The sequence below is a fragment of the Mesoplodon bidens genome, assembly GCF_964165515.1.
Source record: "Mesoplodon bidens genome assembly, chromosome: 4".
In the NCBI taxonomy this organism is placed as follows: Eukaryota; Metazoa; Chordata; class Mammalia; order Artiodactyla; family Ziphiidae; genus Mesoplodon; species Mesoplodon bidens.
In genome coordinates this window covers 143719354-143791442 of record NC_138160.1, presented here as the reverse complement: position 1 = coordinate 143791442, position 72089 = coordinate 143719354, and the positions used below count along the sequence as shown (strand labels likewise).

The following is a 72089-nucleotide window of genomic DNA, read 5'->3' as shown; positions in this document are numbered from 1 at the left end:
CTTAGGACAGTCTCAGAGACCTCTGGGACAACACTAAATGCACCAACATTCGAATTATAGGGGTCACAGAAGAAGAAGAGAAAAAGAACGGGACTGAGAAAATATTTGAAGAGATTATAGTTGAAAACTTCCCTAATATGGGCAAGGAAATAGTTAATCAAGTGCAGGAAGCACAGAGAGTCTCATACAGTATAAATCCAAGGAGAAACCCGCCAAGACACATATTAATGAAACTAACAAAAATTAAATACAAACAAGAAATATTAAAAGCAGCAAGGTAAAAATAAGACACAAGGGAATCCCCATAAGGTTAACAGGTGATCTTTCAGCAAAAACTCTGCAAGTCAGAAGAAAGTTTCAGGACATATTTAAAGTGATGAAGGAGAAAAAACCTACAATCAAGATTACTATAACCGGGCTTCCCTGGTGGCGCAGTGGTTGAGAGTCCGCCTGCCGATGCAGGGGACACGGGTTCGTTCCCCGGTCCGGGAGGATCCCACATGCTGTGGAGCGGCTGGGCCCGTGAGCCATGGCCGCTGAGCCTGTGCATCTGGAGCCTGTGCTCTGCAGCGGGAGAGGCCACAGCAGTGAGAGGCCCATGTACCACAAAAAAAAAAAAAAAAAAAAGATTACTATAACCAGCAAGGATCTCATTCAGATTTAATGGGGAAATTAAAAAATTCACAGACAAGCAAAAGCTAAGAGAATTCAGCACCACCAAACCAGCTTTACAACAAATGCTAAAGGAATTTCTCTAGGCACGAAAGACAAGAGAAGGAAAAGACCTACAATAACAAACCCAAAATAATTAAGAAAATGGGAATAGAAACATACATGTTGATAATTACCTTAAATATAAATGGATTAAATGCTCCAACCAAAAGACATAGACTGGCTGAATGGATACAAAAACAAAACCCATATATATGCTGTCTACAGGAGACCCACTTCAGACCTAGGGACACATACAGACTGAAAGTGAGGGGATGGAAAAAGATATTCCATGCAAGTGGAAATCAAAAGAAAGCTGGAGTAGCCGTTCTCATATCAGACAAAATAGACTTGAAAATAATGACTATTGCAAGAGACAAAGAAGGACACTACATAATGATCAAGGGATCGATCCAAGAAGAAGATATAACAATTGTAAATATTTATGCACCCAACATAGGAGCACCTCAATACATAAGGCAAATAGTAACAGCCATAAAAGGGGAAATCAACAGTCAGACAATCATAGAAGGGGACTTTAACACCCCACTTTCACCAATGGACAGATCATCCAAACTGAAAATGAATAAGGAAACACAAGCTTTAAATGATACATTAAACAAGATGGACTTAATTGATATTTATAGGACATTCCATCCAAGAACAACAGAATACACATTCTTCTCAAGTGCTCATGGAACATTCTCCAGGATAGATCATGTCTTGGGTCACATATCAAGCCTTGGTAAATTTAAGAAAATGGAAATCCTATCAAGTATCTTTTCCGACCACAGTGCTATGAGACTAGATATCAATTACAGGCAAAACTCTGTAAAAAATACAAACACACGGAGGCTAAACAATACACTACATAATAATCAAGAGATCACTGAAGAAATCAAAGAGGAAATCAAAAAATACCTAGAAACAAATCACAATGAAAACACGACGACCCAAAACCTATGGGATGCAGCAAAAGCAGTTCTAAGAGGGAAGTTTATAGCAATACAATCCTACCTTAAGAAACAAGAAACATCTGAAATAAACAAACTAACCATGCAGGTAAAGCAATTAGAGAAAGAAGAACAAAAAACCCCCCCAAAGTTAGCAGAAGGAAAGAAATCATAAAGATCAGATCAGAAATAAATGAAAAAGAAAGGAAGGAAACGATAGCAAAGATCAATAAAACCAAAGGCTGGTTCTATGAGAAAGTAAACAAAACTGTGATAAACCATTAGCCAGACTCATCAAGAAAAAAAGGGAGAAGACTCAAATCAATAGAATTAGAAATGAAAAAGGAGAAGTAACAACTGACACTGCAGAAATACAAAAGGTCATGAGAGATTACTAAAACAACTCTATGCCAATAAAATGGACAACCTGGAAGAAATGGACAAATTCTTAGAAATGCACAACCTGCCAAGACTGAACCAGAAAGAAATAGAAAATATGAACAGACCGATCACAAGCACTGAAATTGAAACTGTGATTAAAAATCTTCCAACAAACAAAAGCCCAGGACCAGATGGCTTCACAGGCGAATTCTATGAAACATTTACAGAAGAGCTAACACCTATCCTTCTCAAACTCTTCCAAAATACAGCAGAGGGAGGAACACTCCCAAACTCATTCTACGAGGCCACGACCACCTTGATACCAAAACCAGGCAAGGATGTCACAAAGAAAGAAAACTATAGGCCAATGTCACTGATGAACATAGACGCAAAAATCCTCAAGAAAATACTAGCAAACAGAATCCAACAGCACATTAAAAGGATCATACACCATGATCAAGTGGGGTTTATTCCAGGAATGCAAGGATTCTTCAATATATGCAAATAAATCAATGTGATACACCATATTAACCAACAGAAGGAGAAAAACCATATGATCATCTCCATCAATGCAGAAAATGCCTCTACAAAATTCAACACCCATTTATGATAAGATCTCTCCAGAACCCAGGCGTGGAGGGAACTAACCTCAATCCAATAAAGGCAATACATGACAAACCCACAGCCAACATCGTTCTCAGAGGTGAAAAACTGAATCCATTTCCTCTAAGATCAGGAACAAGACAAGGCTGTCCACTCTCACCACTATTATTCAACATAAATTTGGAAATTTTAGCCATGGCAATCAGAGAAGAAAAAGAAATAGAAGGAATCCAAATCAGAAAAGAAGTAAAACTGTCCCTGCTTGCAAATGACATGATACTATACATAGACAATCCTAAAGAGGCTACCAAAAAACTACTAGAGCTAATCTGTGAATTTGGTAAAGTACCAGGATGTGAAATTAATACACAGTAATCTCTGGCATTCCTTTACACTAAACGACGAAAAATGTGAAAGAGAAATTAAGGAAACACTCCCATTTACCACTGCAACAAAAAGAATAAAATACCTAGGAATCAACCTACCTAAGGAGACAAAAGGCCTGTATTCAGAAAACTATAAGACACTTATTAAATAAATGAAGGATGATACAAACAGATGGAGAGATATATACCATGTTCTTGGATTTGAAGAATCAACATTGTGAAAATGACTCTACTACCGAAAGAAACCTACAGATTCATTGTAATCCCTATCAAACTACCATTGGCATTTTTCACAGAACTAGAACAAAAAATTTTACAATTAGTATGGAAACACAAAAGACCCCAAAGAGTCAAAGCAACCTTGAGAAAGAAAAACAGAGTGGGAGGAATCAGGCTCCCTGACTTCAGACTATACTACAAAGCTACGGTAATCAAGACAATATGGTACTGGCAAAAAATATAGATCAATGGAACAGGATAGAAAACCCAGAGATAAACCCACACACCTCTGGTCCCCTTATCTTTGATAAAGCAAGAATATACAACGGAGGAGAGACAGCCCTCTTCAAAAAGTGGAGCTAGGAAAACTGGACAGGTACATGTAAAAGTATGAAATTAGAACAGTCACTAACACCATACACAAAAATAAACTCAAAATGGATTAAAGACCTAAATGTAAGGCCAAACACTATCAAACTCTTGGAGGAAAACATAGGCAGAACACTCTATGACATAAATCACAGCAATATCCTTTTTGACCCACCTCCTAGAGAAATGGAAATAAAAACAAAAATAAACAAACGGGACCTAATGAAACTTAAAAGCCTTTGCACAGCAAAGGAAACCATAAACAAGAGCAAAAGACAAACACTGAGAATGGGAGAAAATATTTGCAAACAAAGCAACGGACAAAGGATTTATCTCCAAAATATACAAGCAGCTCATGCAGGTCAATATCAAAATAACAAACAATGCAATCCAAAAATGGGAAGAAGACCTAAATAGACATTTCTCCAAAGAAGATATACAGATTGGCAACAAACACATGAAAGGATGCTCAACATCGCTAATCATTAGAGAAATGCAAATCAAAACTACAGTGAGGTATCACCTCACACCATTCTGAACAGCCATCATCAAAAAATCTGGAAACAGTAAATGCTGGAAAGGGTGTGGAGAAAAGTGAACCCTCTTGCACTGTTGCTGGGAATGTAAATTGATACCGCCACTATGGGGAACAGTAGGGAAGATCCTTAAAAAACTAAAAATAGAGCTACCATATGACACACCAATCCCACTACTGGGCATATACCCTGAGAAAACATAATTCAAAAGGAGTCATGTACCAAAATGTTTTCTTCTGCACTATTTACAAAAGCCAGGATATGGAAGCAACCTAAGTGTCACTGATAGATAAATAGAAAAAGAAGATGTGGCACATATATACAATGGAATATTACTCAGCCATAAAAAGAAATGAAATTGAGTTATTTGTCATGAGGTGGATGGACCTAGAATTTGTCATACAGAGTGAAGTAAGTCAGAAACAGAAAAACACATACCGTATGCTAACACACATGTATGGAATCTAAAAATAAAAAAGGTTCTCATGAACCTAGGGGCAGGACAGGAATAAAAGAGCAGACGTAGAGAATGGACTTGAGGACACGGGGAGCGGTCACAGTAAGCTGTGATGAAGTGAGAGAGTGGCATGGACATATATACTCTACCAAATGTAAAACAGAAAGCTAGTGGGAAGCAACCACATAGCACAGGGAGATCAACTCCGGGCTTTGTGTCCATCTACAATGGTGGGATAGGGAGGGTGGGAGGGAGATGCAAGAGGGAGTGGATATGGGAATATATGTATACGTATACCTGATTCACTTTGTTATACAGTAGAAACTAACATAACATTGTAAAGCAATTATACTCCAATAAAGATGTTAAAAAATAAAATATAAAATAAACTGAAAAACCTTTAGCTAGACTCACGAAGACAAAAAGGAGAAGATCCAAATAAATAAAATCAGAAATGAGAGATGTTACAATATGTACCTCAGAAATACAAAGGATAAGAAGATACTTCTATGAACAATTATACTCCCCCAAAATTGGACAGCCTAGAAGAAATTCCTAGAAACATACAACCTACCAAGGCTGAATCATGAAGAAATAGAAAATCTGAAAAGGCCAATTACTTGTAAGGTGATTCAATCAGTAATCTAAAACCTCCCATCAAAGAAAAGTCTAGAGCCAGCTGGCTTCACTTGTGAAATTCAAACAAACATTTAGAGAAAAACTATGATCAATCCTTTGCAAATTCTTCCAAAACACAGGACAGAACACTTCCAAACACATTTTACAAGGCCAACGTTCTGCTCATACCAAAGCCAGACAAGGACTCCATGAGAAAATTACAGGTCAGGAAGAACGTAGATATAAAAATCCTGAAGAAACTATTATTATACAAAGTTCAACAACAAATTAAAGGGATCACACACCATGTTCATGTGAGATTTATTCCAGGGATGCAAGGATGGTTCAACAGCTGTGTATCAATCAATGTGATACACCACATTAACAAAATGAAGGATAATAATCACATGGTCATCTCGATAGATGCAGTAAAAGCGTTTGACAAAATCCAACATCTATTTATGACAAAAATTCTCAATAAAGTGGGTATAGAGGGAATGTACCTCAACATAATAAAGACCATATATTACAAGCCCACTGTTAACATCATACTCATCAGTGAAAAGCTGACAGTATTCCCTCTAAGATAAGGAACAAGGCAAGGATGCCCATTCTTACCACTTTTATTTAACATAGTATTGGAAGTCCTAGCCACAGGAATCAGAGAGAGAGAGAGAGAATCCAAATTGGAAAGGAAAAGTAAAATTGTCACTTTTTGCAGATGACATAACACTATACATAGAAAATCCCAGAGACATCACCAAAAAACTACTAGAGCTCATTAATGAATTTGGTACAGTTGCAGGATACAAAATTAATATACAGAAAAGCTGAGAGTTTTTCCTCTAAGATCACGAACAAGAAAAAGATGCCCACTACATAGTATTGGATGATAAGCTACAACAATTAGGCAAGAAAAAGAAACAAAAGGCATCCAAATTGGAAAGAAAGAAGCAAAACTGTCACTATCTGCAGATGACATGACATTCTATATAGAAAGCCCTAAAGACTCCATCATATCTGTTGGAACCAATAAACGAATTCAGTAAAGCTGCAGGATACAATATCAGTATACAAAAATCTATTTCTATGCAATAACAATGAATTAACAAAAAGAGAAATTAAGAAAACAATACTAATTAGGAGTTTGGTATTAACAGATACACACTACTATATAGAAGATAGATAAATAAGGACCTATTATTTAGCACAACGAGCTATATTCAATATCTTGTAATAACCTATGATGGGAAATAATCTGAAAAAGGATTATATATAATTGAGTCACTTTTGCTGTACACCTGAAACACAACATTGTAAATCAAGTATACTTCAATATTTTTTTTTAAAAAGCAAATTAGTAATTAGCAAATCAGATCATATTCTGATTAGATCAAACTCTTGAAAACCAGGAATTTCAGTCTGAGAGAAAAGAGATACACATTTAGTAGAGAGACTAAAATCCTGTAGTCCTGTGGAAACATCAGTATAAACTTAAATTTTATCTTTTGCAAAAAAAAACCCCAAAATTCTCTACTTCACTGACAAAGAAGAGAAAACAATCCTATTTACAACTGCATTAAAAAGAATAGAATACCTGAGAATAAATTTAACCAAGGATGTGAAAGATTTGTATACTGAAATTTATAAAATGTTGATGAAAGAAATTGAAGATACAAATAAATGGAAAGATATTTTGCCCTCATAGAGTGGAAAAATATCCATACTACCCAAAGCAATGAACAATTCAATGCAATCCCTATCAAAATTTCAATGGCACCTTCCATAAAATAGAACAAACAATACTAAAACTTGTATGGAACCACAAAGACCCTGAATAGCCAAAGCAATCTTGGGAAAGAACAAATCTGGTAGCATAATGCTTCCTGATTTAAACTACAGTACAAAGGTAAAGTAATAAAAACAGTACGGTATTGGCATAAAACAGACATATATAGATCAGTGGAACAGAATGAAGAGTCTAAGGAAAAAACCCCATGCTTCAGGGAGATCGGCTCGCTGCTTTGTGACCACCTGGAGGGGTGGGATAGGGAGGGTAGGAGGGAGACGCAAGAGGGAGGGGATATGGGAATATATGTATATGTATAATTGATTCATTTTGTTATAAAGCAGAAACCAACACACCATTGTTAAGCAATTATACTCCAGTAAAAATGTTAAAAAAATAAAAAATAAAAAATAAAAAAAAATAAAAGTGCTCAAAAAAACCCATGCTTATATGGTCAATTAATTTTTGGCAAAGGAACCCAGAATTTACAATGGGGAAAGGACAGTTTCTTCAATAAACGGTGTGTGAAAACTGGACAGCTACATGCAGAAGAATGAAACTGGACCACTATCTTACACCATACACAAAAATCAACTCAAAATGGATTAACTAAATTGGAAGACTGGGATAGACATATACACACTAATATATAGAAAAAATAGAGGACTATCTTGGTGGTGCAGTGGATAAGAATCCACTTGCCAATGCAGGGGACACAGGTTCCATCCCTGGTCCAGGAAGATCCCACATGCCGCGGAGCAGCTAAGCCTGTGCACCACAACTACTGAGCCTGGTCTCTAGAGCGCACAAGCCACAACTACTGAGCCCACGTGCCACACCTACTGAGGCCTGCATGCCTAGATCCCATGCTCTGCAACAGGAGAAGCCACTGCAATGAGAAGCCTGTGCACCACAACGAACAGTAGCCCCCGCTCACTGCAACTAGAGGAAGCTTACATGCAGCAACGAAGACCCAACACAGCCAAAAATAAATAAATAAATTTATTTTTAAAAAACGATAATAAGGACCTACTGTATGGCACAGGCAACTCTACTCAATACTCTGAAATGACCTATATGGAAAAAGAATCTAAAGAAGAGTGGATATGTGTATAATTGATGTACTTTGCTGTACACCTGAAACAAATACAACATTGTAAATCAACTATACTCCAATTAAAAAAATTTTTAATGGCAGACTTGAACATAAGCCTCGATACCATAAGAATCCTAGAAGAAAACACAGGCAGTAACTTCTCTAACATCAGTCTTGGAGATGACTTTTTTGGTTTTGACACCAAAAACAAAGGCAAGAAAAGCAAAAGTGAACAAGTGGGACTACATCAAACTACAAAGCTTCTGCACGGCAGTGGAAACCATCAACGAAATGAAAAGGCAAACTACTGAGTGGGAGAAAATACTTGCAATCATATCTGATAAGGAATTACTATCCAAAATATATAAAGAACTTATACAACTCAACTGCACATAAACAATCTGATTAAGAAAAGTGAACACAGGATCTGAACTGATACTTATCCAAAGACATACAGATGGCCAGTAGGTACACGAAATGTGCTCAACACTACTACCACAATGAGATATCACCTCACACCTGTTAGAATGACTATTATCAAAAAGACAAAAACTAACAAGTGTTGGTGAGGAAGTACAGAGAAGGCAACTCTTGCACATTGTTGGTGAGAATGTAAATTGATGAAGCCACTATGGAAACCAGTGTGGAGGTTCCTCAAAAAATTTAAAAATCCAAACAAACTTTTTGGCCAACCCAATATTTGCACCCCCATGTTCTCTGCAACACTATTTACAATTGCCAAGACATGGAAACAACCTAAGTGCCCAATGATGGATGAATGGATTTTAAAAATGTACACACACACACACACACACACACACACACACACACATAATGGAATATTAGTCATAAAAAAGGAAATCTTGCCATTTGTGACATGGATAGACCTTAGGGGTATTATGCTAAGTGAAATAAGTCAGAGAGAAAAAATACCATATGATCTCACCTATATATGGAATCTGAAACAAAGAAAGAAAACGCTGGGAATTCCCTGGCAGTCCAGTGATTAGGACGCAGTGCTTTCACGGCCATGGGCCTGGGTTCAATCCCTGTTCAGGGAACTAAGATCCTGCAAGCCATGCAGCAAAACAAACAAACCAAAAAACCCAAGTTCACAGAAATGGAGAACAGATTGGTGGTTGCCAGATGTGGGACGTGAAGGTGTGTGTGGGGGGCTGTCAAGGGATGGGTGAAATAGGTGGAGGCAGATCAAAAGTTACAAACTTTCAGATATAAAATAAGACAGAGGATATAATGTGCAGCATTGTGACTATAATTAATAATACTTTATTGCATATTGGAAAGTTGAAAAGAGAGGAAATTTCAAAATTTTTCATCACAAGACAAAAAACTGTAACTATGTGTGATGATGTTAGTCTAGTTAACTAGACTTATTGTGGTAATACTTCACAATATATACAAATATCAAGTTGTTATGTTGTATACTTAAAAGTAATGTTATATGTCAATTATATCTCAATAAAAATAAGTAAAATGACCAAAAAAAGAAATTAGGGAAGACATAAAAATTTCAGGAATACAGACTATCAACAAACCAAAAGCTGGTGCGCTTTGAAATAATCAGTAAAATTGATAAAGATCTAGTCAAGCTAACTGAGAAAAGAGGGTAGACAGAAGTTAGTAATATCAGGAATGAAAGGAGTGTAAGTAAAATGGAAAAGCATTTGATAGAATCTAACATCCACTTATGATAACACACTAGGAATAGAGGGGAGTTCAGGCTCTTGAGAGACAACATCTTCATGAAACTTGTAGGCAACATCACAATAGTGAGAAACTAGATGCTTTTTTTTTTGGTAAGATAAGAAACTAGGTAAGGAAGTCTCCTCTCACCACTCCTATTCAACACTGTACTGGAAGACGTAGCTAATGCAATAAGGCAAGAAAAGGAAATAAAATGTATACACATTGGGAAGAAAGAAATAAAACTGTCTTTGTTGTGTATGACATGATTTTCTATGTAAAATATGTCTGAAAGAAACCATAACACCAGAGATCACTCCGGGAATTAATGAGAGTATAGAAAGACTGAGAATACAGAAGTCAACTGCTTTCTTATAGACCCAGAGAAATATAGCCAATTGATCTTTGATAAAGGACTAAAAGGCAATTCAATGGAAAAAAGAAAGACTTTTCAACAAACAGTGCTGGAGATAGTGAATATCCACATGCAAAAAACAAATAAGTAAACCTAAACACAGACCTTACACAAAACTTAAAATAGACCATAGCTCTAAATGTAAAATGCAAAAGTAAAAAACTTCTAGAAGATAACATAGGAGAAAATGAAGGTTACCTTGTGTTAATTGATGAATTTTAAGATACAACACCAAAAGCAAGATCCAAGAAAGAAAACAATAAGCTTCACTTCATTAAAATCACTGTGCTACAGAAGACAGTGGTAAGAGAATATAAAGACAGTCACAGATTGGGAAAAAAATCTTTTCAGAACACTTATCTGACAAAGGACTGGTATCCAACATGTCTAAAGAACTCTTAAAATGCAACAGTAAGATGACAAACAATCCAGTTTAAAAATGGGCAAAATTCGGGACACTTCCCTGGTGGTCCAGTGGTTAAGACTCCATGCTACCAATGCAGGGGGCACGGGTTTGATCCCTGGTTGGGGAACTAAAATTCCACATGCTGTTTGGCACAGCCAAAAAAAAGGGGGGAGGGCAAAATTGAAAATAAAGCAAGAATCCCTGGGGGAAAAAAATAAAGTCCAAAACATGGGGAAAAAATGGGCAAAAGATTTGCACACACATCAATAAAGAAGATATACAGATGTTAAATAAGCATATGAAAAGAAACTCAGCATCAAATGTCATTAGGAAATTGCAAAGAAAACAAATAGATACCACTAAACGCTTACTACAATGGGTAAAATTCAAAACACTCATAATACCAAATATTGATGAAGATGTAAAGCTACAGGAATCCTTACTCATTGCTGATGGGAATGGAAAATGGTATGCCTACTTTGGAAGACAGGCAGTTTTTTCACAAAACTAAATATACCCTTATCACAGGATCTAGTTCCTAGATTATACCCCTTGTATATTTATATTTACCCAAATGAGTTGAAAACTTGTCTTCACACAGAAATATGCAAATTAGTGTTTACAGGTGTTATGTGCATAATTGCCAAGACTTAAGAGTTAAGCAAGATATCCTTCAATAGTAGAATGAATAAACAACCAGTGGTATATCCATATGAAGAAATATTGTTCAGTGATAAAAAGAAATGAGCTATCAAGCCATGAACAGACAAGGAGGAAACTGCTGTGTATTGGTTTGTTATAATTTTAAATTTACGCATTTATGGCTTAAGTGAAGTTGTTCTGATCTAATTGTTTATAGCTCAAGTAAAGATGTTTTGGTCCAAGAGTGAATTTGTTTACTGTGTCAGGCCATGTCAGGAGGACGCCATCAAAATTGTGCTTATCGTTATGAACATGTGGAGGAGTGACAATCATGTGACAGCCATTTAAACTTTAAATACCAGGAATTTGTGAGGACTTAATTTGAGTGTTCAGTCTGGGCAAGGCTACTCTTTGTTAATCTAAAAAGCTCTCAGAAGATCATGAGACACTTGCTCCTGCTGTGGCCAGGTTACTCTTGGATAGCAGTGGAGTTAAAACAAGCAGCAGTCTCAGGAAGAGAAGGGACATATTTGTTTCTGCCTTCGCGAGACTACTCCTCATAGGCAGTGTGCAAGCCATGAAATGGTCCCTGGACCAAGCAGCCTACCTTGCCTGAAAACACTAGTGCCTTTGTCCAGCAGGGAGGGATCTAAGTGGGCATCTGATACCCAGCTTTTAGTTGGAAGGACTAACGCTATCAAGAACCAATTCATATAAAGGTGCAACTCAACTAAATTTGGACTTTATTTCTTTCATCTTCCCTTTGGCTGGAACAACAGTGTAATTAAACTATCACGGGTTTGGGGTATGTTGTTTCTTTACTGGCTTATTAAGAGACATTATTCTATTTGCTATTGGCTTGTGAAATATTATAAATTATAATTCCTGCAGTGAACCTGTGTTAAATAAATGACTGGCAAAGACAGTCTCAGTCTCTGAGCATAATTTGCCTGAACGAAACAGGAAACTTAGAAGCATATCGCTAAGAGAAAGAAGACACTCTGACAAGGCTACATACTGTATGCTTCCAAGTATAGGACATTCTGGAAGAGATAAAACTATGAGCCAGTAAAAAGATCTTTGCTTGGGAAGGATTTGGGGGTTTGAGGGAGGGATGAATGGATAGGTGAAGCACAGGGTATCCTCAGCAATGTTAAGCTATTCTATATGATATAGAAATGATGGACACATGTCATTATACATTTGCCAAAACCCCTACATTGTATAACACAAAGAGTCAAGGCTAATATAAACAGTGGACTTTATAGCATCGATATTGATCCATCGATTGTAACAAATATACCATAATAATATGAGATGTAAAAAAAAGAGTACAAACTGTGTGGATGCAGAGGGGTCAAGTGGGAACTCTATGTACTTTCTGATCAATTTTTCTGTAAGCATAAAATGTCCTAAAAAACCGGAAATCTCACTGTTTCATATCTTACAATTTTATAAACCTTTATAAGCATTATTTAAAATTAAGAGAAATTTATATACACCATACTTTCCTACCTAGTAGTCTGTTTTTAAATAACTTTTGCTACTTTAAATTTATTTTTAACTTAATTTTAACTTTTCTACATAGGAAATCATTCTAAATTTAATTCTTTAAACACTATTGGGTATAAACCTGCAAACTGTAGAAAGTGAAAGACTTCAAATGTCTTTCTAACTAAAAGGACAAATGACATCATAGTTTGTCCCTCCACTATATTTCACACTCAGGATATGGTCAGGATGAGTAGCATATTATAATGCATTAGGGGTTTGCATTTAATGCATGAAGAAACCTACTAGGATTTTCAAAGGTTTCCCTAAGTTTGAGTAGTTTCTATCATAACGATTAAAACAGAAATTCAATAGTTTTTTTCACTCATCAATACAAGTAGAAATTCACTTGCCTTAAGAATTGTACAGCCTTTTAAATATCAAAGTTCTCTAGGGACAGGCACATACAAAAACTGATCTAAAAATGAAAAATGTGCCTGAGAACCTAAACATACCCATCTCACAGCTTAAGATTCTGTTGCCTAAAAGGAGCAGAAATTGTGTTTGGCTCCAGGATTTTCTTGCCTTACACACATATTTTTCAATCAACTTATATTTTTCAAAGCCTAAGAAATCAAAAATCCTATACACTCACCAAGGAAATAAAATTGCAAACTGCTAAGGGAAACTAGAGTTAAAGGACTGAAATATCCAATAGATAAAGGCATCTAAAGAAAAGAAACGCAAATATTCAAATCAGCTCAGGTAAGAAGACTGCTTGTCCACAGTTAAGAACGAAAACCCACATTCAGAAAGTTAAACACATTCCCAAGCTTGGGGTCTAGATACCCAGGTTGAGATACAACCCCTAAGGTGGGTCAGTCCCTGGTGAAGGAGGGTAGGGGCACCTGAGCAGTCACTGGAGAGAACTCTCCTCACATTCTCACAAGCAAGGAAACTCTCAGGCACATTCAGTTTAAGATCCAACTCAAACTCCCAAATTCATAAACTTTTTGTCCAGGAGACAGAACTCCTGACCACAGACTTCTTTAATACACAAAATACACTCCGAGTGCACCTATATCATGGCTGCAGAACTCAAACATAAAACATCTAGGCCAAAGCAAACCCCCCCACTGCCGGCTCCTGATGGGAACTTTCGTTTGGAGTCACTGGCCTCAGGTCTCTGCTCCAGTCACAATATTTTGGATCACCACTGATCATTTAAATGACATAAACCCAGTGTTTCAATAATCCAGAAAAATCAGTCAACCCAGTGTTTACGTCTAAAGGAAGAGAGAAGACTGTAAGGTAATTTTATTTGTTCAACAGGAAAATCCCAAAACATCTATTCCTATCGGAAAATGAAGATGTCAATGACTTATTTCCAAAAAAAGAAACTGATTTGTAAACAATCATATTGGAACACTTCTATATTTTGCAAGTCTAAGTCCTGATATGCCATTGGAAATCACCCAGAAGACCTCAGAATATTACTACATCCGCTCAGGGTGGAAAAAAAAAAAGGAAACAAAAATTTTAATGCACAGAATGTAATAATGAAATATTTTTCCGAAATTCACCTTTCTTGCCTCTTTGGAAAAAATTTATACTGTCTCCCCAGGTCTACTGAATAAATAAAATTTACATTTATTGAAAAACTGAGTCTCAAATAAGTGAATAAATCTTTTCAAAGAGAGAAACTCAGGAACGGAGGCAGTGCTGAAAAATGATCACCCAGGAAAGTTTCTCAAGAGGACCCTTCACCCAAAGGTCTTCCCATAGGTTGTCCGTGACCAAGAAAGATTTTGAGAGGAGAGGCACAAGCATTCCATATAACGTATTCCAGGTGGTGGTTCTCTGCTTTCCTCTCAAGTAAAATAGCTATAACAATAAATCTTTAAATTAAAGAGCCATCCATGGCTCTGTTGATAAATGATTAAACAATTAAAAAACTGCATCGGTTTGAAACGCACCACGGAGAAAAACAGTTAATAGTGATACTATGAACTGCAGAGGGGAAGATGGCATTTGGGAATGCGGGGAAACATCTGTAAGTTTAGGGATTTATTGCCAGCCCTAGGAAGAGCTAGGCTGGGGGGACAGGGTCGTGGATTTGAGATCCTGCTCCTCAAACATTTTTAAAAGTGAGAGTAAAATGATTCGCCTGGAGCGGAAGGGGGAACCGGACATCCCCAGACCACAGCTGCTCCCACACGTGTACCCCGGAGACCAAGTCAAGATTGCCCCGAGTCCCTCCCTATGGCCACCGCGCCGTGTGGGGGAGACTCGGGTTCTCAGGGATGGGACAGGACACCCGGGGGTCCCGGCTGTCGACCCAGCCCCTAGGCTGTGTGGCGCGCCACCGGCTGATTCGGGTCCACAGACTCTGGAGTTGGCCGCACGGGAGGCCCGGTTCCATCAGTCCCACCGCCCCCTCTCTCCCAACACCCGACCCCACACACTCACCATTTTTCGGTTTCTGGAGTTTCCGGTTGTCCACCCCATGACAGCCGCGGCAAGCGCCGGTCACAGCGACACAGAATGCGGCATAACCACCTGGAGCCTTTAAGAGCAGCAGGAGCTGATGCGGCCACTGCCAGAGCCAGCGGCACTGAGCATGCAGTCCACGCCTCTGCCTTCATAGGAGCAGCACCACCCCGTAAAATAATTGGCGACTCCCCTGATTGGACAGTTCACAGGGGCCCGCCCTCCTGTGCCTGAGTGACAGGAGGTCGCAGGTCGCGTCTTTGAGCCGACCTTGTTCTGCCAGTGGGTGGAAAATGTTCTCTCCGAGGACCCAGCGTCAAACCATAAGGCCACTGAGGCCGGCACAGAACTGTGACCCTTCACAAACATGGACAATTTTGTGTCCTCACTATTCGGTAATTACGAGGCTGTTCCAGGAATTCCCTGGCCGTCCAGTGGTTAGGGCTCCGTGCTTCCACTGCAGGGGGCACGGGTTGGATCCCTGGTCTGGCAACCAAGGTCCCACAGAGCAGCTCCCCCCGCAAAATGACTCTGTTCCACTTTCATCTTTCACCATTTCCTTTAGGAGAATTCTGTCCCTCCCTCCCCACCCCCACTCATTTGGTACTTTAAAAAGTCCCCTGGCCTCAGGGGCACTTGGCTCCGGTGGGAGGATGAACCCCACAGTCCTAGACCAGCCCTGAAGCCTCAGACACTAGCATGTGTGAAACACAGGCAGAGAAACCACCGGAAAACCTTTTCAGTGGAATTCCACTAATACTCTTTTGTCGAAAGGTCAAAGGAGGTAAAACTGAAAGAACACTGCTCAGTGAAAAATAATATTTAGATGGTAAGGGTCTGTAGATAAACAAAAAATCAGGACAGTGGTCATGAATGGGGCAGGATGGAGATAAGTCAGGGATGGGAACATCAGGACACTCTCACCACTGCCCACAGGCCATTTAAGAATCTTCATGATGATTCCAAGGAGGTGTATGTTATTACTAAATCTTACCACAAAACATTTTGTACATTTTTCCCTGAATATATTTTATGATAAAATTTTTAAGAAGAAATTCAATTTGGAAAATATAATTTGTGTATGTTTGTTTGCCCTGTAAGGTGGCAATCTGAATTTTCATTCATGGTTTTGGCAGCAAACATTAGTAATATCGACTGAAAATAAATGCACAATATAAAAGTTGAGAATTATGTTTTATTTGGCGGACTTTCTGAGGACTCAAGCTTGGGAGGCCGTCTCTCAGGTAGCTCTGAGGGACTGCTCCAAAGAGGTAAGGGAGAAGCCAGGATATACAGGAGTTTTGCGATAAAAACCAGGTAGTGGAACATCAAAAGATTACTGTTAATTAAAGAAAACCAGGTATCTCAAGTTAATGAATTTAGCGCTTTTCTACATGTGGGAAGATGCGAGAGTCTGGGCTCACTGAAAACATTCCTTTGATATGCACCTTAACTATCTAGGGCCAGTATCCTTTTTTCCACCCTGAATCCCCTCAGGGTGCACAGTTGGGGATGGCTTGATGGCTGATGACTTGATGGCTGCAACATCCTTTGTTTATTGATACGGCAGGCAGCATTTTTCATCCACAGTAACAAGCCATGTATCTATTGGGTTGGTCAAAAAGTTCGTTTGGTTTTTTCCACATTATGGTCCACCTTATGGAAAAACCCAAACAAATATTTGGCCAACCCAATATTTAGAAAAAATGGATTACATAACTTCATCATCATATGTACCTTTTAAAAATAAAGGGTGGCGTGCATTGATATGTAAAAATCTGGAGTATTTATCAATAGAACAATTAAGCAAAGTGTATTGATAAAGATACTGAGAAATAAAATATTGCCTGCCATATCAGTAAGCAAAGGATGTCACAGTCATCAGCGATTGCAGCGCTGCAAGGTGAGCCGGTGAGCCCGGAGGAAACTCAGGATGTGAAAACACAGGATACTGGCCCCAAGAGCTGAGGTGCATATACAGGAATGATTTCAGTGAGCCCAGACTCTTGCATCTTCCCATACATAGAAAAGCGCTGAATTCCTTAACTTGAGATACAGTAAGTCCCTGCAAACGACCCTTCACGTTGAGAACTTTCAAAGATGCAAATGAGCGTTCCATCAACGTTAGGCGTGAGTGAAACTGCAGCTTGCCCTCCGTCTCCTCTTGCTGAGGATCCTTCAGCTCTACCGTCTCCCACCTCCTCTCCCTCCTCCAGTCAGTAACTCTTCTTGCGTGTTCACTGGATGCCAGCCCCTGTATGCCAGCTGTTGTACTGTACTACAGTACTTTCCAAGGGACTGTACTGTAAGATTAAAAATGTTTTATTTATTCTTTGTTTTTTATGTATTATTTGTGTGAAAAGTATTTTAAACCTATTACAGTACAGTACTATATAGCCGATTGTTAGTTGGATACCTAGACTAACTTTGTTGGACTTACAAACAAATCGGACTGATGAGTGTGCTCTCAGAATCAGAACTCATTCTTATGTAGGGGACTTACTGTACCTAGTTTTCTTTTATTAACAGTAATCTTTTGTTCCTACTACCTGCCCTTTTTTGCAAAACCCCTATATATCTTAGCTCCCCCCTCGCCTTCTCCCAGCAATCTTCTCAGGGTTGCTTAACATGCTGCCTCCCGGACTCGAAGTCCTCAGTATGTCCACTGAAGAAAACACAACTCTCAACTTTCAGGTTGGGAATATTTTTTTTCAGTTGACAATACCTTACCCCTTCTAGAACTGTTACGGTAACCTACTGTGTTGGGGGGGGCCCTACCCTAGGTTTCACTGACAACGCATTACTGCCAAGAACGTATGAAAGAGTTTATTGCTTCCATAATGGAAGTGTCTGGGGAGGGCAGGGAAGGCCTCTTAAGCAGGTGGGAAGTGCCTTGACAGAGCAAGGAAAGGAGCCTGGCCTGAGATTTTTGTTTTTTGTTTTTTAAATTTTTATTGGAATACAGTTGATTTATAATGTTGCGTTAGTTTCTGCTGTACAGCAAAGTGAATCAATTATACATAAACATATATACACTCTTTTTTAGATTCTTTTCCCATATAGGTCATTACAGAGTGCTGGGTAGCGTTCCCTGTGCTATATAGTAGGTCCTTATTCGTTATCTATTTTATTTATTTTAATCTAAAGAAAAAATTTGGCCGCACCACGCAGCACATGGGATCTTAGTTCCCAGACCAGGGATTGAACCTGTGCCTCCTGCATTGGAAGTGGAGAGTCTTAACCACTGGACCACCAGGGAAGTCCCTCTATTTTATATATGTTAGTGTGTATATGTCAATCCCAATCTCCCAATTTAACCTTCCCCACCCTCTTTTCCCTTCAGTAACCATGTTTGTTTTTCACATCTGTGACTCTATTTCTGTTTTGTAAATAAGTTCATTTGTGCCATTTTTTTAGATTCCACATATAAGCGATATGATATTTGTCTTTCTCTGTCTGACTTATTTCACTCAATATGAGAATCTCTAGGTCCATCCATGTTGCTGCAAGTTTTGCCCTGAGGTTTTTGTTTGTTTGTTTTAATTGAGATTAGGAGGTGGGCTAGTGTGAGATTTTGCACACAAAGGCAGGGGCTACAAAGAATTTAATCTCTTACCAGCACCAAAGAAGCAAGCACCCAGGGCTTCTTGTCATCTTGTACAGATGTGGGGCACCAGGAGAAGGAAGGATGAGGCTTTAAAAGTTGTCAGCAGTCAAACATTAAAAAATGGAGTCAGACTTCTAGATTCTCATTTGGCATTTAAGAGCTTAGAAGGTCACATTCCTATAATCCTCACCAGAAAAAAGCAAACAAACTTAAAATTAACGACTCGGATCTATCAAACCATTAATCACAGGGCTGACTGTTGTCTCCAAAATTGGAGAGACAGTAAAATAGCGATTTTGAAATATGCCCACGATATTCTGCTCTTAACAATGCCTGTCCTCAAAAGATTCTGTTTTACCAGTGCCTAACTGACATGGCCGGAGGGTGAAGTAGGAGATAGATGGGCCCCTGGGCCAGACAGCTGGTGTTTGTCAAGTAGAGCAAAACTGAAGTTTTGTCCTCAGCCAGACAAGAATGATGCCCGTTTCCCTTCCTCCACTGAGATGGAGGGAATGAACTAGCAGTGGGGAGTTTGTTGCAGCAAAAATAGAAATGAAGTTTTTCCTCTCTTGAGAACAAGGAAAGTAAAGGGAACAGTGATCAGGCTAGAGAAGAAACCAACAGGTCTGAAAGAGTTAATCACTTCTAGCTATATTTTAACTGTTACTAACCTGTAGTGTCTGTAACTAGATTTGTCATTCACAAAGCTAACCTATCACTACCTGACACTACGTGAATTACATCCTGCACTTATCACCCCCTAACTCTGTGTGATGTAAATTACATCCCGCACCTGGTGTTTAAGCTCCCTGCACTCCCTTGTAACAAGTCACCCCTTGTCGCTTTTTGCATTTCAGAAAGAAGGTCACAGGCCAGTAAACCAGAGACAAACAGGCCCAGTTACTGGGCCGGGCCGCGCCGCCTGATGCCAGCTGTGACTGTTTTGAAATAATGCAAGAAGAAGAAACATGCAAGACCTTCATGACTTCGATCCTTATCATACGCCCTCGACTTGGAGCCCCACCTATAAGATCTCCTCTGCTTCTCAGGAAGTGAGGGCACAGTTCTTGAGGCGCTAGCCTGCTGTGTTTTCCCCTTTGCCTGGCAAAGAATTAAAAGCTATCTTTCTTTTCCTCCAAAAACTCTGTCTCCATATTCCTGTCCAGCATCAGTGCACAGAGAGCCAAGGTCTTTTGGGCAACAGGGGAAATTGCTAACTTGAGTCCCCTCTAGCCTTTCTGCCTGACCTAAGTTGAGGGAGAGAGAGACCTCAGAAAGACTTGTGAGGTTGAGAGTTTTGTTTTGTTTAAACCCCAACAGCAAACACGTGGTGTTTTTTTCTGAAACCACTTCACCAGCTCTCCAATGCCAACTGGGTGGCTTACAACTCAATTCTACCACTAACCAAAGTTAACATCAGATTCCACAGGTGAAGGGCCCAGTCCTGTTGTTGGGGGAACCTCTGACCGTAACTGCCCACCCTGGCCAGACACGATAGTAACCACTTGCAATGAGTTACCTTACAACAGGAGGTTCTGGTAAGGAATGCACAACAAGCTACCACCAACCGTAAGAATTCGGGAAAGGTCAAAAGGAGAGAAGAGATGCCAGTCCGTATATCTTACCAACCTCCCAGAATCCTTCTCACTGGAATCCATCTTGGCTGAGGGATGGGCGTGCCACCAGGAAGGACCCTGAGTCAGAATGATCGGCCAGAGACAACCCAGAAACGAATCCCATTACTATAAAACGTGAGACTTTGAGCCATGTGGAAGAGCAGTTCTTCCGGGTTCCCTTACCCTGCTGCTCTCCAGCTGGGCGCCCCTTCCCAATGAAATCTCTCGCTTTGTCAGCATGTGTGTCTCCTTGGACAATTCATTTCTGAGTGTTAGACAAGAGCCCATTCTCAGGCCCAGGAAGGGCTCCCCCTTCCTGCAACACCACAAGACTGCCCCCATGTCAGATGCCAGCTGCAAATGCAAGGCCCAGGCCACACACATTTCTGGATGGCTGACTACAAATTCAGAAGTTCCCTATAAACACTCATGTTTGTTAATTTGATAGAATGACTATTAGAACTAAGAAGAATGCTTTACTTATTATTATCAGTTTATTTTAAAAGCTACAAGTCAGGAACAGCCAAATGGAAAGGGTGCACAGGGCAAAGTAGGGGAACAGGGGTAGGAAGGTTCCATGCCCTCTCCTGGCATGACAGCCTCCCAGCACAGTGATGTGTTCTCCAACTCAGATATCTCTGAATCCCGAAGTTTAGGGGTTTTGATGGAGTTTTCAACACTGGGGGCTTGAGGGTGGGCTGGGCTGAAAGTTCAAAGCCTCTAATCATAGCTTGTTCTTCCTGGTAACCGTCCCCCATCATGAAATCATCTATGGGTCTGGAAACAGTTGCCTCATTAGAACGTAAGATGCTACTATCACCCTTATCACATGGGAAATTCCAAGGGCTTTAGGAGGTCTTTGCTAAGAACCATGTACAAAGACCAAATATCTTTCTTATACCACAGAAGGTCACAGTCCATGGTCACATACTGAGACCCAATCATGGGACTATAAAACATTTCCTTTCCACCCAAAACGTACCACCACATCAAGAAGACACCTAATAACAGTATAAAACACTGAAAGAACTGTATGTTTCAGGACTTATTTACAAGTCTCTATAGTACTCCTAAAGATGACATGGGAGACAAAAGCAAGGATACCTGAAGATATTTTAGCCTCTGACAGCCACAGCAAATAATAAATCCAAACCCTAGTCAGATAAACCTAAAATCTCATACTACAGGCCTAAAAACCTCAGTTCCTTTCCACGGTACGTCATGTCTGGTATTCAACAAAAGATTAAAAGGCACAATAAAAGACTTAAAAAACACATCTCCTAAAAAAATAACAAAAAAGGGGGAGGGAAGAGAAAAAAAACACCCCAACACATCTCCAGGATTAGGACAAGCAAAAAAACCTGATTCAGATGTAGCAGATATGCTGGAATGATCAGACCAGTAATTTAAAGCAACCATGATTCATATGCTCAGTGCTCTAATGGAAATAATGGATGACCTGCAAGAACAGATAGGTAACATGTGCAGAGCTGGAAACTCTAAAAAAGAACCAAAGGGAAATCAAAGAAATTTTTTTTCAAAAAAACACAAAAGAACAGAACAAAAATAAAGAATTCCTTTTGGGGGGGACCTTATCATTACAGTGGAAATGTGTGACAAAAAAAGAATCGGCAACCTTGAGGAGCTGTCACTAGAACCGTCAGAACTGAAATGCAAAGATAAGAAAAGGGTAAAAAGACAGAACAGAAATCCAAGGGCTTTGGGACAATTAAAAAAGGTATAACATATACAAAATGGGAATACATGAAGGAGAAGAAATAAACAGGATACGTAAAACAATAATGAGTGGGATTTTCCCCCAGATTAATAATGGATACCAAAATACAGATGTAGGCAGCTCAGAGGTCACCAAACAGGATAAAAACCCTAAAAATGCACACATAGAAATATATATTCAAATTCAAGAAAAATCAAAAACAAAAAAAATCTTGAAAGAAGTCAGGGGGAAAAAAACCTTAGTTACAGAGAAACAAGGATAAGAAGTAAATTGGACTTTTCTTTTCAGAAACCATGCAAGCAGGAAGAGAGTTTTGTGAAACACAGTGTTGAAAGAGGAACCACCCAACTAGAATTTTGTGTCAAGCAAAATTATCTATCAAGTGAGGGAGAAATAAAGACTTCCAAAAAAATTGAGGGAATTTGTCACCAATAACCCTGCTTTGCAAAAAAAGTTAAAAGAAATTCATCAGGAAGAAGGTAAATGATAAAGGTTAAGTGTTAGAGAAGGAACAAATGAGGGTAATAATAAAATCGTTAGTTTTTGTTATTCTTAATTAATCTGACATAACATTCTGTTGAAAATAATAATAGCAGCAACATATTCAGTAATTATAGCTTTTGGATGAGTGACAGAAATGTTACAAGGGACAAGGGAGAGAATTTGCACATCTAGTGAAATGCTATGGTATTACTTCAGAGAGGAGTTGCGTTAGTTGTAAATGTATACTACAAACTCAAGGGCAATGACCAAAAATGTAAAAAAAAAAAAAAAAAGTTATAATGATATGCTAAGAGAAGAGAAAAAATGGAATCAAGTAAAATGTCCCCTAAAAGGTAGAGAAGACAGAAGAGAACTGGAAGACAAAAAAGAAACAAAGAACAAGGGCAACAAAAAATGGTAAAAATATGGCAGATATTAATCCAGCTACATCAATAATCACTTTAAACATCAGTGGTCTAAATACAATAAGTGAAACAAAAAAAACCTGCCACAGTAGATTAAAAAACAAAACAAAACTGGGCTTCCCTGGTGGCGCAGTGGTTAAGAATCCACCTGCCAACGCAGGGGACATGGGTTCAAGCCCTGGTCCGGGAAGATCCTACATGTCATGGAGCAGCTAAGCCCGTGCGCCATAACTACTGAGCCTGCGCTCTAGAGCCCGCAAGCCACAACTACTGAAGTCCCCGTGCCCTAGAGCCAGTGCTCCACAGAAGCCACCGCAATGAGAAGCTCACGCACCGCAATGAGGAGCAGCCCCCACTCGCCGCAACTAGAGAAAGCCCGCATGCAGCAAAGAAGACCCAACGCAGCCATAAATAAATAGATAGAGAGATGATAGATAGATAGATAGACAGACAGACAGACACATAGAATACCAAGGGGGTCAGCATGGATGAGTGGCTGGAAGGCTGGTACCAGGAAGTCATAAGGACTCACACCAACCAGGGCTTGGAAATCCAAAAAAGGGCTGCAGACCCTACTAATTGCTCACTGAATCAATCAGGAGCCTTGCACACCAGCTGCTTGGGATACTCTGCCTGAAGACACTTCCAACTGGCCATGGGCACACCCAATGCTCCATATACGTCAACCCCCACCCTATGTCTGGCTCCTCACATGACCCTCAGATGAGGAGCGCAAGACTGCACAGTAAGCACACACATGTAGCTCATAAGCACACACATGTAGCCGGCTTGACTTGGTGGGATTAGGAGCACATACAAACGTGAGCATTTCAGGGGAAGCAAACACAGCACCCAGCCTGGATGTGAGGGATCAAGGAAAGGCATAGAATTTTAAGAATTCTGTCCAAAAGAGGGAACAAGAGGCAGGAAGTGGGCATCCACAGAAAAAGCCTGAGAGAAGCTCAGAATATCCATCTGGGTTGAATGGTGAAGGTGTTTCTCTCCGAAAGCCAGTCAGTAAAAACTGGAGGAGGTGACTGTTTCTTCAAATGCAAAGTCAGCAACACAACAGTTCATGAAAAATGAAGAAGGAAAAAAAAATGAAGATTGTAAGGCATTCTGCTAGCTCAACAAGAAAAGCCACAAGTATCTATTGATTCCAGAAAATAATGATGCTGGTTATTATTTCCATGACAAGAAACTGTTTTGTAAACAATCATACCTGAGCACTTCTGCTCTGCAAGCCTAAGCCCTGGAATTATTGATACATTCGAAAGCATCCAAAAGTAAGCTATAGACTTCAGAAACACCCACTAAGGGCAGGAAAAAAGGGAAACAAATTTGAACACAGGCATTGTACTAATGTTATATTTTACTTTTCTGAAATTCACCTCTTTCTTTAGTTTACAGTTACTGTAAAACGGTGACTAAAAAGTGAATAAAACTTTTTAGGCTGACAAACCCATGGAGAAGCAGGAACATTTCTCAAGCGGTAGCTACACCCAAGGGCTTCCCATGGGATACAGGATGTCTGTGCCCAGGAAAGACTCTGGGGGGAGACACCCAAGGGTTTCACACAGCCTAGATACTGGTGGTTATTCTCTGCTCTCCTCTCATGGTAAAGTATCCACAAACCAAAAACTACACCTTTAAACATGAGCCATTCACTGGCTGTGAGAAAATGACAAAATTCTGCATCCCCCTCTGCCAAAGAGTGGCTGTGGGACCCTGTGTAAGGATTTAAATTCTTGGATCCTTCAATGTTTGCTACTAAAAACTGAGCTTACTATTTACTACGTGTTAGGATTCAATGAGATCTGTGTAAGGTGTTTGCACAGTCCCTGATATATGGTGAGCATTAAATAACTTTTATTTCCATTAATAATACTATTGATTTTATTATTAAATAAATGAACGCATAAATTTTCTGCCCTGTAAAGAAAAATACCGCGTCTGTTTGACATGCACCACGGAGGACAAATAGTTGATAATGATGTTGTGAATTAGAGACGCAGTTGGCTTTGGGAAGGCGGGGAGGGACCTGGAATTTATGGATTTAATGCCAGCCCTAGGAAGAGCTAGGCTGGGGCGACAGGTTCGTGGATTTGAGACTCTGCTTCCCCAAACATTTGGAAAACTCAGGAGAAAACGGGTCCTCTTGGGGAGAAAGGTAGCACTGGGGTCCCCACAGACTAAAGCTCCACCCACACTTAAAGACCAGACACAGAGTCTGAAGACTCTACACGAGGTCAATGCACAATCTGAGGAGAGACGGGTTGCGGGCGCAGAGCTGCCCAGAGAGGCTCCGGGGCCAAAGTCACCACGCACAGTGATGGGACAGGACGCCCGAAGTCTCGGCTGCTGGCCCAGCCCCCGCGCTGAGAGCTGGAGGGGGCTTAGGTCTGAGCCGAGCCCCGGGCGGACTTGGGTCTGCAGACTCCGGAGTTGACCGCAGCAGGGTCCGGGTCCCACAGTGGCAGGTTCCGACTCAACCCCTCCTCCCCGTCCTGGGGCACGTGGCCCCTCAACTCACCATTTCCTGGCTTCTGGGGTCCCCCTGCGGACCTCCGTTCCACTCTTGCCGCCTCTGCGGTTCACAGCATCATATACGCTGCAGAGAGACACCTGGGACCCGGCAGAGACGATGAAACTTGACGCTGAGCACCTACAGGAGCCTCTAAGTGGTCGGTTACGTGTTGCCCCACCCACCTTCACGTGCTGCGCCCCTGATTGGACAGTTCATGAGACCCCACCCCCTTTCCCTGAGTGACAACAGGCAAGAAGGTTACGTGATTGAACATAATGAGTTTCAGCCAGTGGGCTGGAACTTGCCCCCTCCAGAGAAGTTTGCTTTTAAACAAGACTTTTTCATAGGTGTTCCTAACCAATATTATGCGTAATCACACAGTGAAAGCCACAGGGCTTATGGGGAAAATGGGATTGGGTGGGGTTCAACACTCAAAACTTGTCACTGACATTAAAAAAAAAAGGAATCTAATAAAACAGCATCTTACATATATTGAACGGTTAAGAAATACAAAAGCACTACAAGAAACAGAGCACTTTACCTTGAAAGAAGCCTGTCCTTTGCTTGTAGAAGTGATCATCAGAAGGATTGACACTTGTGAGTTATAATGAAGAGGTGGAAGGAGTTACCTAAAATCACACAGAAAGTCAGAACCCGGATGGATATGGGGATCCCTCATAACACCTGAGAGGCACTAAATGAGCTGGCAGTGTCTTGAGCTGTGCTCATGTGTTTTGTGTATTTCTGAGCAGCTAGGTTCACCTGGGTGCAGTTTTCTGCAGTTAACTCCTGTGTCTCTTGTGTGCCTTGCAGATGAAATTGCACATAAGCAAACATGAAATTTACATTATGTTCAAATTGTTTCCAAATTTATCAATACCCAGAAAAATATCATGTTTTCAAACAAGCATTATAGCAGAACTGACTGCATGTTGATGTAGATATAATTTTTTTCTGAACCATTTGAAAGTTGAAAATATCATGACACTTCACCATTAAATATTTCAGCATGAATCACCCAGAATCAGGACATTGTCCTGTGTAATCATAATACCAATATCACGCTTCAAAAGTTGAGACTATTTTGGTATCATCTAATATTCAGTCCATATCAAACCAAGCAGAACCCATGGGGACTTTACAGGGGACAGACCGCTGTATCCCCCACCTGATGTTTATATTGTAGAAAATCTTTAGCCTCCTAGGCCTTCCTGGAGTTCCAAAGAGCAAATTTAATAAGAGAAGGGGGAGAATGCTGAAACAAAGGAAAAGTGTCAAGCAAGACAAAATAATAATAGTTTAGCCAGAAAAAGTCAAGGACCTGAGTTCCTCCTCAAGGGTATATATAATCATCTGAGCTGTATCTTTGAGTTGTTTTTCTGATAATAAAACTCCCAACAGGTGGAAGAAGTTAACTGTATGCTGACCACAAACACATGGACCCCAGAGTGGCTGGAACCAGAAAGTTGATGCTGTTAACTCCTGAAATACCACCCTGTTACGTCACCATCCACCAATTAGAGAATTGTGCAGCGTGACCCTCTTCCTCACTTTGTCTATAAAACATTTCCCTTAAAGCCACTGGGGAGTCCAATTTGTTGATAAGTCCAACAAAGTTAGCCTAGGTACCCAACTAACACAATCGGCTATATAGTACTGTACTGTAATAGATTTATAATACTTTTCACACAAATAATACATAAAAAACATCTTTTTGCCTCCACTCTCTCAATTATTTTCATTTTTTTCCCATTTTTATCCCTTGGTGCTTCTTCACTGTACCAGCTACATCACCGCTGCTTTTACGCTTGCTTCCAGACATCTGGGCTTGAAATAAAGATGCTGTGCTACTGTACTCTATACGGTACTGTACAGTAAAGTACACAAAAGCACAACCACTTGTAGAGGATGCACGCACGTGACAATGTATGCCAGACATGTGAACTAACTTACATGATTGGACATGCGAACCCATGTTCGCGTCTTTGAAAGTTCTCAACTTCAAGTTTCGTGCGTAGGGGACTTACTGTATTCCAACTGTCTTCAAATATTTCCTTTTTGTAGGTGGCTTTTTTCAAACTAGGATTCAATCCACTTTCCTATATCAGTTAGGTTATTGACTTTTTACTGTCTTTGATTTAGTCCTACTCAGAACCTCACCTCCCTCCCGCTGTGTTTTTTATTATGACATTGACTCTCAAAGACGCCAGAACAGTATCTGGCTTTGTCTTCTTGCTTTTAATATACTCTTGAATAAAGCTATACTTGAAAGGAATTATTCATAGAGTAAGTCTTATTAAATGAGAAAATTGGTAAATTGGAAAAAAATGTTAGTGGGCAAATTGCTCCTCAGGCAAGTTCTCAAATGAGGCATTGAAGGATAAACGTGCCCAGGAGTGTCCTCAAAGGTGCCCTGGTAGGAGGAAGAAACGGGCTCAAGCCAAGACTAGTTGTTTTTCCTGACTACCTATTTCTCACATGTTCCCATGCCAATCCAACCCAGCATGAGGGTTTTGAAAGATTTCAGGGTTGAGCAAGAAAAAAGATATGACCAAACACACGGTGGCAGTAGCCCACACAAGCTTTACGAGGCAACACTTGGACGAGTATGCATGCGGGGGAGGTACCTGGGAGCACGACATCTTGAAGAGGTTATGGCACAGAGATCACTACTCAGAAGGGTAGAAGGGCAAGGGAACTCTCACTAGAGAGAGGGGAGGTGGTCAGTGAAGAAACGTACATGTCTAGTTGATGTGACTCAGCAGCCTCGTGGGGATCTGTGGTTTAGACTGCTCTAAAGGACATCAGGGATTAAGGCATTTTACAGCCACAGGGTTTATCTTTTTTATGGTATCACATGTTGTGTGCAGTTTCACAGGGTATGCAAAGCAGGCAGGTTCTAAACGAACTGGCAACTTTATCAAACAGTAAGCCTCTATATTAACAAGGGATTGATTCTAGAGCCTCTGTATTCTTATTCAATATTTTGGTTTTTTCCTCTGATAATGAACTCTGGAGATTATTTTGGTATATTACTATTTTCCATATTCTCTCTCATGTTCCCCCACCTAAAATGTCTTAGTTCTCCTTGAAAAATTCCCTTCCTTGTGAATTTGAGAATCGACATCTTTACTTTCTAAAAATTACATTATGGTTTTAACTATATTACATTAAATCAAATATTTTGGGTGAAAATCAGCTCTTTCCAATATTGTGACCATTGATAAAGATGGTATGTCTCTACTTAACCAGGGATTTTATTTCCTGTCATATTACTTCATCATAATGTGTTTCCTTTTCTCTATTGTATTTGTTAATTTTAAAAAAAAATATTTATTTATTTGGTTGCTGGGTCTTAGTTGCAGCAATTGGGCTCCTTAGTTGCAGAGGTGGGCTCCTTAGTTGTGGCTCCAGGTCTACTTAGTTGCAGCTCCAAGTCTCCTTAGTTGCAGCAAATGGGCTCCCCAGTTGTGACATGCATACTCTTAGTTGTGGCATGCACGTGGGATCTAGTTTCCTGACCAGGGATTGAACCCGGGCTCCCTGCGTTGGGAGAACGGAGTCCTTATCTGTTGTGCCACCAGGGAAGTCCCTGTTGTATTTGTTTAGAATTCATTGATTTGTCATTATTTTTATGATTACCTTCCTTCCAATCCTCCAGATTTACTCTCCTCTTCTTTTTAAAATTTCCTGAGGCGGAGCTCAGATTATTCATTTCAGACATTTCTTCTCTTCTAACATAAGCATATAGTGCAATAAGTTTCCCTCTCGGCACTATTTTATTTCCATTCTACAAACTTTGAAGTGCTGTATTTTCATGTTCATTACTTTTGTCTATTTAAAAAAATTTTTTGAGACTTTCAATTTTTACCATAGATTATTTATAAGTGTGTTGAATAATTTCCAATTATTTGGAGATTTTCCAGTCATTTTTATGTTAATGCTTTGAAATTGGTTCCATCATGGTCAGTGAACATCCTCTGTATGATTTCAATTCTTTTATATTTCTTGAGTGATTTTTTAATGGCCCAGAATGTGTTCTATTTTGGTGGATGTTTTATGGGGGCTTGACAGTAACATGTATTCTGATGTTGTTGAATGGAGTGTACTATAAATTTCAACCCAGTGTTCTATAAATGTCAACATGATACTGATGTTTGATAGTTGCTCAGTTTTTCTATATTCTTGCTGACTTTTTGTTGAGTAACACTGTCACTTCCTGAAGGGGGGTACTGAAGTCCCCAGTTATAATTTTGGACTACTCTATTTTTACTTTCAGTTATGTCAGTTATTTTTTTAGATTTTGATTTTATTGTGAATATTTTCATAAGTATAGAAAACCTCAAAGAATTTAGGTGAACACGTGCATACTCACAACATAGATTTTACCATTTTTAATACTTGCTTTGTCTCATAGCTATGAACAATATATCAATGAAACCATGTTATGTTTTGATGTGTCTCACTCTTTTTTTCCAGCTTTATTAAGGTGGGATTGACAAATTAAAATTATAGTACTTAGTTTGTACAGTGTGGTTTCTTTTCTCTTTAAGATGCACAATATCATGACATATTATTTTTTGTTTCATGTATTGGGTTGGCCGTTCGTTCAGGTTTTTCCATAAAAGCGTACAGAAACCCGAAGGAACTTTTTGGCCAATCCAATATTTTGGTTCTCTGCTGTAATCACTATGTTCTTGGTGGACTGACATTTTGTCATCAGGTAATGTGCTTTTTTGTCCCTAGTAAATTTTTTTTGATACAAAATATACTTTATTTCACGGATACAGATACTCGGGATTTTATTATTACTATTGGGTTGACCAAAAAGTGACTTCGGTTTTTAAGTAAAAATAAAAGGCACATTTTTCGTTTTCACCAAGGACTTTATTGAACAATGTATTCACCTTTTTGTTCCACTACCCTCTGCCATTTTCAGGCAATTTCATAATTTCATCTTCCCAAAACTTTTTATCGTTTTGAGCAAAGAACTGTTCCAGGTGCATTTTACAGTCTTTCAGGGAATTGAAATTTTTTCCATTAAGAGAATTTTGTAAAGATCGAAATAAATGGAAATCCAAAGGTGTAATGTCTGGTGAATACGGTGGATGAATCAGAACTTCCCAGCCAAGCTGTAACAGTTTTTGCCTGGTCATCAAAGAAACATGCGGTCTTGCGTTATCCTGATGGAAGATTATGTGTTTACTGTTTACTAATTCTGGACGATTTTCGACAAGTGCTGCTTTAAGTTGGTCTACTTGGGAGCAGTACTTGTTGGAATTAATCGTTTGGTTTTTCAGAAGGAGCTCATAATAGCAGACTCCCTTACAATCCCACCATATGCACAACATCACCTTCTTTGGATGAAGACCAGCTTTTGGTGTGGTTGGTTCTTTTCGCTTGCTCCAAGATCTCTTCCATTCCATGTTATTGTACAGTATCCACTTTTCATCACCTGTCACAATCTGTTTTAAAAACGGAACATTTTCATTATGTTTAAGTAGAGAATCACATGTGGAAATACTGTCAAGAAGGTTTTTTTGATTAACTTATGTGGAACCCAAACATCAAAGTGATGAACATAACCAAGCTGGTGCAAATGATTTTCAACGCGTGATTTGGATATTTTGAGTATGTCGGCTATCTCCTGCGTGGTATAACATTGATTATTCTCAATTAATGTCTTGATTTGATCGCTCTCAACTTCAACCAGTCTACCCAGACTTGGAGCATCATCCAGCGAGAAATCTCCAGCACGAAACTTTGCAAACCACTTTTGACATGTTCGTTCAGTCACAGCACCTTCTCCATATACTGAGCAAATCTTTTTTTTGCATTTCAGTTGCTTTTTTACCTTTCTTGAAATATTAAAGCATAATATGCTGAAAATGTTGCTTTTTTCTTCCATCTTCAATATTAAAATGGCTACAAAAAATTCACCAATTTTGATAAGTTTTCTTTGAATGCACACTGATATAACAGCTACAATCTAACAAAACTGTTTCAAATGAAGGTAAAGACAACCAAATGCTACTAGAGCCATCTTATGGAAAAAACAGAATGAACATATTGGCCAATCCAATATTATTATTGTTTACATGTTATAACTTTTCCAATACACACAGTAAATTTACACTTGTTAAAATTGAAATTAGATTTAAAGAAAACCACTTTCCATTTATTTTTGAGGGGTATCCCACTGTAGTAACGGGTCCTGTTGATTATCCATTCATGCAGTGAAGGATGTTGGAGTACCATCCAGGTTTTGGCAATTATAAATTGAGCTTCTAAGAAGCATTTCTACCTGCAGTTTTTCATGAATGTAAGTTTTTATTCCTGAAAAGCAACTATCTTGAGTGGAAAAGTTGCATCAATTGTTGTGTGATATAATAGTATAAAAGAAAATACTGCACTGATATCTCAAGTGATTGTATTATTTTGCACTCCCACCAGCAATGGATGAGAGATCCAGTTGTTGCACAGCTTAAACAGCCTTTAGTATCATCAGCAATTTTCACTGTGGCCATTTTTATGGGTATGTATTATGCAATTAATGGGCTTCTAATATGGAAGTTTGAAGGCATAAATAATATAATTATTCCATCCAGCAATCCCACTCCTGGGCATATATCTGGACAAAACTATAATTCAAAAGGACACATGTACCCCCATAATCATAGCAATATCCAAGACATGGAAGTAACCTAAATGTCTATTCACAGACAAATGGATAAAGAAGATGTGGTACAAATATACAATGGAATACTTCTCAGCCATAAGAAGGAATGAAATAATGCCATTTGCAGCAACATGGATGGACCTAGAGATTATCATACTAAGCGAAGTCAGTCAGTAAGGGAAAGACAAATACCATATGATATCACTTATATGTGGAATCTAAAATATGACACAAATGAACTTATCTGGGAAACAGAAGCAGACTCACAGACATAGAAAACAGACTTGCAGACTTGTGGTTGCCAGGGGGAAGTGGGTGTGAGGGAGGGATGGATTGGGAGTTGCGGATTAGCAGATGCAAACTATCATATAGAGAATGGATAAACAATAAGGTCCTACTGTAAAACACAGGGAACTATTGAATATATTCAATATCCTGTAATAAACCATAAGGAAAAGAATATGAAAAACAATATATATATATGTATAACTGAACCACTTTGCTGTACAGCAGAAATTAACACAATATTGTATATCAAATGTACTTCAATAAAATAAATTAAAAAGAACATAATGATTCTACATAAAAAAGGAAGATAGGATAATATATTTTGAATGTTTCTATTTGTGAACAGCAAGGAACTGTAAAACTGTCAGAAATTCCTAAAATTTTAAAACTGCAATGAAGGTAGAAGGACGTGCTCTCACTCCCTCTTGCGAGAACACCAGAATCACAACTAACTGCAGGACAATCATCGACAGGAAGACACTGGAACTCACCAGAAAAGATACCCCACATCCAAAGACAAAGGAGAAGCTACAGTGAGACGGTAGGAGGGGCGCAATCACAGTAAAATCAAATCCCATAATTGGTGGGTGGCTGACTCACAGACTGGAGAACACCTATACCACAGAAGTCCACCCACTGGAGTGAAGGTTCTGAGCCCCAAGCTTCCCAACCTGGGGGTCTGGCAACAGGAGGAGGCATTCCTAGAGAATCAGACTTTGAAGCCTAGTGGGAATTGATTGCAGGACTTCGACAGGACTGGGGGAAACAGAGACTCCACTCTTGGAGGGCACACACAAAGTAGTGTGTGCATAGGGACCCAGGGGAAGGAGCAGTGACCCCGGGGGAGACTGAACCAGACCTACCTGCTAGTGTTGGAGGGTATCCTGCAGAGGTGGAGGGTGGCTCTCTTTCACTATGGGGACAAGGACACTGGCAGCAGAAGTTCTGGGAAGTACTCTTTGGCATGAGCCCTCCCAGAGTCTGTCATCAGCCCCACCAAAGAGCCCAGGTAGGCTCCAGTGCTGGGTTGCCTCAGGCCAAACAACCAACAGGGAGGGAACCCAGCCCCACCCATCAGCAGTCAAGTGGATTAAAGTTTCACTGAGCTCTGCCCACCAGAGCAACAGTCAGCTCTACCCACCACCAGTCCCTCCCATCAAGCCTCTTAGATAGCCTCATCCACGAGAGGGCAGACAGCAGAAGCAAGAACTACAATTCTGCAGCCTGTGGAACAAAAACCACATTCACAGAAAGATAGACAAGATGAAAAGGCAGAGGACTGTGTATCAGATGAAAGAACAAGATAAAAACCCAGAAAAACAAATAAATGAAGTGGAGATAGGCAGCCTTCCAGAAAAAGAATGCAGAATAATGATAGTGAAGATGATCCAGAACCTCAGAAAATGAATGGAGGCAAGATCAAGAAGATGCAAGAAATGTTTAACAAAGACCTAGAAGAAATAAAGAACAAACAGACATGAACAATACAATAACTGAAATGAAAAATACACTAGAAGGAATCAATACCAGCATACCTGAGGCAGAAGAATGGACAAGTGACCTGCAAGACAGAATGGTGGAATTCCCTGCTGTGGAACAGAATAAAGAAAAAAGAATGAAAAGAAATGAAGACAGCCTAAGAGACCAATGGGATAACATTAAACGCAACAACATTTGCATTATAGCAGTCCCTGAAGGAGAAGAGAGAGAGAAAGGATCCAAGAAAATATTTGAAGAGATTATAGTCGAAAACTTCCCTAACGTGGGAAAGGAAATAGCCACCCAAGTCCAGGAAGCACAGAGAGTCCCATACAGGATAAACCCAAGGAGAAACACGCTGAGACACACAGTAATCAAACTGGCAAAAATTAAAGAAAAAGAAAAATTATTGAAAGCAGCAAGGGAAAAATGACAAATAACATACAAGGGACTCCCATAAGGTTAACAAATGATTTCTCAGCAGAAACTCTACAAGCCAGAAGGGAGTGGCATGATATGCTTAAAGTGATGAAAGGGAAGAACCTACAACCAAGATTACTCTACCCGGCAAGGATCTCATTCACATTCTATGGAGAAATCAAAAGCTTTACAGACAAGCAAAAGCTAAGAGAATTCAGCACCACCAAACCAGCTCTACAACAAATGCCAAAGGAACTTCTCTAAGTGGGAAACACAAGAGAAGAAAAGGACCTACAAAAACAAACTCAAAAAAATTAAGAAAATAGTCATAAGAACATACATATCGATAACTACCTTAACCGTGAAGGGATTAAATGCTCCAACCAAAAGACACAGGCTTGCTGAATGGATACAAAAACAAGACCCATATATATGCTGTCTACAAGAGACCCACTTCAGACCTAGAGACACATACAGACTGAAAGTGAGGGGATTGAAAAAGATATTCCATGCAAATGGAAACCAAAAGAAAGCTGGAGTAGCAATACTCATATCACATAAAATAGACATTAAAATAAAGAATGTTACAAGAGACAAGGAAGGGCACTACATAATTATCAAGGCATCAATCCAAGAAGAAGATATAACAATTATAAATATATATGCACCCAACATAGAAGCACCTCAATATATTCGGCAACTGCTAACAGCTATAAAAGAGGAAATCGACAGTTACACAATAATAGTGAGGGACTTTAACACCTCACTTACACCAATGGACAGATCATGCAAAAAGAAAATGAATAGGAAACACAAATGACACAATAGACCAGATAGATTTAATTGATATTTATAGGACATTCCATCCCAAAACAGCAGATTACACTTTCTTCTCAAGTGTGCATGGAACATTCTCCAAGATAGATCACATTTTGGGTCACAGATCAAGCCTCAGTAAATTTAAGAAAACTGAAATCATATCAAGCATCTTCTCTGACCACAAGGCTATGAGATTAGAAATGAATAACATTTCTAATGTTATTAGAACATAATAACACATAAAACGTAAATAACACAAACACATGGAGGCTAAACAATACGTTACTAAATAACCAAGACATCACTGAAGAAATCAAAGAGGAAGTCAAAAAATACCTAGAGACAAATGACAATGAAAACACGACGGCCCAAAACCTATGGGATGCAGCAAAAGCAGTTCTAAGAGGGAGGTTTATAGCTATACAAGCCTACCTCAAGGAACAAGAAAAATCTCAAATAAACAATCTAACCTTACACCTAAAGGAACTAGAGAAAGAAGAACAAACAAAACCCAAAGTTAGCAGAAGGAAAGAAATCATAAAGATCAGAGCAGAAATAAATGAAATAGAAACAAAGAAAACAATAGCAAAGATCAATAAAACTAAAAGCTGGTTCTTTGAGAAGATAAATAAAATTGATAAACCATTAGCCAGACTCATCAAGAAAAAGAGGGAGAGGACTCAAATCAATAAGATTAGAAATGAAAAAGGAGAAGTCACAACAGACCCCGCAGAATTACAAAGCATCTTAAGATACTACTACAAGCAACTTTATGCCAATAAAATGGACAACCTGGAAGAAATGTACAAATTCTTACAAAGGTATAACCTTCCAAGACTAAACCAGGAAGAAATGGAATATATGAACAGACCAATCACAAGTAATGAAATTGAAACTGTGATTAAAAATCTTCCAACAAACCAAACCCAGAACCAGATGGCTTCACAGGCGAATTCAATCAAACATTTAGAGAAGAGTTAACACCTATCCTTCGCAAACTCTTCCAAATATAGCAGAGGGAGGAACACTCCCAAACTCATTCTATGAGGCCACCATCACCCTGATCCCAAAACCAGATAAACATTTAACAAAAAAAGAAAACTACAGGACAATATCACTGATGAACATAGATGCAAAAATCCTCAACAAAATACTAGCAAACAGAATCCAATAGCACATTAAAAGGATTGTACACCATGATCAAGTGGAATTTATCCCAGGAATGCAAGGATTCTTCAATATATGCAAATCAATCTATGTGATACACCATATTATCCAATTGATGAATAAAAACCATATGATCATCTCAATAGGTGCAGAAAAAGCTTTTGACAAAATCCAACACCCATTTATGATAAAAAACTCTATAGAATGTAGGCATAGAGGGAACCTACCTCAACAGAATAAAAGCCATATATGACAAACCCACAGCCAACGTCGTTCTCAATGGTGAAAAACTGAAACCATTTCCTCTAAGATCAGGAACAAGGCAAGCTTGCCCACTCTCACTACTATTATTCAACATAGTTTGGGGGGTTTTAGCCACAGCAATCAGAGAGTAAAAAGAAACAAAAGGAATCCAAATCGGAACAGAAGTAAAGCTGTCACTGTTTGCAGTAACATACTATACACAGAGAATCCTAAAGATGCTACCAGAACACTATTAGAGCTAATCAGGGAACTTGGTAAAGTAGCAGGATACAAAATTAATACACAGAAATCTCTTGCATTCATATACACTAATGATGAAAAATCTGAAAGAGAAATTAAGGAAACACTTCCATTTACCACTGCAACTAAAAGAATAAAATATCTAGGAATAAACCTACCTAAGGAAACAAAAGACCTGTATGCAGAAAACTATAAGACACTGAAGAAAGAAATTAAGGATGACACAAACAGATGGAGAGATATACCATGTTCTTGGATTGGAAGAATCAACATTGTGAAGATGACTATACTACCCAAAGCAATCTACAGATTCAGTGCAATCCCTATCAAACTACCAATGGCATTTTTCCCACAACTAGAACAAAACGTTTCACAATTTGTATGGAGACACAAAAGACCCTGAATAGCCAAAGCAATCTTGAGGAAAAAAAAAAAAAAAAAAACGAAGCTAGTGGAATCAGCGCCCTGACATCAGACTCTACTACAAACAAAGCTCCAGTAATTAAGATAATATGGTATTGGCACAGAAATAGAAACATAGATCACTGTAAAAGGATAGCAACCCCAGAGATAAACCCACGCACATATGGTCACCTTATCTTTGATAAAGGAGGCAAGAATATACAATGGACAAAAGACAGCCTCTTCAATATGTGGTGCTGGGAAAACTGGACAGCTACAGGTAAAAGTATGAAATTAGAACACTCCCTAACACCATATACAAAAATAACCTCAAAATGGATTAAAGACCTGAAATGTAAGGGCAGACACTCTAAAACTCTTAGAGGAAAAACATAGGCAGAACAATCAATGGCATAAATCACAGCAAGATCTTTTTTGACCCACCTCCTACAGAAACGGAAATAAAAACAAAAATAAACAAATGGGACCTAATGAAACATCAAAGCTCTTGCACAGCAAAGGAAACCATAAACAAGTCGAAGAGACAACCCTCAGAATGGGAGGAAATATTTGCAAATGAAGCAACTGACAAGGATTAATCTCCAAAATTATAAAAGCAGGTCATGCAGCTCAATATCAAAAAAACAAACAACCCAACCCAAAAAATGGGCAGAAGACCTACATATACATTTCTCCAAGAAGATATACAGATTGCCAATAAACACATGAAGGATGCTCAACATCACTAATCATTAGAGAAATGCAAATCAAAACTGCAATGAGGTATCACCTCACACTGGTCAGAATGGTCATTAACAAAAAATCTACAAACAATAAATGCTAGAGAGGGTGTGGAAAAAAGGGAACCCTCTTGCACTGTTGGAGGGAATGTAAATTGATACAGCCACTATGGAGAACAGTATGGTGGTCCCTTAAAAAACTATAAATAGAACTACCATACGACCCAGCAATCCCACTCCTGGGCATATACCCTGAGAAAACCATAATTCAAAAAGAGACATGTACCACAATGTTCATTGCAGCACTGTTTACAATAGTCAGGACATGGAAGCAACCTAAGTGTCAATCAACAGATGAATAGATAAAGATGTGGCACATACGTACAATGGAATTTTACTCAGCCGTAAAAAGAAATGAAATTGAGTTATTTTTAGTGAGGTGGATGGACCTAGAGTCTGTCATACAGAATGAAGTCAGAAAAAGCAAACAAATACCATATGCTAACACATACATATGGAATCTAAAAAAAAAAAAAAAAAAGAAAGAAAAAAAAGGTTCTGATGAACCTAGGAGCAGGACAGGAAAAAAGGAACAGATGTAGAGAATGGACTTGTGGACACAGGGAGGGGGAAGCATAAGCTGGGACGAAGTGAGAGCGTAGCATTGACATATACACACTACCAAATGTTAAATAGATAGCTGGTGGGAAGCAGCCGCATAGCACAGGGAGCTCAGCTCGGTGCTTTGTGACCACCTAGAGGGGTGGGATAGGGAGGCTGGGAGGGAGACGTAAGCGAGAGGGGATATGGGGATATATGTATACATATAGCTGATTCACTTTGTTATACAGTAGAATCTAACACAACATTGTAAAACAATTATACTCCAATAAAGATGTAAAAAAATAAAATTAAATTAAAAAAAAAGAATAAACTGCTGACAATGTGACAAAGATAAATTTCATGGGTACTATATTAAGTGAAAACACCAGACACAAGAGGGCATACTGTGTGGTTCTATTTCTCTGAACAGGAAAAACAGATTTATGGTGAGAGAAGTCAGAATACTGGTTACCTCTGATGATGGGGCTTATTGACTGGGCTAGGGCCCAAGGGAAATTTCCGGGGAGATAAAATATTTTATATTTGATGTGGGTTGTATAGACGTATATAAAATTCATTAAGGTATACATTAAAACTTATGAAATTTTACCTAAGTTTTTCCTCAATTAAAGAACTTTAAAACACAAAAATAGAATCATGTGAGTACAGGTTAAAATGGAGAATGGCCCCCTGGGGTGAAGCTCTGTAGAGAGAGCCAGACTCTGTCACTTACCACCTTGCATACCTCTGTAAACTCACCTCAACTTTCCAGGCCTGTTTCCTCATCTGTGAATTGGGGATAATAACCAGTACCTTCCTGAAAGTCTGTGAGGACTAATTAACCTAAAAGATGCGAAGTTTAGGGTAGTAGCTACTATCTAGTAATAATAAGCACTAAATAATTATTTGCTAGTATGATGATGAATGGTTGAATATTCATTGCTAGGGAGAAAGATTGTCACTATAAGAATAAAAGGAACAATTATCTGGAAACTTATGTCAAAAATCTTTTCATTTAATTCCATTTCTTCAAAATATATGAAACTTAAAATTGACAGAATTACAAGACTTATTCAGTAATCCATACTTATGGTGGGAGAGTTTAATGTAGCTTTCTCAGTATATGATAGATAAGAAACTGCTAAGGACTGAATGTTCGTGCTCCCCAAAATTCACATGCTGAAGCCTCAGCCCCAAGAGGCCAGTATTAAGAGGTGGGGCCCTTGGGAGGTAACTAGGTCATGGGGATGCAGCCTTCATGAATGGGATCAGTGCCCTTATTTATATAGAGACCCCAGAGAGCTCTCTTGCTCCCCTTCTGCCACATGAGGACACAGTGAGAATATGGCCATCTATGAACCAGGAAGTGGGCCCTCACCAGACGTCAAATCTACCAGCCTTGATCTTGGACTTCCAGCCTCCAGGACTGTTAGAAATGAATTTCTGTTGTTTATTAGTTACCCAGTCAACAGTATTTTTGTTATAGCAGCCTGAGCTAAGACAGAGACCAATATTTTAAAATGTGTAAAAGACTTTTAAACACAAATAATATGCTCCATCTAGTGAATATATGTAGAATACATTGATTTCAACTACCCACGAAGCATTTATAAAAATTGACCATATACTAAGTGCATCAGTTAGAGACTGCACTCAGCCATAATAAACCCATCCCTGCCTTCCCCCAGACTCCACCCCAAAAAAGACAATGTCATGTACCAGTAAGAAGTACATCTTATTCATGTAACAGAATGTCCAGAAATAAACAATCCAGGGCTGGTACAGCCATACAAGGACACCAACTGGGGAACCAGGATGGTTGTGACTTCTGGCCACACTCTCTTTAGCCTGTGGCTTTCACCCTCATGGTCACAGGATGGCTCCTCTAGCCCTGGACATGGTGTCTGCTTGTACAGAAGAAGGAGAGGGATCTGGCTAAATGAAACCACTCCTTTGCAACATCTTTCCCAGGACTCACACCCAGTGATGTCTCATACTGGCCAGGACTGGAGGATGTGGCCTCGCCTGGCAGCAAGAAGGACAGGAAGATGGAGGTGTTTTAATAGTGCACATTCCCTGATGGTGTTGTGGTTTGAATGATGCCCCCACAAAAGATATGTCCACCTGGCAACTATGGATGTGATCTGATTTGGAAAAGGGTCTTTGCAGATGTAGTTAAAGATCTCGAGATGAGACCATCCTGGATATCTGGGTAGACCCTAAATCCAATGACAAGTGTCCTTATAAGAGACAGAAGAGGAGAAGACACAGACACACAGAGGAGAAGGCCATTTGAAAATGGAGGCAGAGATGGGAGAGATGCTGCCACAAGGCAAGGAACACCTGGAGCCACCAAAAGTTGGAAGAGGCAAGGAAGGAACCTCCCCTAGAGCATTTAGAGGGAGTGTGGTCCTGCAGACACTTTGATTTCAACTTCTGCCCTCCAGAACTGTGAAAGAATAAAATTCTGTTGTTTTAAGCCACAAAAAAAAAATAGTGCACAGTCCCAATCTGAACAACAACAAAAAAAACCTAAGTGCTTTTGTAAGCAAGAAGGGGCAATTTTGGTAGGCAACTAACAGGACGTGCCACACTAGACCTAAAAGCAAATCTCCACAAATACTTAACATTCAACAACATAAAGACCACACACCCTGCTAAGAGTGTAATTAAATTAGAAACCAACAACAAAAAGGCAACTAAAAAGAAACACCCATATATATGCAGGAACTTTCTAGGATGACAGAAACAGTCTATATCCTGAAAGGAGTATTGATTACATACAAGTATACATCTGTCAAACTCATCCAACTGTACACTTAAGATTTATGCATTTCACTACAATTATACCTCTATAAAAATATACCCACGTACTTTTATTTAAAAACCTAATTCCATTTAACTCGTGTGTCAAAGAGTAAGTGGTAAAAGAAACTAAGACAATATGGAGAATTAAACCAAAATGAAAATATTATACATCAAAACATGGGATGTTGCTTAACGAGTACTATAAGAGATGATCACAGCCTTGGATGTTTATGTTTTTACAAATTGGAAGTTAATCAGCATGGGGCCCACCGTACGCAAGAGACACTGATAAAGGCAGGCCGCCAGTCCTGACGTTTTCTCTCCTGGCATGAGTCCTTTTATGCACAGTAAGTGAAGAGCTGTGCCTGAAGGCTTTCTCACACTGATTACATTCATAGGGTCTCCCTGCAGTGTGGGTTCTCACATGTACGATAAGGTGTGAAGACTGGCCAAAGGCTCGCCCACACTCCTGACACGCGTAGGGCTTCTTGCCGGTGTGGGTCCTCGAGTGTTTCCTGAGGGATGAGGGCTCACTGAAGGCTCGCCCACACTCCTGACACGCGTAGGGCTTCTCTCCCGTGTGGGTCCGCATGTGACTCTTAAGGGTTGAGAGACGACTCAAGACCTGCCCACATGTGGCGCACTCATAAAGCTTCTCCCCTGTGTGGATCCTCTTATGTACGTTCAGGTGAGTGCTCGTCCGGAAGGGCTTCCCACACTGGTTACATTCGTACGGTTTCTCTCTGGTGTGGGTCCGCAGGTGTGTCTTCAGCGATGAGTGTTCCCTGAAGGCTTTCCCGCACTGGCCGCATTCAAAAGGCTTCTCTCCGGTGTGAGTTCTCACGTGGCTCCTCAGAGAGGATGGCTGGTTGAAAGCTTTCCCACAGTCCTTACATTCATAGGGCTTCTCGCCCATGTGGTTTCTCTGGTGCAAGATCAGGTTAAAGTTCCTCGTGAAGGTTTTCCCACACTGACTGCACTCGAAGGGTTTCTCTCCAGTGTGAGTTCTCATGTGCCGCCGCAGATTCGAGGAATACTTGAAGGCCTGCCTGCACTCCTGACATTCGAAGCACTTCTCCGCAGTGTGAGTCTTCTCGTGCCTGATGAGATCGGAGCTGTATCTGAACGATTTTTCACATTTGTTACACGCATAGGTTTTATCCCCGCTATGGATTTTCTCAGGCACGATTAGGTGAGCAGTCCGGAAGAAGGATTTTCCACTCTCTCGGCATTCACAGGGGTTCCCTCCTGCAGGAACTCTCTGGTACTGAAAAAGTGGTTTGATGCTGTTAAAAGGTTTCCCTAGTACATTGCATTTATAGAGTTTTTCTCCAGTCTGAGGTTGCTCCTGTCAATTGAGGAAAATGGGAAGACCAGAGGCTTTATTGCATTCACAGATATTCTCCCCCAAGTGAAATGAGTGTAGGAAAGAGACATTCCTATAGCTGAAGATTTTACCATTTTAGTGTATCTATACCATTTCTACCCTGAGTTCCTTCAAGCAGATACTCTGTCACAAAGAGCTATCTTTTTCATTACTTTCACGGGGCTTCTTAGATGTAGTCTTTTTCTGAATTGTGTAAGGCTAAATTAAGTTTTAAATGCTCTACGTCTGTGTCAGGTTTACAAAAATGGTTAGCTTTGGGAACTGTGTAAAGCCACATCTTGATCTACATTTTGAGTTTTTCCCCAATTCATGACATTCACAGACTCTCTCCCAAGAAACTGCTTTCTCCTAGGTGAGTACCACTTGCCTTGAATCTCTCTCTGGGTTTCTTGTGTTTCTAACCTACAGAACCCCCACACATTTCCTACTGTAGAGGAACAAGAATAATCCCTTTATGCCTTACCCTTTTCGTGCCAATGGATGGAATCTCTGCAAAAATATCTTGGTTAGGAATTGACTCTTGGGGTTGAAGTTGAGGTTCTGGAATGAATTAAGGGGAGGAAATATTAAGCGCACAGAGAAGGAAACTGTGGGATCAAGATGACAAAAAAAGCTAGGCATGTGCACATTTTTTTTAATACTGATCCTAAATATGGGAATAAACTATGAATAAGAGGAACGTATCAGAGTAAAGGAAAATTTTAAGGTGTTTGGCTACGTGAGGAGTCACGTAATCATAGGAACAAGGAATGGAAATAGTAGATAATTTACTAAGAAGGGATTCTATGAAGATTGGGACTGATGTTGAGAGAAAGTATTAGTAAGAACATACAGTGGGGAGGAACTCGATGAAATATACACATGGAAGTGCTAAATGTGAAAAGGAGGTAGGATAAATCTTTCTATGAAGCCAAAGTAAAGCATTAGAGATAAAAAGGGAAGGGAAAGAGGAAAGAAAGTGGAATTTACTGAGGGAGCTCAACCCAACAGCCTTCCCCATCAAGGGCACTAAGCACCCCTAATCTGCCTGGTGCTCACCTAAGTGGGTTCCTGGGAAGATCCCTCTCTCAGTGACACACAGCTCTTCTCTTTGCTCCAAATGGGAAAATGTACTGGCTTTGCAGAGTTGATCTCCTGCTCGTGGGAAAAGATGCAGGGTATGAGCAACTGTGCCTGCCATGCAACGGGAGCCGATATTCTGAAGTCTTTAGGGTCACTGGAGATGGGAATAGCAAAATGGGCGCACCTATATTCTGATGGCACGGCCGAGCTCTTTCACTAAGGAACCAAAGTACAAGCTCCCTCACTGGGTCCCGAAGGACAGCGGGAACTCTCCAGTCCCCAAAACCCGGCGCCTAGCTCAGGGACACACTTGAGAAGACAAGAAACAATGGACAGATCTTCATTTCCAAGAGGAAACCACTAGACTATAAGCACGATGAAGGCAGGACCTTCCTGTCTCTTCACCTCTCGATTTCCAAAACCAGCACAGTTCCAGGAAACCACAGTAGCTGCGCGAGTGTGTGGATGAAGCAGCGAGGCCAGCCTTACCCACAGAGGCCAGGTTCCTATAGTTCTCCAGCATCACGTCTCTGTACAGGCTTCTCTGAGCAGAGTCTAGAAACAGCCATTCTTCCGGTGTGAACATCACGGCCACATCTGCAAAGGTGACTGGTTCCTAAAACGCACACCGTCCCTGCTCAGCCAGGGGCCACCCCAACCAATACTCAAGAGGACAGTGGGGGGCTTGCAGGCCTGGGAAAGGGACACCTCCATGTAGAGGATGTTCAGACACAGTTCTGAAGTCTCTCTGCTCAGGCCTCAGAACTAGAACTCTTCTCCATCTACTCTTCCCTCCCTAAATGACAGCATCCCAAGGGGTGGCAGAAAAGGACCTCAACTTCAAGACAGGACTTGGTTATTAACAACTAGCTGGGAAGCCCTTCCCCTCTAGCCCCAGGGTCCAGCAGACCTGATCGCATTACAGGCAAGAGAAAAATGTTTGGTAAATGACAACTGTTTGCTCTTGGGAGACCATGATGACTATAAGACAAGAACAGCTCACATCCTCGTCCTGCTTTCCCTCCTGACATTCAGCTGAACATGGCCCTTGATAACCAGGGGAAGGCCTGAATGAGGGAGTGGGGTCACTGCCCACCCACCGTTAGAGGCCCAGTGCCTGGAAGCCTAGAGACCAGTCCTCTGGGGTCAAGAAACTCCCAGACAGGGGAAGGGGACAAGGAGGCAAAGCAAGAAGAAGAACAAGTATTTGTTACTTACCTGCAGACAAGTGTTCAGTGTCCCAGGAGCCACGGCTTCTTCCTCTGTGCTCTCCTCCCGGAGCCGGGTGGGGTCCTGAGCAGGCACTGCTGCAGGAGAAGAGGGGAGCCGTGAGGGTCTGGGCCTGGCCCAGTGACCCCACTTGCAGGGCCAAGGGCTGCCCACCCTGTGAATGACCGCATGTGCACACACATATGCACACACTCCCAGGGACACACACATGTAATGTACACAGAGAGATGCATGCACATATGCTTGCACACACTCCCGGCTGCTTGGGCACACATGTACACTCACACACACCAGTACACACGCATGCACACATTCACACAAATGTTTACATACACACAGACACACCATGCATACACAGTATGTGCATACCCACACTGACAAGCACACACACAAACACACAGAAATATACAGACATACACACAGACACACATGCACGCACACATGCACGCATGCACACACACGTTTCCTCTGTTCCAAATCTCTGGAGCCACAGTCTCAATTCACCAACAGACTCTGAAGTTTCTGGGGCACCCCTTTCTCCCCCTTGATTCAGCCCTGGGTCAGCTGTTCCACCTTAGCTGCTGGGCCCCTTCCTCTGCCCCAATTCCGCAGGGCCGATAGCACCCCAGGACTTAACCACAAGTAGGGGACAGAGAAACCGCTACCTCCCTGTGAGTGTGCCTGAGAAGGAAGCATCCTTCCTTTCCTGCCTTCAAATCAATAACATCCCTCATACGCACCAGGCCTCTTCACTCTGGCCTGTTACAGAGGAGCAAGTGATTCCCCAGCCAACCCTTGTCTCCCTGCACCCTCACCTCCCCTCTTGATGGGACCTTTCCCCTTGGTAATTAAACCTGAATCACGTCCAATCCCTGACCCCATGTCATTAGTTTCCCGGGGCTGCTGTAACAAAATACCACAACTGCGTGGCTTAAAGCAACAGAAATGTATTCTCTCAGAGTTCTGGAGGCCAGAAGCCCAAAATCAAGGTGTGGGCAGGGTCACACTCTCTCTGAGACTGGGTAGAGTCCTTCCTTGCCTCTTCTTGGCTTCTGGTGGTGAAGGTCAATCCTGGGCTTGTAACTGCATGTCCCTCCAATCTCTGCCTCTGTCATCACATGGTTGTCCTCCCCACTGTGTGTCCCTGTCTTCACATGGCATTTTCTCCTTCTTACGAGGGCACCATTCATATTAGGTTAGGGCCCACCATCATGACCTCATCTTAACTTGACGGCATCTACAAAGACCCTATTTCCAAATAAGGTCACATTCACAGGTACTGAGGGTTAGGACTTCAATATAGCTTTTGGCGGGGGGTAGGCTGTTACAATTCAAGATGTAATACTCCACACTTCCCTCTAGCTACTGTTCTACCTCTCTGTTGCCCATCGTGGGCAATCTCTGTATCTATTTTCTCACCTCCTACTCACTTCCCAACATCACCATTCCAAGGACCAGCACCTCACTAGGATCATCTGTGACCTCCATCCAGAGTGGGGATCTAGTTGACATATTCAGTCATCCAATCCCTCCATCTTAAAACCCACCCCCCTGGGCTTCAGTGCCCACCTCCCCCCAGCCTCCCTCCCGGTTTCCTGTATAGGCTCCTCCTCCATCACTTGCTGGTGTCCCCATGGTGCACACCTTCCTCTTCTCACCTTGTAGTCTCCGCCTCGGAAGGCACCGTCCCCGGCTCTGGGCGTCAATTCCCAACTACCTGACAAGGCCCAAATCTCCAGGCTGACCCTCACATCTGCACTCCAGACCCATATACCCAACCATTGGCTCTGATATCTCCACTCATCTACCTGGGGGAATACGAATGAAACATCCAAAATGAGCTAGAGCGGGGGGCTTCTTGCCCCAGCAGGTGGAGGACAGAGATTCAAGCCACAGAGTATCATTCTCAGGCTTTGAACTTGCCCTGCTGGGTTTCAAACTTATGTGAGACCCAGGACCCTTGTTTCCTCTCCCTTTGGGAACAGGAATGTCTATCCAATGCCTGCCCCACCATTGTATTTTGGAAGCAGAGAACCTGTTTTCTGGTTTTACCAATTTACAGATGGAGAGGAATTATGCCCCCAGGATGGATCACACCCCCAGTCTCACCATACCTGATTTAGATTATTTAGATGACAAGACTTGGGACATTTTGAGTCAATATCTAGATGAGATTTTAGACAGAGTTGATGTTGGAATGGGTAAAAACTTTGGGGATGTTGGGATCATGTGACTGTATTTTGCATGTAAGGAGGATATGAATTTGGGGGGTCCAGAGAGCAGACTGTTATGAGTTGAACTGTGTCCCCCCAAAAAATAACAAGTCCTAACCCCCAGTACCTCAGAATATGACCTTACTTGGAAATAGGGTTTTTGCAGATGTTAAGATAAAGTTATGGTGGAGTAGGGGGCCCTTAATCCAATACAAATGGTGTCCTTATAAGAGGAGAAGAGATACCAAATGAGGGGAGAAAGCCACGTGGCAAGGCAGGGAGAGATGGGAGCGATGCACCCACAAGCCAAGGAATTCCAAGGCTTACAGCAACCGCCAGAAGCTAGGAAGAGGCAAGAAAGATTATTTCCCTACAGGTTTCACAGGAAGCATGGCCTTGCCGACACCTTGATTTCAGACTTCTGACCTCAGAACTGTGAGACAGAAATTTCTGTTGTTTCATCTACTCCATCCCCCCCCCAAAAAAATGCACTCATCACCTTCTTCTCAAAGCCTGTCCTTCTTCCAATGTCCCTGTTCTCAGATGAGCAATCCCACCCCCTCTGACCCCAACAATCAGTCAAAAAAAAAATCAGTGATGACATTTCTACACCCACTCCACCCACCCCATTCCCCTTCCTCCCACCCTGGCCCTGATATGGGGAAAGCCTATATCATACTTCTCATTTGGACCCACTTAAGTGTCACTCCTTCGGAGAGTCTCTCCTCCCCATTACCCTTCTTTTCTCTAAAAAGACCCTTTCCTTTCTTCACAGCCCTTACCTATCTATAACCAGCTACTTTTTTTTTTTTTTTTTTTTTTTTTTTGCTTCCTTAGGTGATTATCTTCCTCTCCCCCAATGGACTGACAGCTTCGGAAGAACAAGCCTGGAGTCCTTTTCCTTTTGCTACACCCTCACCCCCCAACCGTGCTTGGCACATAAAAATGCCCTGGAATGTCTGGTAAACGAATGCACACATGACTCACCAAACTATCTCAACTCGACCTCCTGTGTACATCTTACATGGTTCCTAGCTTACCTGCTGTGAAGACAAGAGTTAACACAGCAGGCCTGACTGCTCTCCTCAGCAAGGCCTGCCAGCAAGGCTGACCCTCAGCTGGCCTCTGGGAACTTGGATTTCGAGAGGGTTCCCACCACGCTAACTGATAAGAGGGTCTCACTCTCTGATTACACTGTTTGTACAAACAGTGCGGTTTAGGCTGAATGCCCGTTTTCCTTCTGGAAGTCTGGAATTTAGGTATGTGCTGGGCAGAGGGTGCCTACATGACCAGCCCCCAGGGAAAATCCTGGGCTCTGAGTCTCTAATGAACTTCCCTGTAGATAACACTGCACACGTGTTGTCACAGCTTGTTGCTGGAGGAATTAAGCATGTCCCATGTGACTCCCTTGGGAGAGGACTCTAGAAGCTTGTGCCTGAATTCCTCCAGACTTCACCCCGTGAGCCTTTTCCCTTTGCTGATTTTGCTTTGCATCCCTTCAATGGAATAAATCATAGCCATGAGTACAACTGTAAGCTAAGTCCTGAGTCCTCCTAGCAAATCGTCAAACCTGGGAGTGGTCTTAGGGACCCCTGACACATCTACTCCACACTCACCCCCAAGTCTAGGCCACCACCATCCTTTTCCTAACTGCCTCCACCCACCACTCGTATCCTCCCAAGGCCCATCCTCCTCCCAGGTGCTGAAAGACCAGGCTCTTCTTCCCCAGTGCCCAGTGGATTTTACAGATGCCATTCCTAGGCCTGAACTCCTCTCCCCAAACCTCCAAACAGACCAACATCTAAACGATACAGTAATTATTATGGTCTTAAGCCACCCCTGTCCCCAGAGGTCAGGTGGCAGTGTCTAGTATCTTAGCTCGGGCAGCTGTAACAAAATACCACAGACTGGGTGGCTTAAACAACAGAAATTTATTTTCTCACAGTTCTGGAGGGTGGAAGTCTGAGATCAGGGTGCCAGCATGGTCCGGCTCTGGTGAGAATGCTCTTCCTGGCTGGCAGACATCTGCCTTCTCACTGTGTCCTCACATGGTGGAGAACTCTGCTTTTTCTCTTCCTGTTCTTATAAAGACACCAGTTCTATGGGATCAGGGCTCCACCCTTAAGACCTCGTTTAACCCTAACAACCTCCTTAAAGGCCCTGTCTCCAATACAGCCACATGGGAGGTTACAGCATCAACATATGCATTAGAGGGGGACAATCCATAGCACCTGAAGACGTCTTTGGTCATCAAGACTAGGGTGTTATGGGCTGAATTGTGCCCCTCCAAAGATTCATATGTTGAAGTCCTAACCCCTGGAATCTCAGAATATAACTGTATTTGGACATAGGGTCTTTTCAGAGGTCATTAAATTAAAATGAGGTCAGTAGGATGGGTCCTAATCCAATGTAATTGGTGGAAATTTGGACACGGACACATAGAGGGGAAATGCAGGAAGAAGACGGACACCAACAAGCCAAAGAACAGATCACGGCCCTCAGGAGAAATCATCCCTGCCAGCATCTTGATCTTGGACCTCTGTCCTCCAAAACTGTGAGAAAACAAAGTTGTGTTGTTTAAGCCACCCAGCCTGTGGTACTTTGTTATGGGAGCCCTAGCAAACTAATACAGGGGGAGGTGGTACTGCCAGCTAGTGAGTGGCGGCCAGGGATGCTGCTAAACATCCTACAACACGCAGGACGGCCCCCACCACAGAGATCCAGCCCCTGTGTCAGGAGTGCTGGAGTTGAGAAACTAGGTCTAAACTTAAATTTCCCAGAGCTCCTCTCTGCCCCCCAAGATAAAGCCCTCCTGTTATACGCTTCCATTGCATTCCAGTCTCCATTTAAAAATATGACCACCAAGCCAGACTGTGAACTCCATGGGGGAGGGCCTCAGGGTTTGGTCTGCAATTGTTTCCCAGTGCCCATCTCACCACAGGATGACATCAGTGAGTACTTCAAGAGTACCTTCCGGAGCACTTCAAAAGCACAGAGCACACCAAGTACTTCAACAGTACTTTATGGCACAGATGGCCAAAAAGCACAGGAAAAGATGCTCAACATCACTAATTATTAGAGAAATGTAAATCAAAACTACAATGAGGTATCACTTCACACAGGTCAGAACGGCCATCATTAAAAAGTCTACAAACAATAAATGCTGGAAAGAGTGTGGAGAAAAGGGAACCCTCCTACACTGCTGGTGGGAATGTAAATTGGTACAGCCACTAAGGAGAACAGTAGGGAGGTTCCTTAAAAAGCTAAAAATAGAGCTACCATATGATCCTGCAATCCTGCTCCTGGGCATATACCCAAAGAAAACTATAATTTGAAAAGATACGTGCACCCCAGTGTTCACTGCAGCACTATTTACAATAGCCAGGACATGGAACCAACCTAAATATCCATCGACAGAGGAATGGATAAAGAAGATGTGGTATATATATACAATGGAATATTACTCGGCCATAAAAAAGAACGAAATAATGCCATTTGCAGCAACATGGATGGACCTAGAGATTGTCATACTGAGTGAAGTAAGTCAGACAGAGAAGGACAAATATCATATGATATCACTTATATGTGGAATCTAAAGAAATGGTACAAATGAAGTTACTGACAAAATAGAAATAGAGTCACAGATGTAGAAAACAATCTTATGGTTACCAGGAGGGAAAGGGGGGAGGGATAAATTGGGAGACTGGGATTGACATATACACACTACTATATATAAAATAGATAACTAATAAGGACCTACTGTATAGCACAGGGAACTCTATTCAATACTCTGTAATGACCTATAAGGGAAAGGAATCTAAAAAAGAGTGGATATATGGATATATGTAACTGATTCACTTTTCTGTACAGCAGAAAGTAACACAACACTGTAAATCAACTATACTCAAATAAAAAATTAAAAAAAAAAACAAAAATAAAACGAGTACATTATGGCAGAGCCTGGCCCAGAAGGCGTACCAAAAATATATAGAACAACAACATATAACCCAAATCTAAGAATTACTTCCTGTCAGTGGCATAATACAGATTCCAAATGTAAGACTGGATGATATGATTAATAAACAAAATTTATTATTCTTACAATAAGGCAAGATGGAAGGAAACAAACGCCTTGCAGTTCAAGCTACAATGTTATTTGTCCTCCAGAATTAATTTTTTCCCCCACTTCTCAGGAGATGTGGCTTTTAGCCTCATTTTTTAAAAGCTCAGTTCAAACATGTGCCATTTATAGTAAACTCAACTGTAACCTTCAGCATCGACATGCTTGCGCAGTGGAGAATTTAACCGTGCCCCAAAAGAGGTCTGGCCTTTGCCATAGTTGAGTAGGGACTGCTCTTCCATAACAGAAAGATCTGAGACCAAAAAAACAAAAAAAGAATCCCAGCCCACAATCCCTAGAAAGTGCCTTTCCCCTTGCATATGTAAATAATGAGAGATTGCCTCATATATTCTCGCCCTATGGCAACGACTGCAGTCAGAGGAAAAGGCGGCGGATGCAAGTTCCCAGACACAACACAGCACAGCGGGGCCCTCTGGCTGTCAATTCCACCCAGCTCTCACTCACCAGAACCCCCAGCCCCCAACAGGTTGAGGAGGTGCAGCGCAGGCTCCGGCGTGGCCACCCTCTGAATCTGCACAGCCACCTTCAGCCCCTGGACAGAGTGACGGGAACATTAGTCACACAGTCGGTGGGATCCACTCACACCTGCTCACCCAGACTGAATTGGCATGACTGGCCCTGCTTTGGGGAACACACTGAACATACAGGGACAGGCCCTGTTCCCCTGTCCAGCTTTACAATTCTTCAGTATAAAGTTAACCACTGTCGTGGAATTTCAACTCCAAGATGGGATGGAGAGAGGGGGCCTGGGTAAGGGAGGCTTCCTCTGAGCAGCCTCCGGTAGTGGGGGAAATGCTGGAGCAAAGAGGGGCAGTGGATGGCCAGCAGATAGAGGGGTAGAGGGAAGATGCAGAGGTGGACCTCTGCAAATGAGGGGACGTTAGTAAACTATTCCGGAGGGGAAGCCCTGCTGTGGGAGAAAGGACCTGAACTCTCCTCTACCGCCAGCCACTCCCTTGGGAAGGGTATTTGAACTGACTTGCATTTCTAAGGGATGCCTCTGGCCTCGGTGTCCAGTGTGACGCCCAGTGGCAGCAGGAGCCTGTCAGGAGCAGTTCCCGGGGGTCCAGGAGAAATAACGGTGGCTCTGGGCAGGGTGGTGGCACCAGGAACAGAAGGAGCAGTCAGAGGTAGGTTTATATTTTGGAGGAAAAGTTCGTAGGACTTGGTGGTGGATGGGAAGTCAATGTGGCAGGTCCCTCAGGGCAGGTGATGGGCAGGGACAGGTGAGAGGAGGCCCCTCCTCCTCAGCGCAGGCCTCATAGCACACCTTAAAGTGTCCTTCTCTGTAACTCTGTCCACCTCAGTACCAAAACACAAGGCCCTGAGCCAAGAGCTTGGTTACCGGCCTGGACACTCTTCACACAGCCCTTGGACCCACTCATTCCTGTAGGTTTCCTGGCCATGGACAGGGTGGGAATGAGGGTGGAAGGACTGGACGAAGAAAGGCTGGACCCAGAGAGGCAGGGCCTGGACCCTAGTTGCTAGCCCCTCCCCTAGGACTGCTCTGGGCCTGACATCACACTAGGGATATTTACATTCAATGCAGAAATGCCACGGCCTGTACAGCAGTTCCTACCAGGAGGTAAGCCTGGGCCTCCAGCATGTTCCCAGTTCCCCCAACAGTTGGCAGTTGGCCCTAGATTCGTCCCTCCCTCCTGCCTCCCCACCTAACAAAACTCCTGAACCCCAGGCTTTCCTGGCTGGGGCTGGGGCCCTCCCAGCAAACCACTTCCCAGGCTTACTGTATCCTCAGAAGACCAAGGTGACTCCTGGAGAGCTGACTGGTCCCCTGGAGTCAGAGGTGTCCCCCTCTCTCCCATCATAGGCTTGATCTGCATCCTCAGGTCCAGCCCCAGCCCCTGGGAAAAGGCATGGAGGGTGCTGAGCAGGACAGAGGCGGTATGCAGGCTGTTCTCACCCTCAGAGACCCTAAGTTTGGGACTAGTGCCAACAGAATTTGGGGAACATGGGCCTGGTAGTTTCAGACCTGGTGATTCCCCCTATTGCACTGTGGGCCCCTGCCACCCATGAGGACTGATCATGCCAGAGACTTGGAGACAGACTTGACCCCTTTCTGGTTCTGGAGAGGCCCTGTCTGGAGGATAGGCCACAAGCCCTTGGAGGCACTACAAGATATTTTACTAGAAAGGTTTCTATAGAAAGGCTGGGAGCCCTTGGCTCTGAATATGAACTTCATTCTATGTTTTCTTAGAGTCCATATTTGTCTACCTGGCATCCATCAATCACGGGGCCAAACTAATGGCCACAGTTGTTTACACCTCCCGTGTGATCCACAGCTCGTACTCCGAACCACCTCCTTTATCTAGTTCTCACACACCAAGCCAACACTCCCCCTGCCCTAAATCACCAAGGCCAGTTACCAGACAACTGGGGACAGCCCCCGTGCCTCAAGATCCCCCAGAATTATTACTCAAACTCACCAATCCTAAGCTGTTTACCCTGCCCTGCCTTGCCTTTCCTACAGAAAACCAATAAAGGCTCTGGCCTAGAGTCTCTCCTCACTCCTGTCAGCCTCCTGACTGATGCTGGGGCTTCCTTGTGTGGCCCTGTGTGGCGTGGCCAGGCCCCTCCTCTCAAGAAATGTAAGTCGCTGTCACTGGCCTCTCCATGTCATCACTCAGTCACCTCCGTAAATTGAAATCCCGGGAGGTACCATTTTGAGACAAATGTTTTAATCAGAATAATTCTGATACAGATCACTCTTCTTGAAGGTTTTTAGGAGTTCCGCCTATTTGCTCAGCACATACTTATTGAGCACTGCTAGTACAGGCACTGTGGATCCAGCAGAAAACAAAAGAGGTGAAACCACAGCCTTGAGGAGCTGGGAGTTGTGCAGGAGAGGTGGCGTGGGTGGCCCTGGGACAGTAGGAAGGCTTAGCCTGGAGATGCCCATTCTTTGGGGCTACAGGGCCTTGGTCTGTCCCTGGCCACCAGCACTTATTCACACGTGACCTAAGAGCTGCCATAAGGGGCCCCAGTGATTGTGACAAGGCTCAGTGACACCCACATGGCCTAGAAGGGATAACCAAAGGTTCAGCCACATCGACCAAGTATCAGGATGTGCGATCCTCAAGGAGAAGACCCTGGTGACTAAGATGGCAGTCTCTAGAGACAGGCCTGGATTTGACTCACAGCCTCACATATGCTGGACCACTTAGGGGCATATTCAGGGATGAACTGCTTGATTCCTCTACACAGATGGAACTGTAGTGGGATTCCTCTATATAAAAGGAAGTGGACCACTTATGCCCACTCAGAACATTCTGTGACTGCCTGTGTTTCCAGATGCAGCAGAAGCCCCTCCTCTCCCACACTCAGTACTCACTACTGAGCTGGCAGTGAAGTTCTGTGGAAAGTGCTGGAACCCCATACTGAGAGGAAAGAGCCCACAGAAACCACAGAGGACACCCGTCCCTCATGGCCCGTACTCCCTCCCTCACACGGTCCATCTGCTGATTGAGGCATGGTGCCGGTAGGGGCCTGGAGCCGTCTTTACCAGCACCCATCTGTTCACTCCTTCATTCAACAGGCATCAATCGAGAGCTCTATAATGGCGCACAGAACACTCTATAATGGGGTTACTGCAACAACGACATCAGATGAGGCCCCTGCGATCCAGCAGCTCCAGTAAGACATTTGCAGATCTTAAGGTCTCAAAAGCCAGCGCCCTTTCCCAAGCAGCTAGTGGAGGACGTTCTCTTCTGAAACAAGAGTGTAAACCAAGGACAAGGAGGATCTGGGCACTAAGGAGAGGGCTCGGCTGCCCTGGGGTCTGATGCCAGCCATGCAGGGGCGAGAGTTTCAGCTGCCTGGCAGCCCACTCCTCACGAGGCTGTGCAGGGTTGAGACTCCGTGTTCTCAGGGCACAAGAATGGAAAAGGGGTCTCTACTACCCCGGCCTCCCCACCCCATTCACTGTGCCAGTGTCTCTGACACTCTGAGGCTGACACCATCCGTGATAGAGGTGGAGAGGCACATATTGAGGGAAGCTAGATATCTCATTGGCTCTGGGACAAAGAGGCCCAGCCTGGGGGTGAAGCTGGGCTCTGTATGTCCCTCTATCCAAATCTTAGCCCTAACCCTAAGCTTCAAAACCCCAAGAATGGGAACTCAAACTTGGAGGCTCGGTAGTTTAGGAAGGCAGGAATTCAGGGTCAAAGCGGGGATGGCAGGACTCCGCATTTTCTCACGCACCATACTGTGCAAGCTGGTTCTGAATGATTTTCCACTCTTTGACAAGGGCTCCCTTCCAGTGTGGCGTCTCAACTTGTCTCCCTAGGGGTGTGGGACCCCTGACAACTTTCCCACATTCTTTACAATCAGAGTGGCCCTCTCCTGCAGGTCCTCTTGTTCAGATCCAAATTATAATTCCTCCAGGAGCCTTGCTCACCACTGTTAAATCAGCAGGTGGCTTCTGCCCAGGGGGAGGTTGCTCCTGACAAGCAGTGGATGATGACAAAAAAGTCACCCAGGGATGCTCCTTGTCAGGGGCACGTTTGCAGCATTTTCAAAGGTGTGCCTTGTTCAGACAGGTCGAGTTCTTCCAGGATGTTGCAGGTTCCACCACTAGGCTTTCTCACATCCTGAACTTACATGGGCATCTCTAACAGACAGCGTGTTTCTGATCACTGTTGAAGAGTAAATCACACTGCATACAGTCGATGTCTGACTCTCACTGATGGACATGTTGACTCAGGGGAACTTTCTAAGAAGAAAGAATTTTAAGGGATAGGTGGGATTTGCCCAAATTCATGGGTCATGGATGCTCCCTCCAGACACTTCATGCCCTTGAGGAAAAGCCCTGGCTCAAATATCTGCCTGGCCCTGGTGTGCGTGTCATGTATTCCTCAACTTCTTCTATGAGAGGGAGTAAAGAATCATCACACGTGAATCTTACCATTTGCAAATCATGGGATGAATTTTCCTCCAAAATATCCTGCAGAGGAGTAGACTCTTTGGGTTTAAGTTGAGATTCCCAGTCTAAAATGAATTGGAAAAAAAATTACCTTCTTTCAGAAAGTAGTGGCATAATATTGACACACACAACATGTTTTTTTTTTTAATATTGACCCTAAACTTGGGTCAGTACTGAAATGGAAGAAGGTATCAGTGAGAAAGTGAGGCTCTAAGAGTAGGAATTGGGCAGTGATGGGAATGAAGTGGAAATGAGAGACTTTTTCCCCAGCAAAGGAATCCGTGGAGATTGAAAGTGATGTTATCAGACAGTGTTATCAGGCAAACAAGTAAGAAGCAATTAGACAAGTAACACACAAAGAAATGTTTGTTTTAAAGAGGAATTGGACAATAATTGTTCGTATGATATGGAGAAATTGGAACCCTCATGCATCGCTGGTGGGAAGGTAAAATAGTGTGACTATTCTAGAAAGCAGTTGGACAGTTCTTCAAAAAGTTTAAAAAATGACCCAGCAATTCCACTTCTAAGTATATACTCAAGAGAAATGAAAACATATCCACATAAATTTTTTTGAATTTTTGAATTTTATTTATTTTTTTATACAGCAGGTTCTTATTAGTCACCAATTTTATACACATCAGGGTATACATGTCAATCCCAATCGCCCAATTCAGCACACCACCACCCCCACCACCCCTGTGGCTTTCCCCACTTGGTGTCCATAGGTTTGTTCTCTACATCTGTGTCTCAACTTCTGCCCTGCAAACCGGTTCATCTGTACCATTTTTCTAGGTTCCACATACATGTGTTAATATGCAATATTTGTTTTTCTCTTTCCGACTTACTTCACTCTGTATGACAGTCTCTAGATCAATCCACATCTCAACAAATGACTCAATTTCGTTCCTTTTTATGGTTGAGTAATATTCCATTGTATATATGTACCACAACTTCTTTATCCATTCCTCTGTTGATGGGCATTTAGGTTGCTTCCATGACCTGGCTATTGTAAATAGTGCTTCAATGAACACTGGGGTGCATCTGTCTTTTGAATTATGGTTTTCTCTGGGTATATGCCCAGTAGTGGGATTGCTGGATCATATGGTAATTCTATTTTTAGTTTTTTAAGGAACCTCCATACTGTTCTCCACAGTGGCTGTATCAATTTACATTCCCACCAACAGTGCAAGAGGGTTCCCTTTTCTCCACACCCTCTCCAGCATTTGCTGTTCGTAGATTTTCTGATGATGTCCATCTTAACTGGTGTGAGGTGATACCTCATTGTAGTTTTGATTTGCATTTCTCTAATAATTAGTGACGTTGTGCAGTTTTTCATGTGCTTCCTGACCATCTGTATGTCTTCTTTGGGAAAATGTCTATTTAGGTCTTCTGCCCATTTTTGGATTGGGTTTTTTGTTCCTTTAATACTGAGCTGCATAAGCTGTTTATATATTTTGGAGATTAATCCTTTGTCCATTGATTCGTTTGAAAATATTTTCTCCCATTCTGAGGGTCGTCTCTTTGTCGTGTTTATGGTTTCCTTTGCTGTGCAAGAGCTTTGAAGTTTCATTAGGTCCCATTTGTTTTTGTTTTTATTTCCATTTCTCTAGGAGGTGGGTCAAAAAAGATCTTGCTGTGATTTATGTCAAAGAGTGTTCTTCCTATGTTTTCCTCTAAGAGTTTTATAGTGTCCGGTCTTACATTTAGGTCTCGAATCCATTTTGAGTTTATTCTTGTGTACAGTGTTAGGGAATGTTCTGATTTCATTCTTTTACATATAGCTGTCCAGTTTTCCCAGCACCACTTATTGAAGAGACTGTCTTTTCTCCATTGTATATCCTTGCCTACTTTGTCATAGATTAGTTGACCATAGGTTTGTGGGTTTATCTCTGGGCTTTCTATCTTGTTCCATTGATCTCTGTTTCTGTTTTTGTGCCAGTACCATATTGTCGTGATTACTATAGCTTTGTAGTATAGTCCGTTTTTTTCCCCTCAAGACTGCTTTGGCTATTTGGGGTCTTCTGTGTCTCCACACAAATTTTCAGATCTTTTGTTCTAGTTCCATAAAAAATGCCATTGGTAATTTGGTAGGGATTGCATTGAATCTGTAGATTGCTTTAGGGAGTATAGTCATTTTCACAACATTGATTCTTCCAATACAAGAACATGGTATATCTCCCCATCTGTTGGTATCATCTTTAATTTCTTTCATCAGTGTCTTATAGTTTTCTACATACAGGTCTTTTGTCTCCCTAGGTAGGTTTATTCCCAGGTATTTTATTCTTTTTGTTGCAATGGTAAATGGAAGTGTTTCCTTAATTTCTCTTTCAGATTTTTCATCATTAGTGTATAGGAATGCCAGAGATTTCCGTGCATTAATTTTGTATCCTGCAACTTTACCAAATTCATTGATTAGCTCTAATAGTTTTCTGGTGGCATCTTTAGGATTCTCTATGTATAGTATCATGTCATCTGCAAACAGTGACAGTTTTACTTCTTCTTTTCCAATTTGTATTCCTTTTATTTCGTTTTCTTCTCTGATTGCCGTGGCTAGGACTTCCAAAACTATGTTGAATAATAGTGGTGAGTGGACATCCTTGTCTTGTTCCTGATCTTAGAAGAAATGCTTTCAGTTTTTCACCATTGAGAATGATGTTTGCTTCACATAAATTCTTATACATGAATGTTCAGAGTAGTACTACTCCCAATCACCACAAAGTGGAAACAAGCTAGATGGCCATGATCTTATGAAGATGAACAGAATGTGGTGCATCCACACAATGGAATATCACTCAGCCTTAAAAAGGAATGAAGCATTTCATGCTACTACATGGAAGAACCTCAAAAACATGATGTTGAGTGAAAGAAGACACATACAGATGTATGATTCCATTTATATGAGATGTCCAGAACAGGCAAATCCACAGAGACAGAAAGTGAATTAGTGGTTGCTGGGGGCTGCAGGAAGGGGGATGGGGGACTGCTAGTAAGTATAGGGTTTCTTTTGGAGGTGATAGAAATGTTCTGGAAATAGATAGTGGTGATGGTTGCACAACTCTGTGAATATACAAAAAACCTCTGAATTGTACACTTTAAAAGGGTGAATTTTACAGTACATATCTCAAATTTTTTTTTAAAAAAAGAGAAATCGGAACAGATCTTTTTCTGAAACCAACAAAAAGGAAGAGAGTTTAAAAGTGAAAAAAGGGACTTCCAGGGAAGATGGCAGAAGAGTAAGACATGGAGATCACCTTTCTCCCCACAGATACAACAGAAATACATCTACACGTGGAACACTCCTACAGAACACCTACTGAATGCTGGCAGAAGACCTCAGACCTCGCAAAAGGCAAGAAACTCCCCATGTACCTGGGTAGGGCAAAAGAAAAAAGAATAAACAGAGACAAAAGGATAGGGATGGGACCCGCACCAGTGGGAGGGAGCCTTGAAGGAAGAAATGTTTCCACACACTAGGAAGCCCCTTCGTGGGTGGAGACTGAGGGTGGCGGAGGAGGAAAGCTTCGGAGTCGCGGAAGAGAGCACAGCAACAGGGGTGCAGAGGGCAAAGCGGAGAGATTCCCACACAGAGGATCGGTGCCGACCGGCACTGACCAGCCCGAGAGGCTTGTCTGCTTGCCCGCCGGGGCAGGCAGGGCTGGGAAGTGAGGCTCGAGCTTCGGTCGGAGTGCAGGGAGAGGACTGGGGTTGGTGGCGTAAACACAGCCTGCAGGGGATTAGTGTGCCACGGCTAGCCGGGAAGGAGTCTGGGAAAAAGTCTGGACCTGCCGAAGAGGCAAGAGACATTTTCTTCCCTCTTTGTTTCCTGGTGCGCGAGGAGAGGGGATTAAGAGCACTGCTTAAAGGAGCTCCAGAGATGGGCACAAGCCACGGCTAAAAGCGCGGACCCCAGAGATGGGCGTGGGACGCTGGGGCTGCTGTTGCCGCCACCAAGAGGCCTGTGTGCGAGCACAGGTCACTGTCCACGCCCCCCTTCCTGGTAGTCTGTGCAGCCCGCCACTGCTGGGGTCCCAGGATCCAGGGACGGCTTCCCCGTGAGAGCGCATGGCGCACCTCAGGCTGGTGCAACGTCACGCCGGCCTCTGCCACCGCAGGCTCGCCACGCACTCCGTGCCCCTCCCTCCCCTCGGCCTCAGTGAGCCAGAGTCCCCGAAGCGGCTGTTACTTTAACCCCGGCCTGTCTGAGCGAAGAACAGATGCCCTCCGGCGACCTACACGCAGAGGCGGGGGCAAATCCAAAGCTGAGACCCAGGAGCTGTGAGAACAAAGAAGAGAAAGGGAAATCTCTCCCAGCAGCCTCAGAAGCAGTGGATTAAAGCTCCACAATCAACTTGATGTACCCTGCATCTGTGGAATACATGAATAGACAATGATTCATCCCAAATTGAGGAGGTGGACTTTGAGAGCAAGATTTATGATTTTTTTCCCTTTTCCTCTTTTTCTGAGTGTGTATGTGCATGTTTCTGTGTGAGATTTTGTCTGTATAGCTTTGCTTCCACCATTTCTCCCAGGGTTCTATCCATCCATTTTTTGTTTTTTTGGTTTTTCAGGGTTTTTAAAATTTTTTTCTTAATAATTATTTTTTATTTTAATAACTATATTATATTTTATCATACTTTATTTTATTTCACTTTACCTTCTTTCTTTTTTCCTACTTTCCCTCCTTCCTCCCCCCCTTCTTTCTTTCTTTTTCTTTCTTCCCTCCTCCCCTTCCCTTTCCCCTTCTTCTACTTCTACTAGCTCTTTCTTTCTAATTTTTCTCTTTTTTATTCTGAGCCGGGTGGATGAAAGGCTCTTCGTGCTGCAGCCAGCAGTCAGTGCTGTGCCTCTGAGGTGGGAGAGCCAACTTCAGGACACTGGTCCACAAGAGACCTCCCAGCTCCACGTAATATCAAACAGCGAAAATCTCCCAGAGATCTCCATCTCAACACCAGCACCCAGCTTCACTCAACGACCAGCAAGCTACAGTGCTGGACACCCTGTGCCAAACAACTAGCAAGACAGGAACACAACCGCACCCATTAGCAGAGAGGCTGCCAAAAATATAATAAGTCCACAGACACCCCAAAACACACCACCAGACGTGGACCTGCCCACCAGAAAGACAAGATCCAGCCTCATCCACCAGAAAGACAAGATCCAGCCTCATCCACCAGAACACAGGCACCAGTCCTCTCCACCAGGAAGCCTACACAACCCACTGAACCAACCTTAGCCACTGGGGACAGACACCAAAAACAACGGGAACTATGAACCTGCAGCCTGCAAAAAGGAAACCCCAAACACAGTAAGATAAGCAAAATGAGAAGACAGAAAAACACACAGCAGGAGAAGGAGCAAGATAAAAACCCACCAGACCTAACAAATGAAGAGGTAATAGGCAGTCTACCTGAAAAAGAATTCAGAATAATTATAGTAAAGATGATCCAAAATCTTGGAAATAGAATAGAAAAAATGCAAGAAACATTTAACGAGGACCTAGAAGAACCAAAGATGAAACAAACAATGATGAACAACACAATAAATGAAATTAAAAATACTCTAGAAGGGATCAATAGCAGAATAACTGAGGCAGAAGAATGGATAAGTGACCTGGAAGATAAAATAGTGGAAATAACTACGACAGAGCAGAATAAAGAAAAAAGAATGAAAAAAACTGAGGACAGTCTCAGAGACCTCTGGGACAACATTAAACACACCAACATTCGAATTATAGGGGTTCCAGAAGAAGAAGAGAAAAAGAAAGGGACTGAGAAAATATTTGAAGAGATTAGAGTTGAAAACTTCCCTAATATGGGAAAGGTAATAGTTAATCAAGTCCAGGAGGCATAGAGAGTCCCATACAGGATAAATCCAAGGAGAAATACGCCAAGACACATATTAATCAAACTGTCAGAAATTGAGTACAAAGAAAACATATTAAAAGCAGCAAGGGAAAAACAACAAATAACACACAAGGGAATCCCCATAAGGTTAACACCTGATCTTTCAGCAGAAACCCTGCAAGCCAGAAGGGACTGGCAGGAAATATTTAAAGTGATGAAGGAGAAAAACCTGCAATCAAGATTATTCTACCCAGCAAGGATCTCATTCAGATTTAATAGAGAAATTAAAACCTTTACAGACAAGCAAAAGCTGAGAATTCAGCACCACCAAACCAGCTTTACAACAAATGCTAACGGAACTTCTCTAGGCAAGAAACGCAACAGAAGGAAAAGACCTACAATAACGAACCCAAAACAATTAAGAAAATGGGAATAGGAACATACATTTCAATAATTACCTTACATGTAAATGGATTAAATGCTCCCACCAAAAGTCACAGACTGGCTGAATGGATACAAACACAAGACCCATATATATGCTGTCTACAAGAGACCCACTTCAGACCTAGAGACACATACAGACTGGAAGTAAAGGGATGGAAAAAGATATTCCATGCAAATGGAAACCAAAAGAAAGCTGGAGCAGCAATTCTCATATCAGACAAAACCGACTTTAAAGTAAAAACTATTAGAAGAGACAAAGAAGGACACTACATAATGATCAAGGGTTTGATCCAAGAAGAAGATATAACAATTGTAAAAATTTATGCACCCAACATAGGAGCACCTCAATACATAAGGCAAATACTAACAGCCATAAAAGGAGAAATCGACAGTAACACAATCATAGTAGGGGACTTTAACACGCCACTTTCACCAATGGACAGATCATCCAAAATGAAAATAAATAAGGAAACACAAGCTTTAAATGATACATTAAACAAGATGGACTTACTTGATATTTATAGGACATTCCATCCAAAAACAACAGAATACACATTTTTCTCAAGTGCTCATGGAACATTCTCCAGGATAGATCATATCTTGGGTCACAAATCAAGCCTTGGTAAATTTAAGAAAATTGAAATTGTATCAAGTATCTTTTCTGACCACAATGCTATGAGACTAGATATCAATTACAGGAAAACAGCTGTAAAAAATACAAACACATGGAGGCTAAACAATACACTACTTAATAACGAAGTGATCACTGCAGAAATCAAAAAGGAAATTAAAAAATACCTAGAAACAAATGACAATGAAGACACGACGACCCAAAACCTATGGGATGCAGCAAAAGCAGTTCTAAGAGGGAAGTTTATAGCAATACAATCCTACCTTAAGAAACAGGAAACATCTCAAATAAACAACCTAACCTTGCACCTAAAGCAATTAGAGAAAGAAGAACCAAAAAACCCCAAAGTTAGCAGAAGGAAAGAAATCATAAAAATCAGATCAGAAATAAATGAAAAAGAAATGAAGGAAACGATAGCAAAAATCAATAAAACTAAAAGCTGGTTCTTTGAGAAGATAAACAAAATTGATAAACCATTAGCCAGACTCATCAAGAAAAAAAGGGAGAAGACTCAAATCAATAGAATTAGAAATGAAAAAGGAGAAGTAACAACTGACACTGCAGAAATACAAAAGATCATGAGAGATAACTACAAGCAACTCTATGCCAATAAAATGGACAACCTGGAAGAAATGGACAAATTCTTAGAAATGCACAACCCGCCAAGACTGAATCAGGAAGAAATAGAAAATATGAACAGACCAATCACAAGCACTGAAATTGAAACTGTGATAAAAGATCTTCCAACAAACAAAAGCCCAGGACCAGATGGCTTCACAGGCGAATTCTATCAAGCATTTAGAAAAGAGCTAACACCTATCCTTCTCAAACTCTTCCAAAATATAGCAGAGGGAGGAACACTCCCAAACTCATTCTACGAGGCCACCATCACCTTGATACCAAAAGCAGACAAGGATGTCACAAAGAAAGAAAACTACAGGCCAATATCACTGATGAACATAGATGCAAAAATCCTCAAGAAAATACTAGCAAACAGAATCCAACAGCACATTAAAAGGATCAGACACCATGATCAAGTGGGGTTTATTCCAGGAGTGCAAGGATTCTTCAATATACGCAAATCAATCAACGTGATACACCATATTAACAAATTGAAGGAGAAAAACCATATGATCATCTCAATAGATGCAGAGAAAGCTTTTGACAAAATTCAACACCCATTTATGATAAAAACCCTGCAGAAAGTAGGCATAGAGGGAACTTTCCTCAACATAATAAAGGCCACATATGACAAACCCACAGCCAGCATCGTCCTCAATGGTGAAAAACTAAAACCATTTCCACTAAGATCAGGAACAAGACAAGGTTGCCCACTCTCACCACGCTTATTCAACCTAGTTTTGGAAGTTGTAGCCACAGCAATCAGAGAAGAAAAGGAAATAAAAGGAATCCAAATCGGAAAAGAAGAAGTAAAGCTGTCACTGTTTGCAGATGACATGATACTATACTTAGAGAATCCTAAAGATGCTACCAGAAAACTACTAGAGCTAATCAATGAATTTGGTAAATTAGCAGGATACAAAATTAATGCACACAAATCTCTGGCATTCCTATATACTAATGATGAAAAATCTGAAAGTGAAATCAAGGAAACACTCCCATTTACCACTGCAACAAAAAGAATAAAATATCTAGGAATAAACCTACCTAAGGAGACAAAAGACCTGTATGCAGAAAATTATAAGACACTGATGAAAGAAATTAAAGATGATACAAATAGATGGAGAGATATACCATGCTCCTGTATTGGAAGAATCAATATTGTGAAAATGACTCTACTACCCAAAGCAATCTACAGATTCAATGCAATCCCTATCAAACTACCACTGGCATTTTTCACAGAACTAGAACAAAACATTTCACAATTTGTATGGAAACACAAAAAACCCCGAAAAGCCAAAGCAATCTTGAGAACGAAAAATGGAGCTGGAGGAATCAGGCTCCCTGACTTCAGACTATACTACAAAGCTACAGTAATCAAGACAGTGTGGTACTGGCACAAAAACAGAAAGATAGATCAATGGAACAGGATAGAAAGCCCAGAGGTAAACCCACGCACATATGGTCACCTTATCTTTGATAAAGGAGGCAGGAATGTACAGTGGAGAAAGGACAGTCTCTTCAATAAGTGGTGCTGGGAAAACTGGACAGAGACATGTAAAAGTATGAGATTAGATCACTCCCTAACACCATACAGAAAAATAAACTCAAAATGGATTAAACACCTAAATGTAAGGCCAGACACTATCAAACTCTTAGAGGAAAACATAGGCAGAACACTCTATGACATCAATCATAGCAAGATCCTTTTTGACCCACCTCCTAGAGTAATGGAAATAAAGACAAAAATAAACACATGGGACCTAATGAAACTTAAAAGCTTTTGCACAGCAAAGGAAACCATAAACAAGACCAAAAGACAACCCTCAGAATGGGAGAAAATATTTGCAAATGAAGCAACTGACAAAGGATTAATCTCCAAAATTTATAAGCAGCTCATGCAGCTCAATAACAAAAAAACAAACAACCCAATCCAAAAATGGGCAGAAGACCTAAATAGACATTTCTCCACAGAAGATATACAGACTGCCAACAAACACATGAAAGGATGTTCAACATCTTTACTCATTAGAGAAATGCAAATCAAAACTACAATGAGATATCATCTCACACCAGTCAGAATGGCCATCATCAAGAAATCTAGAAACAATAAATGCTGGAGAGGGTGTGGAAAAAAGGGAACACTCTTGCACTGCTGGTGGGAATGTGAATTGGTACAGCCACTATGGAGAACGGTATGGAGGTTCCTTAAAAAACTACAAATAGAACTACCATATGACCCAGCAATCCCACTACTGGGCATATACCCTGAGAAAACCATAATTCAAAAAGAGTCATGTACCAAAATGTTCATAGCAGCCCTATTTACAATAGCCCAGAGATGGAAACAACCTAAGTGTCCATCATCGGATGAATGGATAAAGATGTGGCACATATATACAATGGAATATTACTCAGCCATAAAAAGAAACGAAATTGAGCTATTTGTAATGAGGTGGATGGACCTAGAGTCTGTCATACAGAGTGAAGTCAGAAAGAGAAAGACAAATACTGTATGCTGACACATATATATGGAATTTAAGAAAAAAAAATGTCATGAAGAACATAGGAGTAAGACAGGAATAAAGACACAGACCTACTAGAGAATGGACTTGAGGATATGGGGAGGGGGAAGGGTAAGCTGTGACAAAGTGAAAGAGCGGCATGGACATATACACACTACCAAACGTAAGGTAGATAGCTAGTGGGAAGCAGCCGCACAGGGAGATCAGCCAGGTGCTTTGTGACCGCCTGGAGGGGTGGGGTAGGGAGGGTGGGAGGGATGGAGACGCAAGAGGGAAGGGATATGGGAACAGATGTATATGTATAACTGATTCACTTTGTTATAAAGCAGAAACTAACACACCATTGTGAAGCAATTATACTCCAATAAAGTTGTAAAAAAAAAAAGTGAAAAAAGAAGAGCTAAAGGAACTTACCCCAAACAACCTTATTTCCCCTCAGGATAAAGAACCTTAAAAATGCCCTCAGACTGACACTTCCCAGCAGCACCCACCCTCAAGTCCCGGTCTGGATTGGTCACAATATGCTATGCCCCCTGGTACTCACCCACACCCGTGGCACAGAGAATGCCTCGTTCTGCTGTCATCAGCTCTTCTCTTGGCCCCACCTGGGAGACCAGACAGGCTTTGCAGGGTGAAGTCCCTGCTGGTGGAGAAAAACATACGTGCTGAGGGAAGGGAGGGTTTGCAGAGGAAAATAAGTGCTTCCCCTGCCTGCCTGCCCTCCACCTGGACCTCAGCTCCTGACCCCGAGCAAGTACGCGGGGTACCTAAGTGATCACATCCAGTTTTTAATGAACTCAGTGAGGTTCTTTCGCAAGGGCCCAAACCACAAACGCTCCCTCTCTGCCCCATGGAACTGAGATTCTCTAAGTCCCAAAGCCCAAGGTCAATGTCAGTGAGACCCACACGAGTGACTGGAGAGAATTAAGTAAAAGCAATGCATGGAGCTGTTATCCTGTGGAAGCCCATGAACTGGAAACCCACACTACATCACTGTGGTCACGTGGCAGGCGCTTAAAAAGCATTTGCATACAGGAAGGACCGGAGTAGCACCAGCCTTACCCCGGGGGGCCAGGGTCCTGCAGTTGTCCAGCAGCACGTATCTGCACAGGTTCCTCTGAGCGTCATCCAGCAACGCCCACTCCTGGATGAGCCCCACTGCCACATCCTCCAAGGTGACTGATTCCTAAGACAGTACACATATTCCGGCTCAGCAAGGACCACCCTCACCATTCTGCAGGACGAGGGGTTATCCCTGGGGAAGGTAGACCCAATGCAAGAACATTCAGAGAGTGTTCTCTCCAAAGCAGGGCTTAGCAAACCCAGCCTGCCTCCTGTTTGTCTGAATAAAGTTTTACTGGCAAACAGCCACACCCGTTTGTTTATCTCTACGGCAATTTTTGTGCTACAAGGGCAGAATTGAGGAGTTGCTGGGACAGAGCTCATATGGCACACCCAGCAGAAAATACTGACTTTCTTTTAACATTTGGACAGATCCAAAAGTATAAGCTTTGGCTCTCTGTCACTCCACTAACCAGTGATGGCAGAGCCTGTTCTTCTCACCTTTACAGAGCTTTTCCTAAACTCCTTATTTACGACATCAAAAGTTTGGGTTTGATCTTTTAATTTTCATGAAGTCCCTAGGACGCCGCCCAAGACACAGATAAGCATTTAGTCATTTTTTATGCTTGTTAAAATAGGACTTCCATTGCATCTGAGAAACTTGATGGCCTTTTAATCTCAGAATTCTCTACAACAGCACTGACTGGTAAAGCTCACTGTGATGATGGGAATGTTCTATGTCTGCACTTTCCAAAAAGAAAGCCACTGGCACGTGTGGCTACTGAGCACTTGAGAAATGTACTTTGGGTGACTGAGTAACTGAGGTTTTAATTTTGTTGGATTTTAATTAATTTTAATTTTACTGTATAGAGCCATGTGTTTTTGGTAGGTCTCACGAGCGATGGCAGGGATGGCCCTGGAGCTCTGCTGCTGCCGGCTCTAAATGAGCCCCATACTGCAGTCAGACTCTGGAATTAGGCACAGAACCCCAGGGTCGCGTTGGGAACCCTCCACCCAAACCAGTTCCCTCCGGAGGTCATGTACTGAAAGAGGTTGCCAGGTCCTGGGGACAGGGCTAAAGATGCTCCACACTTCCCTCTTCTTTCTTCCTCAGTTAGGAGGCAGGCAGAGAGGAGACAGGGCTCAGAGTACATAACTATTCCCCCCACCAACCATCCTAACCACCCCCTTCCCCCTCACCATGACACCAGCGCCAGGGTTTAAAGTTTCAGTAGGTGTCCTTCCTGCAATAAGAGAGACAGAGGTAAAAGAAGAAATGAGAGTGGAAGCAGAACACCAAGCAGGGGTTTGGCCCAGGTAATTCCATTTCTGTGGACCACCAGCAGGGCGGCCAAGCGAAACATGCTTACCCGGAAATTATCTCAATAAGGAACATATGGGGCCCCGAGCCACCTTTCACACCACTGGCCCTGACCGTTTCTACTGTCTCCAGTCACCTAATAAAAGCATCATTTCTCCTCTTATCCTCCCTCAAAACACCTCTAACATCCTCTACGTTTCCTCCACTGCCCTTATCAAGTTGCGATTTTTAAATATGTATTTGTATAGGTAAGTTTGCCTCTCTCTCTCCAACCACGATGTAAACTCTCGAAGTACAGACCTGTGTCCACTTTTTTCAGGACTGCAAATCCTGCCACCAGAACAGCACTTGATAAGTACTCAGTACTTTATGTACTAGGGGTTGGCAAACTTTCTGTAAAAGACCAGACAGTAAATATCTTAAAATCTGTGGGCCACATGTATGGCAACTATTTAACTGTGGTTATAGCATAGAAACAGCCACAGGGAACACATAAACACGTGTTCCAATAAAACCTTATTAATAGAAACCAGCACTGGGGCAGATTTGCCCACAGGCCACAGTTTGTCAAGCCCTACTCTATATCATGTGGTGGAGAGAATACATCGATCATCAAATTCTCTCAGTTCTACCTCTTATGCATTGCTGTTAAACATTCCAACTTTTTCAATTCCACGATCACCACCAAACCCCAACTTTTCCAACTCCACAATCGTCTGAGTCCTGAACTAACCCAAGCTGCTATATGTGTGGACTTTGCATTCATTCTTGTCCATCCTAAACACCATGCTCAACCCAGGAGTTGGTGGTTTGTTTAAATCACAAACAAAATCATATTACTCCCTACTTAAAACTCTGATTCAGTGGCTTCCCATTGGCCTTAGAACAAGGTCCAAAGTTTACCATGGCCTTCAGGGCCCTGCCCTCCTCTCCTCCCGGCTCATCCATTCCGCACTTTGTCTTCTGTGTTTTAGCTTTCCCTATCTTTTCTCAGCTCCTGGAATACACCAGTCTTTGTACTGCCTGAGGGATTACGCATCCACCGTTCTTTCAAATCTCCTCCCCACTCCGACTCCACAGCCTGACCCCTGTCTAGCTACATAAAACTCATCTTTTAAGTTCAAACATTTGTCCCGTTTAAGATATTTTTGCTGATCTCCTCCTCAAGTTCCCCTGTCCTGTGTTTCTACATCACCCATGTCATTATTAATTGAAAATCTGTCTTCCCAGCTAGAATAAAACCTCCACAGGGGCAAGCACTAAATCTATTTCAGTCACATTGTTTCCCCTGTACAGGGCCCGGTTCACTGAGGGCACCCCCAATGAAAATGTGCCAAACAATCAACACTCCTCAAGAATAATTCAATATAGTTAGGCTAAGAAGGCATGCGCCCGCATGCACACTCACACACACACACACACACACACACACAAACACATAAGACAACACCACAAGTCAAAAATAAAAATGACTTAAAATGCCTGTTCATATAACAAAAATCACAACACTAAATTTCAGCTGTCTTTAAGAAACGTTAATTCTTTCTAAAAACACAAAGCGGGACATGAATCCTCTCTAAAAACAAAGACCACATTCATCAAATTGAAATCTGATGCTTAATTTTCCTCCAGAATTAATTTTTTTCCCCATTTCTCATTAGAAGTGAGTCTTAACCCTATGATTTAAAAAAGACATCCCATTCACTGCCAACTCAATTTCAATTCCCGGTACTAACAAAGCTTATGTTCTTTTTCCTGGAGTCCCATCTTTTGAAGCCTTATGGCGATTTACAGGCTGGAGCCAACTTGAAAAGAACTGAAGAGTCTTATTTTTCTTTGATGTTAATAAGACTTGTGACGTAAGTGAGAAATAGCTTTTATTAGGACATGCTCCCCTTACAGTTAAGAAAACTGATACAAAGTAAAAGTCAGAAGGGAGGGAGGGAGGGAGGGGAAAGGAAAGGAAAGGAAAAGGAAAAGAAAGCTAAGTTAACAGGTCCTAAGGTGAGCAAGTGCAAATTGTCAGTCACCAACTAATTCATCCCTTGATAGAGGGTACATTCCATTTTTTAAATTCACATGCCAAGTCACTCAAATCAGTTTGCACATGTAGACTCAGACCTAAATTTCCATTTGCAGAGCTAGATAACCTGAAACGTAATATGAAATAAAACGTTATTTATTAATAAACAGTTATCCTGCATATGGGAGATACGGTAGGCCTACAAATCGGGGAAGACGGGTGAGTGCTGGGGCCGGCTGGTGTCACCACTTCTTAGCTGCGGGACCTGGGCTGTACTTCGTGACCTCCCCTTCAATAGGCGGATGACAGTCCTGTTGGCCCGAACAAGGGGTACCTGAGAGCGACAGACCTAACAGGGGGAGCCCGGCTGCAGAGCCGAGCTGTGCGGGCCCCATCCCGGCCCCGGGGTTACCGCGGGGAGGAAGCACCTCGGCCCGGGCAGCCGTCCTAGGCCCTCCGGCTCCTCCCCGCGCCCGCCGAGCCTCCCCGCCCTCCCCAGGGGCCTGGCCGCACCTGCAGAACCGCCGGAGACACTCCCACCGCAGCGCGCCGCGCGGCCCCGTACAGCCGCCACCATCCGCCGCCGCTGCGCACTTCTGCTTCCGGTGTCAGGGCCGCCGCGAGCGGAAGTAGTCGGGGCACTCAGGGCCAGAGGACCTCCGGTCCTCAGGGCCAGTGGCGGAAAGGTTGACTCCTTCACCCAACCTTGGAGGAAGAATTCTTGTTTCCTTCCCCAGGGCTGCGGGCGAGGTTAAGCTCTCGGGTGGGGCCTGACCGGACCTAAAGAGTGGGGTTGGAGCGGGGTGTATGCCGACTGGTCGGGGCTAAGGACAGAGCTGAAGCCCGATGGGCGGGGATTGGGGGCAGGGCCTGGGCTTGGTGGGCGGGATAGAGGCGGGGCCTCGCTGGCTCGTTGGCACGCTCGATGTTCTACTTTCCTCTCCCCCTTCCTTCCCCCCCACCCTGCCCCGCCTTGCCTTTCTCCTTTGCCTTAACCCAAGTCCCTGCAAAAATTGTTCAGAATTTCTGATTTCTTCTAAAAATAAGATTATATATTCTACTTCTTCTACAATTTG

General features: G+C 42.0%; 1 protein-coding gene across 4 annotated transcripts; it reads right to left on the bottom strand.

Moving 5' to 3' along the window:
• Positions 1-38739: 38739 nt before the first annotated feature.
• ZNF333 (zinc finger protein 333) lies at positions 38740-71747 on the bottom strand. 4 transcript variants are annotated; one of them, XM_081233651.1, is made up of 12 exons: positions 71527-71747; positions 68870-68913; positions 67670-67793; positions 67152-67250; positions 56526-56608; positions 53350-53466; positions 52049-52136; positions 45239-45327; positions 44510-44636; positions 43997-44092; positions 43422-43498; positions 38740-42919 (listed from the first exon to the last, which is right to left on the bottom strand). In XM_081233651.1, exons 1-12 carry the CDS (start codon positions 71588-71590, stop codon positions 41822-41824), a joined length of 2106 nt encoding a protein of 701 aa, XP_081089777.1. In that variant the 5' UTR covers positions 71591-71747; the 3' UTR covers positions 38740-41821. The 4 variants fall into 4 exon arrangements, with proteins under 4 accessions (XP_081089777.1, XP_081089778.1, XP_081089779.1 ...); XM_081233652.1 differs by having other exon boundaries at positions 45239-45324; XM_081233653.1 differs by having other exon boundaries at positions 67152-67247.
• Between the last annotated feature and the right edge of the window lie 342 nt (positions 71748-72089).

Coding starts and splice junctions, on each gene's coding strand:
- ZNF333 (XM_081233651.1), bottom strand. CDS start 71,590: ATGGTGGCGGCTGTACGGGGCCGCGCGGCGCGCTGCGGTGGGAGTGTC. Junction 67,794..68,869: donor ACCCTGGCGCTGGTGTCATG/GTGAGGGGGAAG, acceptor GTACTGTCTTAG/GAATCAGTCACCTTGGAGGA. Junction 45,328..52,048: donor GTTGGGGGCTGGGGGTTCTG/GTGAGTGAGAGC, acceptor CTTCTCCTGCAG/CAGTGCCTGCTCAGGACCCC.